This window comes from Physcomitrium patens, chromosome 6 (assembly GCF_059467195.1).
Source record: "Physcomitrium patens ecotype Gransden chromosome 6, ASM5946719v1, whole genome shotgun sequence".
Lineage (NCBI taxonomy): Eukaryota > Viridiplantae > Streptophyta > Bryopsida > Funariales > Funariaceae > Physcomitrium > Physcomitrium patens.
This window is the reverse complement of record NC_143415.1, coordinates 18151396-18223484: the sequence shown is the minus strand read 5'-3', so window position 1 is coordinate 18223484 and position 72089 is coordinate 18151396. Positions and strand designations below refer to the sequence as shown.

The 72089-nt window shown below is 33.5% G+C and overlaps 3 protein-coding genes across 5 annotated transcripts; 1 reads left to right on the top strand and 2 right to left on the bottom strand.

Moving 5' to 3' along the window:
* Positions 1-19294: 19294 nt before the first annotated feature.
* LOC112283849 (vacuolar sorting protein 3) lies at positions 19295-26087 on the bottom strand. Of its 3 annotated transcripts, none has more exons than XR_002970211.3 (14): positions 24550-26087; positions 23901-24182; positions 23525-23727; positions 23266-23407; positions 22646-22861; positions 22357-22429; positions 22127-22175; positions 21517-21823; positions 21183-21246; positions 20776-20844; positions 20527-20638; positions 20276-20365; positions 19980-20150; positions 19295-19621 (listed from the first exon to the last, which is right to left on the bottom strand). XR_002970211.3 is itself a non-coding variant. In XM_024523104.3 (14 exons), exons 1-14 carry the CDS (start codon positions 25993-25995, stop codon positions 19508-19510), a joined length of 3330 nt encoding a protein of 1109 aa, XP_024378872.1. In that variant the 5' UTR covers positions 25996-26083; the 3' UTR covers positions 19295-19507. The 3 variants fall into 3 exon arrangements, 1 of the variants encoding a protein (XP_024378872.1); XM_024523104.3 differs by having other exon boundaries at positions 21183-21238; positions 24550-26083; XR_002970210.3 differs by lacking the exons at positions 19295-19621; positions 19980-20150; positions 20276-20365; positions 20527-20638 and having other exon boundaries at positions 21055-21238.
* Positions 26088-29089: 3002 nt separating this feature from the next.
* Positions 29090-31796, top strand: LOC112284099 (putative L-gulonolactone oxidase 4). Its single transcript, XM_024523639.3, has 2 exons — positions 29090-30640; positions 30746-31796. The coding sequence occupies exons 1-2, from the start codon at positions 29527-29529 to the stop codon at positions 31561-31563; spliced, it is 1932 nt and encodes a 643-aa protein (XP_024379407.1). The 5' UTR covers positions 29090-29526; the 3' UTR covers positions 31564-31796.
* Positions 31797-33203: 1407 nt separating this feature from the next.
* Positions 33204-35005, bottom strand: LOC112283100 (putative rRNA-processing protein EBP2 homolog). Its single transcript, XM_024521415.3, has one exon. The coding sequence runs from the start codon at positions 34805-34807 to the stop codon at positions 33869-33871; it is 939 nt and encodes a 312-aa protein (XP_024377183.1). The 5' UTR covers positions 34808-35005; the 3' UTR covers positions 33204-33868.
* Positions 35006-72089: the final 37084 nt, after the last annotated feature.

Sequence of the window (72089 nt, the reverse complement as noted above, 5' to 3'; positions counted from 1 at the left end):
GATGCCATATGTATACACCAATTATTCTGTAGCTTCTTCACCACTCAATTCTATTGAACAGTTGAAAGCAAAAGATTTGTAGATTGATGAGGTTTGCTTCAAACCTCTTTTTGAGCAAGAAAAAAAGTATCAAAGAGAACTTGGCCCATGCTTACATTATAAAAAACCTAGCCATAAGATTAATAATTGTTTAAAGAAATGCCAGCGTACATATCAAATGAAGAGTGTAGCTACATCATCAAAAGAATTGTAGAAAAACGAGAGCATCTAGCCACAATACGGACCATGTAGCTAGATTCTTTACTATCACAAATCAAAAAAGATCATGTACTCTTTGCTAGTCCTTCTCATTGTTTTATTATACTTATATGATTAGCAGTTCTTAAAACTAGATTGTCATGCACTGCTTGACTCGGGAGCCTTTGCATGTTTTATTGATGAAGAATTTTCTAGATCACACAAAATTTGTATGGTCAAAAAATCCAAAGCCGTACATTTACAAGTAATAGATGGTCAACCTATATCCTCTGGAAATGTCACTTATGAAACAATTCTATTAGAAATAACCTTTAACAATCATAGCAGCCAAGTAGTATCCAATGTCATTAGATCACCATCAACTTTAGTCATTTTAGAACTTTTATAACTTGAAAAATACAATCCATGGATAGATTGGATATCACAAAATTTAAAATTTCTTCTAGTAGATAATAGAACTCTTAGATCTATGAAAAAGCTTCTAACACCTATTAAGCCAAAACTTAAATAACATTTATTTATTAGAGCTAGAACATTTGTGAGGGTAGGCAAACAAGGTATTATGTTTGTTGTCTATATAAATCCACAATCGAAACCTATGATTGCTACAAAAATGATTTCAAAGACGTATAAGGATTTTGCAGATGTATTTGAAAAGAAAAATATGGATATCTTACCAAAACATCGTCTTTAGGATTGTATGATTGACCTTCAAAAAGGTGCTCAACTACCATTTGGATCCATCTACAATTTATCTTAGAATAAGCTTGTAACTTTAAAAGAGTACATTGAAGAAAATTTAGTTAAGAATTTTATTTGACATTCTAAGTCACCAGCTGATGTTCCAATATTATTTGTGAAGAAGAAAGATGGATCCTTACAAATGTGTGTCAATTATCGCAATCTTAATAAAATCATGGTAAAGAATTGATATCCATTGCTATTGATATCTTGACTTCTTGATCAACTTAGCCAAGCAAAGATCTTTACGAAGATTGATCTACGAGGCACATATAACTTAGTACACATTAAGGAAGGAGATGAATGGAAGACAGCATTTCACACCATGTATGGACATTTTGAATATAATGTCATGCCTTTTGGACTTATCAATGCTCCAACCATATTCCAACACTTAATGAATGACATATTTTATAAGTATCTTGATGACTTTGTTGTAATCTATTTAAATGATATTTTGATCTTTTCCAAGAATCCAAAAGACCACAAAAAACATATCTATCTTGTATTGAAAAAACTATGAAGTGCTAGGCTATATGTAAAACTAGAGAAGTGTGTATTTCATGCACCTCAAGTCGAATTTGTTGGATATATTATTTCCAATAAAGGCCTTTTTATGGATCCAAAGAAGATAGAAGCAATCATTGATTGAAAAAAGCCAAAAATTGTATGTGATGTCCAATCCTTTCTCAGATTTGTAAACTTCTACATGATTTTTGTTAAGAATTACTCTAAGATTGCTGCTCCATTTATGCAATTGACATGCAAGGACAAACTAAATTAGGCCCTGAAGCAGACAAAGCTTTTCAAAGCTTAAAAGATGCTTTTACAATAGCTCCAATTTTGATACATCTTAATTTCAACTAACCTTATTTTATAGACACCGATGCCTTAGACTTTGCATTGAAAGTAGTTTTGTCACAATATGGAAAAGATAGCAAACTTCATCTAATTGCATTCCATTCTAAAAAATTCTCAGCAATAGAAATTAACTATGAAATCCATAATAAAGAGCTACTTGCTATCGTAGATTCTTTCTAAGAATGGTGCTACTTTCTTAAAGGCGCCATTCATCAGGTGATTGTATAAACAGATCATAAGAATCTTGAATACTTCATATCACTTGAGTATTGAACTATTGCCAAGCATGTCGAAATATATCTTTATCATGATTTGACTTTTACATCATATATCAACCCAGGAGCCAACAAAGATTATCATATATATTATCAAGATGTTCCTACCTTGAAACAAAAGAAGGTGAAGCAGTATATGATCAATAATGAGTAACCTTCTTAAAACTTAAGCAATTTCATCTTTGAGCAACCAATGTAACAATGCCTATAAATTTATCATTTCTTAATCAAGTTCATAAAGCCTCAAATATAGACCCTCTTGTTCTTAATATCAAACATCTTACCAAAAACCTTCTTGAAGAGTCTTCTAAATTTAATTATGAAGACAACCTCTTATTCTTTGAAAAATATTTTTTCATTCTTAAAAGACCATTTTTCAAACATTCTTCAAACATGCCATGACTTTCTTGCAGCAAGACATTTTGGATTCAACAAGGCCTTGGAAGTTCTGTCTAGAGTCTTTTGGTGGCCTAAAATGTGGAAGGATGTTAAAGAATTTTTACTTTGATGTGATACTTATTCAAGGTCAAAGAATCCTTGACATCAATCATATAGACTTCTTCAACTCCTTCCTATTCCAAGACAACCATAATCATCTATCTCTGTAGATTTCATTACAGATCTTCCAATATTAAACTCATTTGATACTTTCTTCATAGTTGTTGATTCTTTGATCAAGATGGCACATTTTATACATTATAAGAAGTCAATTACTGGTGAAGAGACAACAAGACTCTTTATTGATAATATCTATTATTACCATGGATTGTCAGATGGTATTGTATCGAATCGTGGGCAATAATTTGTATCAAGGTTTTGGAAGGAAATTTTCAAGATTCTTAAGATTAACATCAACCTTTTCTTTGCCTTCTACTCTTAAATTGATGGCCAAACAGAGCGGATCAAAGTTGGATACAATACAACCTTCAAAGTGAGCAAATCCAATGACAAAGGAGTTTGCTATGAAGATAGCCATGTGATAAGCAACCATGAAGACTCACCTAGAAAGGGCTCAATAATGTTATAAGCTATTGGCGGATGAAATTAGGAAGGAACATCTTTTATTCCAAGTTGGTGACAAAGTATGGCTTTTTTGGCATAATATAAAAATCAATAGGCCATATGATAAGTTGGACTACCGAAGGTTGGGACCATTTGTGATTTAGAAATAAATAAATTACGTAACATATCACTTGAAGTTACCTTCATCCATGAAGATTTATCCAATCTTTTATGTTTCACTTTTGAAAAAGTATAAAGAATTGAACATACCAGTTTAAAGACAACCACCACCTCTTATAGTTGAAATCAATGATCATGTTGAATTTGAGGTAGAAGAGGTATTAGATTCAAGGATAAGACATGGAAGGCTTAAATATCTGGTCCATTGGCATAGATATGATATCAATGATTGTATGTGGGAATCAATTAGTAATATTATAAATATACAAATGAAGGTTTAAAGGTTCCATCAATGACATCTATCTAGACCAAAAGTGACAAAATAAAGAATAGTAGCTAGATAAGATGGCTTTACTATGAAGATTCTTAGTTCTTCGCCTCATAAAGAAGGAGAAGAAGCAGTTGTTGTCAAATATTTAGAATAGTATAAGTCAGTAGTTTGAGTTCAAAACTATAACATATTTATATTTTTTTGGTCATGTCTACTTTATATGATATCGATAGTCAAGAGATAGATGCTTTGCTAGTCATACCATCTCAACGAAGTAGCTCGCAAAGAAGACTCTAAGATGAAGAGCTACTTGAACCTCAAAGACATCAAAGGATATCTAATAATAGGTCATTGATAAATATTTGAGGTAGAATCTCTCTATGAAGGACATCTAGAAGGAATGTTTGCAGGACAATTCTATAATGAAGATATCAAAGTTCATCCTTGGTCACAAGTAGAAGGCTTGGGACACTATCAATGGCTACAAGGGCCTATAAATCATTTACCTTGTGAAAAACAACTGGAATATATAGCACATGCTATGCGACAGATCTTCAACTTCTTGTGCATATACTAGCTTACTGCAATATTACTTCTCAGAGACCTCAAAGCTAGAAGAGGAGGTGATGTCATGAACATACAACTGATGAAGATTTTAGAAGATTCTAGAAAATTCCATAAGGTACCAGTAGGTTCTAAGAAGACTCTTGAAGGTTCTAAGAGGTTCTAGAAGGTTTTGGAAAGTTTGAGTAGATTCAAAGAAATTTCTAAAAGGTTGCAGGAAGTTCTAAAAGGTTTTAAGAAGCTTTAGATGATTTAGGAAGTTATTGAAGAAAGATCTTAGCCTTGTTTTATTCTCAAGCCTCATAAAAACTTCTCAAGAAGCTTCCTAGGACCTAGTATATATAAGACTTGAGGTTGAGGGGATCCTCAATATCAACAACTTACTTCTTGTGGTCTAGCCAGGACTTTCTTGTCTTGTATCTAATTCTTGTTCTAATATCAAGCTAACTCCATTTCTTAGTCGTGAATCCTTGTCTTATATATGGTTTCTAACAGCAATTGAAGAAAGTTAATAGATTAGCCTTTTAACCAAATTCAACAAGTCTTACTTCTATGAGTATGAAAGAGGCAAGGATTAGTATGTCTAAGAAGTTTAATAGAATAAGATCAAAATTTTAATGATTTTTGTAATAAGTTAAGTTCTATTTAAGATTGCATCCTTTTCAATACTTCAATAGATTTACTCAAGTTGGATTTATAAATACTCTTCTATCAAAAAGTATTCTCTTCTTGTTTGAAATTTTGATAAAAAAAGATTTATACTTATTCTATAATTTGAATTTATTCTTAGAAGTATTTATGATTATATTTGGAGGAAATAATAAAAAAAAGATAACAAAACTTAACATAGTATTTTTATGATAAGAATCATGTTCAGTGATCATATATGTTGCTAAATTCCAAAATCTTGCTTTTGATATGGATTGAAATGACAAAGCCTTTATCAATCAATTTTGATATGGATTGAAAGATAATGTCAAAATTTTATTATTGACATTGTTGAAAGTAAATTCATTAGAGTAATTTATTCTTGAAGCCATTGTATGTGTCAATTAATTCTTTAAAAGATGCAAAGAACAAAGATTTGATTGGAGAAATACAAGTCAAGCCATAGCAATACCCTCTAAGTTTTTAGAAGATTATTTGTCTAAACCAAAGCCTATACAAATTGACACGATACATTTGAAATTTCTTATTAAACTAAAAAAGATTCATCATTGTCAAGAAGATTTATGCCTATATTAAAGAAAATCTAAATAAATTATTTAATATTATTCAAAGAAGCAATGAAATTAAAAAATAAAGAGTATAATTGCCAAAGAGGACAATATATTGCAAAACAAGTTTCTCTAACTACAATAGAGACCATGGGGCTGAAATCTTGCATAATATCAAGTAAAGGTCTTATTCTCTCCTTAGATACTTCACCTTATTTTATAATAGAAATTTGATTAGGACCAAAAAATCACAAAAACTTAGCCTTATTAGATTTAAGAACTTCAACCTATTTTATAGACAAAGACTTTGTCAAAAAACAAGAAATAATTTTAGTTAAGAAAACCTCACTTTTCGATCTACAAAAGAACCCCCGAGTTGCTATAGGTGCTTGGTTTTGTGCCTCAAGGTCTGATTTCAACCTAAGTTGATAGCAAGCCCTCCTCGGGTATCAATATCTAGTTTGTTTAGGTAATTTTTAGTAGAATTTAATTTTAACTTCGTCCTAAAGATATTTATATCATTTATTTTTCTAATCTACCTTATTTTGCCTTATTTATAGCCCTATAAAGTAAATAGAAGTCACTTTTTTTAAAAAATAGTACTAATACTAAAAAATTTATTACCTTCTTATCTTTTATCCATATTTTTTTACTTTATCTTTTAACTTGGCTCTTCTATAATAAGATCCATATTATCATCTTTTATCATATAGTCATGTTACAACACAACAACGAGTTCTATAAAGAGTGGTTATCATCTTTATGGAACTTGCTATACTTTATCTTGGTTTTAATGGATGTCATTGATCAAAAGCTTCAACCTTCTTTATTGCATTTGTAAGATATTTTTCTGGCTTCCATGTACATTTACTAATATCATATCTATATTAATAAATAAGATATTCTAATCAATTTCAATGCCGCTTAGAATCTAAGATTTCTTCCATTTTAAGTTCTTGATTATTATCCACTTTTGTAGGAAGAGATGATATTTGTCTTCTTTTCAAGATATTCACTCTCTTATATGGCTCAAAAAGAGATACATGGAATATGAGATGGATCTTCATTGACTCTAGTGGATGTAATTGATAAGCAATAGGATTGACTTATTCACAAATAAAAAAAAGTCCAAGCCTACAATAGTCTAATTTGTCATAAAGACAAGTAGTTTTGATATTACAATAAAGTAATCATACCTTATCACTCATGTTGAATTGTTGATGTTATTTGTAATAGGCATCTATAATTATCTTTTGTCATTCTTGAGCTTTATTTAACTATGCCTTCATTGTTGCATGTAACTCTAAGAAATAATTTGGCAAATCTTTTGTTGTAAGATTATCAACTTTTAAAAAGTTAAAAGTATCAAGTTGTGGATAATAATCATAATTTATAAAAAAAAGGTGTTTATTTAATAGAAAAATGAATCAAATTATTATATAGCAATTCTACCAATAGCAAAAGAATTGTTCAATTATCTTAATGATAGTTAATAGTATACTTCGAATATTACTCCAAAGTTCCATTCATTCATTTTATTTATCCATCAATTTAAAGATAAAAGGCCAAAGATAATTTTATATTCATCTTCAATATCTTAAAATGGTTCTCCAAAACCTTAATACAAATTATATCCCTTTATCTAATATAATATCTTTTGGCAATCCATGATAGCAATAGATATTGTTAAAAAAAATCTTAGTTATTTCTTTACCTAAAATAGATTTTATGTATAATATAAAATATACCATTTTGATAAAACAATCTACAATCATAAATATAAAATAATATCAAGTCTTATGATAAATTGTCTCTTCACCAGTAATTGACTTCTTATAATGTATAAAATGTGCCATCTTGATCAAAGAATCAACAACTATGAAGAAAGTATCAAATGAGTTTAATATTGGAAGATCTGTAATGAAATCTACAGAGATAGATGATTATGGTTGTCTTGGAATAGGAAGGAGTTGAAGAAGTCTATATGATTGATGTCAAGGATTCTTTGACCTTGAATAAGTATCACATCAAAGTAAAAATTCTTTAACATCCTTCCACATTTTAGGCCACCAAAAGACTCTAGACAGAACTTCCAAGGCCTTGTTGAATCCAAAATGTCTTGCTGCAAGAAAGTCATGGCATGTTTGAAGAATGTTTGAAAAATGGTCTTTTAAGAATGAAAAAATATTTTTCAAAGAATAAGAGGTTGTCTTCATAATTAAATTTAGAAGACTCTTCAAGAAGGTTTTTGGTAAGATGTTTGATATTAAGAACAAGAGGGTCTATATTTGAGGCTTTATGAACTTGATTAAGAAATGATAAATTTATAGGCATTGTTACATTGGTTGCTCAAAGATGAAATTGCTTAAGTTTTAAGAAGGTTACTCATTATTGATCATATACTGCTTCACCTTCTTTTGTTTCAAGGTAGGAACATCTTGATAATATATATGATAATCTTTGTTGGCTCCTGGGTTGATATATGATGTAAAAGTCAAATCATGATAAAGATATATTTCGACATGCTTGGCAATAGTTCAATACTCAAGTGATATGAAGTATTCAAGATTCTTATGATCTGTTTATACAATCACCTGATGAATGGCGCCTTTAAGAAAGTAGCACCATTCTTAGAAAGAATCTACGATAGCAAGTAGCTCTTTATTATGGATTTCATAGTTAATTTCTATTGCTGAGAATTTTTTAGAATGGAATGCAATTAGATGAAGTTTGCTATCTTTTCCATATTGTGACAAAACTACTTTCAATGCAAAGTCTAAGGCATCGGTGTCTATAAAATAAGGTTAGTTGAAATTAAGATGTATCAAAATTGGAGCTATTGTAAAAGCATCTTTTAAGCTTTGAAAAGCTTTGTCTGCTTCAGGGCCTAATTTAGTTTGTCCTTGCATGTCAATTGCATAAATGGAGCAGCAATCTTAGAGTAATTCTTAACAAAAATCATGTAGAAGTTTACAAATCTGAGAAAGGATTGGACATCACATACAATTTTTGGCTTTTTTCAATCAATGATTGCTTCTATCTTCTTTGGATCCATAAAAAGGCCTTTATTGGAAATAATATATCCAACAAATTCGACTTGAGGTGCATGAAATACACACTTCTCTAGTTTTACATATAGCCTAGCACTTCATAGTTTTTTCAATACAAGATAGATATGTTTTTTGTGGTCTTTTGGATTCTTGGAAAAGATCAAAATATCATTTAAATAGATTACAACAAAGTCATCAAGATACTTATAAAATATGTCATTCATTAAGTGTTGGAATATGGTTGGAGCATTGATAAGTCCAAAAGGCATGACATTATATTCAAAATGTCCATACATGGTGTGAAATGCTGTCTTCCATTCATCTCCTTCCTTAATGTGTACTAAGTTATATGTGCCTCGTAGATCAATCTTCGTAAAGATCTTTGCTTGGCTAAGTTGATCAAGAAGTCAAGATATCAATAGCAATGGATATCAATTCTTTACCATGATTTTATTAAGATTGCGATAATTGACACACATTTGTAAGGATCCATCTTTCTTCTTCACAAATAATATTGGAACATCAGCTGGTGACTTAGAATGTCAAATAAAATTCTTAACTAAATTTTCTTCAATGTACTCTTTTAAAGTTACAAGCTTATTCTAAGATAAATTGTAGATGGATCCAAAAAATCACAAAAACTTAGCCTTATTAGATTTAAGAACTTCAACCTATTTTATAGACAAAGACTTTGTCAAAAAACAAGAAATAATTTTAGTTAAGAAAACTAAATTTATACATGTAGAAGTAATAGATAGACATTTTTTATCTTTTAGAGATATTATATATAAAATTATTTCTTTAAAAATAAAAAATAGTATTTATAATAATTTAATAATATTTAATATAATTAAATTTTTTTAATTCAATTATTTTAAGATTATTATGGCTAAAAAAATATAGTTCTTAAATAGACTAATTTTTTATAACCTTAATTTTTCCATAATTTAGCCAAGATTCTATTAGATAAATAAAAATCTATAAGATCAATATATCCAAACCATTATTAATAAGTGCAAGTACTTTCATCCATATTACAAAAAAAGGGTCAACTTTTCCTATATATTCTACATCTATTATTCATGGAAAAAAAGATTTCAAGTGGCATTCCAAGCCAATATTATGATTATCTATACGTTTTTTAAAAGAAATATGTAAATATTCTTTTAGAATATCATCCTTATGATTGATCTTCAAAAAAGAACTCAATCACTATTTGGATCAATCTATAACCTATCACAAAATTAGTTGACTACATTCAAAGAATACATTGATGAGAATTTGATTAAGAACTTCATATGCCATTCTAAAACTCCAATCAAGGCTCCTATCTTATTTTTCAAGAAAAAATATAAATCTCTACAGATGTGTATAGACTATCAAGGATCCAACAAGATCACCATCAAGAATATATATCTTCTACCTCTGATTTTATAACTTCTTGATCAACTCAATCAAGCAAAGATTTACACAAAAATAGATCTATAAAGCACTTACAACTTGGTTTGCATCAACAAAGGAGATGAATGGAAAACTACTTTTTGAATTAAATATGGATATTTTGAATATAATGTCATGTCTTTTGGATTCACACATATACCAACCACTTTTTAATATCTCATGAATGATGTTTTTTGTGAGTTTCTTAATAATTTTTTTATCTATTATTTAGATAACATTCTAATCTACTTTAAGAACATAAAAGAATATGAACTTCATATTTGTTGTATATTACAAAAACTTAAAAATACAAGATTATATGCCAAGATAGAAAAGTTTGTATTCTATATTACTCAAGTTGACTTCTTAGAATACATCATTTCAAATAATGGCCTTATAATGGATTCTAAGAAGGTCCAAAGTATCATGGATTGGAAGATTCTAAAAATAATGAAAGATGTTTAATGTTTTTTAAGCTTTACTAATTACTATAGGATCTTCATCAAAAACTTTTTTCAAGTTGCAACTCTTCTTATATGCTTAACATGTAAAAAAAAACTTGAATAGAACAAAGAAAGTGACGTATCTTTTGAAGCCTTGAAGACAACATTTATTTATGCATCAATCTTGTATTGCATTGACTTTTTGAAGGTATTTTTTATTGCAAGAGATGCATCAAATTATATTATAAATGTCATTTTATCACAAATGGAAATAAATGACAAGCTCTACTCAATAGCTTTTTATTCTAGAAAATTTTTAATAGTCAAGTTTAATTACAAGATCTACGGTAAAGAGCTTCTAGTAATCATGGATTTATTTCAAGAGGGGCATCAATATCTAGAAGGCACTTTTAATCCATCCAATATATATACAAATCACAAAAACCTCAAGTATTTCATATTGGCATGTCTTATGAATTGTTGTCAAGTCCATTGAAACATGTCTTTATCAAAATTTGATTTCAAGATCACTTATTAATCTAAAAAATAATAAGGTTTATAGGATGTTGTTAATATAGAGAGATTTTACCTCAAGAAAGCATTGGACTTCTTGCTGCCACTAAATACTCAAGCAAGTCTAAGATATTGAGGTTCAAAGTTTATATATATAATATTTTTTCTTTTAGGACTATTATATCAATACATAAGTTGTCTTTGAATTACATGTGCTATCTTCAATGCCCTATAATTCCTTTATCTAGACTTAGAATTTATTAAACAATATATAAAAAGTGTAGCCAAAAAAGTGTTCTTTCTAATTCTAATTGCTGATCCTTTGTTGCTCTCTATAAGTGTATGTTATGCCCCAAAGAGTGACAATAGGTGCAAAATTGACACCTTAACTTTGAGCACCTATAACTCCTTCATTAAAATTCCAAATCATATAAATTTTATACCCAAATTATATTCAAAAACCTAAATTTATTGATCCTAGCCTCCAAAGCTCAAATGACCTCAAAAGAAAAACCCTAATTCTTAATAATGCTTCAATCAGCCTCCTTGAAGCCCATTGGATATGATATTTGACTAATAGGGATGAAGATCTTCACTTCTTATCTTCATCCAACCATACCTTACTTTCATCCTTTTCAATAAGCCTCCTAATAGTTTAAACTTTCATCTTTAGATTCCAATCTTTTCTTAAGCTTTACAATAAATATCTAAATATTATATAATATAAATACTATAATCAAAATAGATAAACTTCCAAATAAATTTTCTTATATCAATTCTCTTTAAAGTTACTTATTAACTACTCTAATCCACATAAAGACTTACAAATATAATCTATGTTTTAATTAATTTTTAGATACTATAAACAAATAAAGTACAACAATGCCCTTTTTAAATATTCTTATCTTATACCAAAAGAAGATGTAGCTTTTGATGAACAAAGAAAAATTCTCTTGAAGTTGAAGCATTTTTATTTTTTAACAATAAAATCAATATTGACTATTGATTTAGCCTATGTTAAGTAAATTCAATCAAATATATCTTTTAATCTTTTTGTTCATGATATTAAGAATACTTCTTTTAAGTCTTATGATACTTCCAAGTTTGAATTCAAGTTTAAGTTCATATTATTTTATATTTATGATTGTAGATTGTTTTATCAAAATGGTATATTTTATATTATACATAAAATCTATTTTAGGTAAAGAAATAACTAAGATTTTTTTTAACAATATCTATTGCTATCATGGATTGCCAAAAGATATTATATTAGATAAAGGGATATAATTTGTATTAAGGTTTTGGAGAACCATTTTAAGATATTGAAGATGAATATAAAATTATCTTTGGCCTTTTATCTTTAAATTGATGGATAAATAAAATGAATGAATGGAACTTTGGAGTAATATTCGAAGTATACTATTAACTATCATTAAGATAATTGAACAATTCTTTTGCTATTGGTAGAATTGCTATATAATAATTTGATTCATTTTTCTATTAAATAAACACCTTTTTTTTATAAATTATGATTATTATCCACAACTTGATACTTTTAACTTTTTAAAAGTTGATAATCTTACAACAAAAGATTTGCCAAATTATTTCTTAGAGTTACATGCAACAATGAAGGCATAGTTAAATAAAGCTCAAGAATGACAAAAGATAATTATAGATGCCTATTACAAATAACATCAACAATTCAACATGAGTGATAAGGTATGATTACTTTATTGTAATATCAAAACTACTTGTCTTTATGACAAATTAGACTATTGTAGGCTTGGACTTTTTTTTATTTGTGAATAAGTCAATCCTATTGCTTATCAATTACATCCACTAGAGTCAATGAAGATCCATCTCATATTCCATGTATCTCTTTTTGAGCCATATAAGAGAGTGAATATCTTGAAAAGAAGACAAATATCATCTCTTCCTACAAAAGTGGATAATAATCAAGAACTTAAAATGGAAGAAATCTTAGATTCTAAGCGGCATTGAAATTGATTAGAATATCTTATTTATTAATATAGATATGATATTAGTAAATGTACATGGAAGCCAGAAAAATATCTTACAAATGCAATAAAGAAGGTTGAAGCTTTTGATCAATGACATCCATTAAAACCAAGATAAAGTATAGCAAGTTCCATAAAGATGATAACCACTCTTTATAGAACTCGTTGTTGTGTTGTAACATGACTATATGATAAAAGATGATAATATGGATCTTATTATAGAAGAGCCAAGTTAAAAGATAAAGTAAAAAAATATGGATAAAAGATAAGAAGGTAATAAATTTTTTAGTATTAGTACTATTTTTTAAAAAAAGTGACTTCTATTTACTTTATAGGGCTATAAATAAGGCAAAATAAGGTAGATTAGAAAAATAAATGATATAAATATCTTTAGGACGAAGTTAAAATTAAATTCTACTAAAAATTACCTAAACAAACTAGATATTGATACCCGAGGAGGGCTTGCTATCAACTTAGGTTGAAATCAGACCTTGAGGCACAAAACCAAGCACCTATAGCAACTCGGGGGTTCTTTTGTAGATCGAAAAGTGAGGTTTGATAGCAAACTAAATAAGATTTCTATGAGCATTGGTTTTGGACAATTTGGATTTGTAATGACTTTGTAAGAGCTTTACAAAGTCAAGTTTGTTTTTGGATGACTTGGATTTTGTGAAATAAAATAGGGCTCACGTTTCTAGTGATTTCAAGAATTTTGTAATAGATCTATAGGTGAAATTTTGTGGATTAATGGTCACAATTGTGCTAATATGTATTATGAATCTTAGCTTGATCTAACAGTTGAATTGAGGATTATTGAGGTTTAAGTAGGTCAAGATCTCAGAAAGTAGAATTTTAGGTCCAGTAAGGATTTTTAAGATTTCTTACAATCTACTAATTGGATTGGAGTGAAATTTATGGGTGAGAATATTAGACTTATTTTTCTATGTATATAAAAAGTTTGAGATCAATTGAACGGTGAATAGAAAAGATATTGGCTCTAGGAGATTGGCATCAAGGTTGGAGAAGGAGGTCGGCCAATACCCAAGCACGTTTTTGAAGTTATCATCTATTTGGTAATTTCGATCCTTTTCAAATTTTTTGTGCTTGTTTTCAACTTAGTTTTTAAGAAGTGTGCAAAATTTGAGTTAAGATCAATAGTTCATTCATTATTTATTGAGGTTTAAATCTATTATAGAAATTACTAGGGTTTGGTTAGGGTTTGATTTAGGATTAGGATTTGATTTAGAATTTAGGATTTGGTTTAGGATTTAGGATTTGGTTTAAGATTTAAAGTTTGGTTTAGGATTTAGAATTTAGTTAGGATTTGATTTAAGATTAGGATTTAGTTAAGATTTAGGATTTGATTAGGATTGGATTTAGGGTTAGGATTTGATTAGGATTTGATTAAGATTTGATTTAGGATTTAGAGTTTATTTAGGTTTTGATTTAGGATTTAGGATTTGATTAGGGTTTGATTTAAGATTTGGTTAGGATTTGATTTAGAATTTTGTTAGGATTTGATTTAGGATTTAGGATTTTACTAGGATTTGTTTAAGATTTAAGATTTAGTTAGTTTTTGATCTAAAGTTTGAATGAAGTCCAATATGATTTTAACTAGGATTAAATTAAGATTGAATTGAGATGTATTTGACATATATTTGTAATTATTTTAATATTTTTTTTAAAATTTCTTATTGTTTCTTTGTAATTCTTTTGAGGTTTCTTTGAATTTGATTAAAGATTTTTTAGCATTGTTATGGTCTAATTAGAATTTAGTTAATATTCTATTAGAGTTAAGATTTTTTTGTTATAATTTCTATTCTACCTTCCACAACCAGGTATCCGAAGCATTTTCAAGCAAGACTTCACGTATTACAACATCGTTCCTAGGAGGAGAATAGTGTCATACAAATACATATTTATTCCAATAATTATTTATATGATTAAATAAAAGTAGATAAAAGTAGACCAATTTCGTAGTGACTTTTAAAAAAGCTTTTTAGAAGCTTTGTAGATGTGATTTTGACTTTACACTTGTTTGTAGTTGATTGATAGATTAGAAATTTGGTCAATAAGTTAACCACATATTATATGTCTTGATAGCTTGTGAAACAAGCTAACTAAATGGCACACTTATAGTAAACTTTTCTTACAAGTTAAGATATATTTTGTAAAATCAACATGTATTGAAGGTCCTATAGAACATTGCAATATAGCTTCTAATTAGATAGTATATATAAATGCAAGATAGAAGCCTTCTTCACTCTTGTCAATGCCTTTTTAATATTTAGTCTTATTTCAAGACTTTCTAGTCTTCTCATCCTTCATAATAGCCATTCTAGTTCAATATATTACTATCTTTGAGTGATTTTTTAGTCTTTTTAAGTGACACAAGAGTGTATTAAGACTTTCTTTCTTTGAAATTCATATCCTTGATACAACATTGCATTAAAAGCATGGTCTATATATTTTTCTTTATAAAAAAATAGCTTAAAAAAGTCAATTAAATATATAAAAATTATTAAAATAAAAATTATCTTCAAAGCTTTAAATGCTACTTTAATTTTTTTGTTCTATCAATTTTTTTCTTTAAAAATAAAATTAATAATAGTTAATAAATTCAAATAACATTAGATGTCTCTTATTTTTCTTTAAAAATTTCAATCTATAATAATCTGAATTTTTTTAGGATCCATCATAAGGCCATTATTTGAAACAATATATCTTAAAAGATTAACTTGAGTTGTATAAAATACATAATTTTTTAACTTATGATATAATCTTACACCTCTAACTTTTTATAGTATAAATTAAACTTGATATTTATATTTTTTTCTATTCTTAAAACAAAATAAAATTTTATTTAGATAACAAAGAATAAAATCATCTAAAAAACTCTTTAAAAAAAGAATTTATTAGGTGCTAAAAAGTAATTGGATTATTTGTAAGTCCTAAAGGCTTGATATTATATTTAAAATGTCTATACTTAGTTCAAAATGCAATCCTTCATTTATCTCCATCTTTTATATATATATTAGATTGTATGTACCTTATACATCTATTTTGGTGTAGATCTATTTTGGTTTAGATCTTACGTTAATTTAATAGATTAAGAAGTATTAGTATCAAATGTAAAGAATATGTATTATCAATAGAAATCTTATTAAGTCCTTAATAATCCATACACATCTGTGGGATTTTGTTGTTTTTCTTCAAAAATAAGATATGAGCTCTTTATAGAGATTTTAAACTAGAATATGAAATTCTAAGCCAAACTCTTATAAATATATTATTTAAATGAAGAAAATTTATTTTTTAATGAATTATTCATAAATCCAAATAGTTGTTAAATTCTTTCTTAAAATTCAATTAAATAATCATAAAACAATGCTTTAAAAAATATTTAATTTTTTTCAAATATATCTTAATAATTCTTATATTAGATTTAAATATTTCTCAAAGTCTTTATATTATCAAAAATAGATGTCTTATTTTTTAATAAATAAATTTTTTATTTTATAATATATATAAAATATTTTTCATGAAACAAATAAAATTTTTATTATATTAGGTTTATGAATTACTTTTTAATTAACAAATTTTTTAGCTATATTATAGAAAAAAATAAAATTATAAGAAATTTAATCTATGAAAAAATTATACTTCTTTAGCCATGACAAATCTATAATAATTGAGTTAAAAAAAAGATCTAATAATATTAAATATCACTAATTTATTATGATCATTTATTGTTATATCTATAAAATGGCTTTATAGTTAAATATCCATGAGATAAAAGCTAACCATCTATGACTTTTGCATGCATAAGCTTAGTTTTCTTTACTAAAGATATGCTATGTCTTTTAACAAAGTCTTCATCTAAAAAACAAATTGACATTGTTTAATCTAATAAAGCAAATTCTTTGTGTTTTTTAGGTTCTAAATAAATATATATTATAAAATAAAGAGATGATTTTGAAGAGAGAATAGAATTTTTACTAAATATTGTAAAAAAATACAACTACACAACTTATTTTGTAATTGGATAATCTTATTTTTTGACACATTATTTTCTTTGACAACCATACTCTTCATTTTGTGGTTATATTAATTATTTGGATAATGTTGAAAAATGTGCTTAGATTCTTTATAATAAGAATAAAATCCTTTTTAATAATATTAAGTTTTTTTTTGTTATATGAAAGATTTAAAATATAGTGCATTAATTTGCATGTCTTTTACTTCCAAATATAAAGATATTGAGGCATACTTGTTTGGCTTTAAAATTGAAACTTAAAAATTTGATTGTTACACTTCAGAGCAAAATCAATTGCTTAATTTAATAATTAAGGCTTTCGTAAGTTAAGCATCAATTTCTTTACCTCATATTGAAATCCACAAAAAAATTGGCTGATAAGTGCAACATCATCTTACTTAATATTAGGTGTAAATTGTCAAAATTATAAAAAAAATATAATAATACTAAACTATTATCTTCATGCAAAATAAAAATCTTATTTATTGCAATACAAATTGCATCATATTTTTTGATACAAAAAAATAAAATTCTACCAAAAAAAACCTCTAAATTATTTAAAATTAGATTATATTATTCAAAAAAAGCTATTAATCATGATAATTAAAAAAAAAAAAAAAAAAAAAAAAAAAAACCTAAAAATAATATTTTAATAAACTTAACTTATGATATAGAAGTTGAATAACTTTGAGGTTAGAGTTCAATGACTAGTTGTATTTAATTAATAAAACTCTATAATTTTAAATTAGTATCATCAAACTTTTTCATATAATTCCTAGTTCTTTAATACTTATAGTTAGGCTTCAATAGTGTTTGATTATATGAGAAATAATATGAATTAGTGTAAATATTGAGATAGCTCCAACCATCTTTTCATCTTTACTTTCAATCAATATTATTATGATTGTGAATTAAATTTATGCATTGCAAGCACTAAATTCTTTATTTGCTTCAGCATTTATACTATTACATCCTTTATTTTAAGAAGCTTTGCTATAATAATGCAATAGAAGAAAAAGATGTCTAATTTTATTTTAAATAAGTTGTAGAAAATGGTCAAATATAAAAACAAATTCTATAAAGAATATGAATTTAAAAGTAGACAATGTACAATTTCTAATATACTCAAATCTTATTAAAAAAAAATAGGAATCCACTCTTGATAAATAAAGACAAAGCTTTGATATTATAAGTGTACTCTTGTCAATTTTTTTAGCATAAAAATTTGAAGAATGTAAATAAAGAAAATAAGATATATATCAAAGAGAAATGACATAATATATATATATATATTTAAGAAGAAATTGAAATAATTATTACCAAAGATAAAAAAGACTTAACATTCTTAAAAAGAAATTGAAATAATTATTACCAAAGATAAAAAAGACTTGACATTCTTAAAACTAAACTAGAAGCAAGAAAGGCATTGAAAAGAATAAGAAATGACTCATTCTTATTTCCATACATACTATTTAATTAAAGAGCTATGTGACAACATTTTATACATCATCCAACATGTGTATAACTTGCAAGAAGTTTCCAATATGTGCATCATATAATCAACTCATACCATAAGTAACCAACATGTACAACATGTGGCCAACTTATTAGCAACATTTTAACCTAGCAATTACCTACAAATAATTATAAAATCGATCAAAATTGCTAAAACTAGTGTTTATAAATATCTTGTATTTTTTTTATTATTATTATTACAAGAACTTCAAGGTAAATTAAAACCCTTCCATAGCTAGATGCCCAATGCATTTTTAAGCTGAATTTTACATAACCACCACCTTAGTTTATAGTAGAAAGACCAAAAATCTCCCTCAAGTTGTATTATGTAAATCAAAATCTTCTCCAAATTCCTTATTTGTTTGCTCTAATACATGTACTCCATCTATCTTTATGTGTGATGTGTTAGTGCATCTCCACTCCTACATTCTTTATTAGTATATTATAATTTACCATCACTTCCAGACCTAGTGATAGCTATTGTAAAATTAACTTATTATGTGTTTGTGGTGAGTATACTACTTATGTATACACAAAGCATAGTAGTGCACTTTTACAGTGAATAGTGATTTTAGTAAGAAAATTTGGCAAGCTGACTTGACCGGTGGCGCTAAAGCTTCTATTTGTGCAAGCACCTATCTTTCGGTGCTTACACCACGTACCATCTGCGGAAAATCCAGCACCTGAATTGGTTTGCCTCATCTAATCTTGTTTGACGCTGTTCAATTTATCTAGTTCGTCTGAGAGAAACGAACCTAGAGTCGAGGCAGGTCCATACTTCAGGGCTACCCAGCCTCAAGCAAGAACCAGACACCCAACTTCAAAATAACGTCTGGAGAGAAACACTATGTAGATATGAACCCATAAATACAGAGATGTAGTATGTGGCATGCTTGCTAACTACAGTTACTACTGCTAATCCCCTCATGTTGGAATTATTATTGAGTCACTCAAGAAGTGAATTACGTAATACATTGTTGTACCATCAAGCAGTAAACTACTAACTCCTAAGATAGAGGTTGATAAAAACAACCAAAAATAATGACTCGCCTGAAGCAAATATACAATTAGGCGGAACAGATGACCATCTACTAAGCATGCACAAAAGTGCAAAAGAGCTTCACTAAGTCAAAGAGCTAGGAGTCCTGGTCAAAGTGCGTGGCTGTCTGAACGGCGGGTCCTTCAAGAAATCTTGACCCGTAATTGGGCTTATATGTTCCCCATATAATCGTGAGCACTGCATTCAACAAACAATTTCTCAGAACATATTATCATCTGAAATTAAGACTTCCTGACGGTGCTATCTCTAAATCTTGACATGTACACAATTCGTCAAATCGTTGAAAAGTACAATGTTGAGCACACATGTGAATCCAAAGACAGCCTGAGCTGACACAACCATAAGACATGAGCAACCGTCTTATCATTGGTAAGTTTGAATGACTTGTCCAAGCGCACAAATCTGCTTTGAAGTAAAAAAAATGAAATTAGAAATATAATCTAATGACATCGAGTTACCTTCCAGTTCTTCAATTTACTAGGTTCACTGCAATAACATTATCTGCCGAGAAAATATAGATGAGAAATTATTGTACCTTATAGCAAACAACTGAATCGTCAGGGAAAAGTGCAAAAAGCTTGGTGCCTATGCGAGCTCGGCAGCGACCACATGTAGTGTCGCCAGTGATACAGACTTGTCGTGATCTTTCCTCCACACGATCCACTCTTGCCTCAAGGTTGTTATGTCTACTGATATGTTTTACAATCTGCCAAATTACATCAAAACAAGCATCTTACAATCAATTACAAACTTTTATATGTATTGTACATTGACATGCACGTTTACAACTTGAATGGAAACATACGCAAACACACGAAAGTCGAGTAATACCTGGCCCTCTCGGTGTCGATGTACACGTGCACTGAGCATGCGTGATATGGTCCGAGAAGCCAAAGAAAGTGAAATTTCTGGAGATAAAGCCTTTACAGTACCAAGTATTTTAGCAAACAAATATCACCCAAACTGACTTGTTTGAAATTCCCAACTTCTGTTCCATAAACGAAACAGTCATGACCACTAAAAACAATTACCAAATCATGCATCTTAGATAGACACTTTGCATGATGCTGTAGGGCACAAACCTCCAATACTTTCAACGGGTCAAGAGATGCGCCATGGCAATGTAAAAGACGCACAGCCGCATCATGCATTGGTTCTCTACCTTCTCCAGGCTTCAAGTACATGTCCAACAATCTATAAAAGAGGAACAAGCTAAATAAGAATTCCTTTGCCTTTGTATAGAATCAAAAGGAAAGCCATTAAGAGATGCACACATGTATCAGCGAACTACATAGTAGGAGACCAAGCTGCGAGATTAAGTAAGCACTCACTGCATATAAACTTCAGGTCGGCCCAGCTCTGCACAGTAGTTCCTGGCTCCTTCACTATCCTCAAGCTTTCTGATTTGCACAAGAGAACCTTTGAGGACAGTTCTTCTACATGAATTTAGCGCCTATTTAGACGACAATACAGTAGGCTCTAAAGTGCCCATTGATCCGACAATACATTCGTCAAAGAACCACTTTCATAGTTAGAATATCGTTAACGATTTAATTCAGAAAATCGAATTTTCACACTTAAAAGTTAACTGATAAGCCAAGTTTCTCAACTGAGAGCTTGATCCGACTCCGTTGGTTACTTCTCACCGATCCAGCAAGTCATAAGACGAGATGAAATAGACCTTCGCCACTACACAGGCATAACAAACAAAATGGATTATGATCAGGAGAATACGTACAAGGCTAGAATCTGAAGAGCGGCTGTTTCGTCTCCCAACTTCTGATGTAGAGTAACCTGCGCAGCTATTTTAAAACGTTAGCTACGATTCAAATCAACACTCGAGACATACATTCTGGAACAGCATTGTGAGGAACATGGAAAAGCATGTCACTTTGTAACAAACAAAAGCTTACAATGTGATCTAAGACAAATATAAAAGGTAAACCATAAAACGGTGCACCATACACGCATTTGCTATGGACAATGTAACTTACAACTTACTGATGAAAAATACTTCCTAAACTTTCAAAAATAGGAACATGTGAAGGCATCCCTTAGAAATAAGAACTTACTTGTTCTCTCCATAAATCAGAACCCTGTATCAATGATAAAACCTCGCCAGCTTCATAATTATCCGATGCAGCCAAAAACGTCTGCAACATGCTTCTTATTACATCATGATTCAAAGACGTCCGTCTTGTAAGCGGATGCTGATCCTTTGGGGAAGATTTGTGCCCTGTAGACCTCTTCTCTTCACTGCCCAACTCTACTGGGCTTAGAGAAACAGTTTCTAGTGCTGCTTTGGCGAGAGCAAGGGCGAACTTTGTGTGATACATAGCAACATCACAGCCATTCTCCTCCACCAACCACTGTAAATATCTGGAAGACAAAGTGTAATTAGTGAATAAGTCTGCAAAATGTGATTGACAAGTGAAGAGACTCAATTGATACGAGCTGCATTACATTTACGAACAACGCCAACTGATCAAACATGTCAGAAGAAGCTCATCTACATCAACTGTTCTTCTACAAGATTGCAAAATGCTTGCGTGGATTCTAACAGCTTCCTGCCATTTCTTCGTCCTTGTTCAAATATCTTCTGATTCAACACGTAGTTCTTTGAGACATTCAATTTTTCTACAAGGAAAAGATGTGGTTTTCAAAAATTAAATCTATCTTTACCTCAGACGTAGAAGCCCATCCTCATCACTCAGTAAGGCCAGCACATCACCTGTTCGCTCACAAGCCAAACTAGAGGAAATTAATAAATGTTGCACCAACCGTCATTCACTAAACATTGATACACGAACCAAATGAGCAACAGCATCCTTTATCAAGGAACAAAGAAAAAGTTATCCATAACAATTGATTAACAAGGAAGAACCGGACATGTTCATAGCTGTGTTGCATACCAGGAGGAAGAGACTGGGATCGCTTGGCTGACGTTAACACTGAGAATGCCAATCTTTCATCTAAATGTAAGAGCTGCAGAAAAATAAAGACAGATATCTCATTCGTTCGCATATTCACAGCGACAAGTATTACACTAATCCGTGAACAACACGACCTATACTAGCCCAACTCCACAAAAACTGATCAATTCAGTACATAAAACTCCAGCAGAAGTCAAAATAACTGAACTTCATAACTTGGCGTGCAAATATAACAGAGAAAAAATGACACTTCAGTCTAATATCATACCCATTGTAAGTGTTGTAGAACAAGAGCACTGTCAGATGAGATCTCCAGCAAACGAGCTGCTTCTCCCACGGCCACCACTTGAGAATCTCCAACACGAGCATCGTGGGCCAAAGTCTGCCAGACTTGCAAGGCCAACGAAAGCATGCCTTTGGTTTCATAGAGTAGTGCTAACGGATGAAGCTGGCCAGCAGCTTCGAGAGCAGATTCAACCTCCTCCTGCATAGCCCAGGTGAGCAGCCTTTTGATCATCCACCAGCTGCAGGGTTTGTCCGCCAATGCAGCAGCTCTAAAGCAGGTTTAGCATGCTGCCCACCATCCCCGCACAGCCCAGCATGCATGGAACTTTAAGCTACGTATGCTGGGGCCACCTTCTCGATACTTTTACCTCTCTAACTTTTTTGGAATAGAAAAAAGAAAACTCGCAAATATTTTAAATCTGAGACTACGGCGATAATCTATTATATAGTAGAATAAAGCTGTGATTGCGAGAATGGTGGGTACGGCTACAAAATTGTTGAATAGAACTCGAGTCTCGTCGGCTCATCTTGGTTTTCTAAAACCTCCCAAATGAAGAAACTGCACTAGAACATGCCACATAACATATTTGAGGACATACATACCAGGACACAATTATTTGGTGAAGAGGCAAGCTGCTTCAACTCCTCCGTTTGATCCAGTTCGGCATAAAGTTTCAGAAGAAGGGTGTCAACTCCGTCTTTGACCTCGGCGTCGAGATCTCTCTCACGTACTACCTTCAAATACCTAATACGACAAAAAAAGAAGTGATGCAGGGCAATTGGAAAGACAACAAATAGCAATGGCAGTACAGCATTTGTCAACATACGGATATAAAATAAAACCAAATTACTGAGAATTTACCGAACAAAGCTCTGCATAGCAATGCCGAGGTAATGGTCTATGATGGTTGCTTTTGCAGAAGGGCCTTGTGCCAGCAAGCTCGAGACTTTTTGATCGTTTACAAGTACGAGCAGCCCACTTTGCACGGCCCATAACCCACTTTCTATTACAGTTGTCATAGGCTGCTGAGGCGGATGTAATCCCCAATACCGTTTTCGAGGTATCTACAATAGCAAATAGATAACGCTGTTAATAAGCCGAGGTTCATTGCCTGAGATGGCAAGAAATAATCAACACTTAAATATTAATTATCATGAGAGAACCAAAACTCCTGATTGATGATCTAACTTCAGTTATAAAAATAATCATCAGACTTTTCTGAAGAAATTAAACGTACCAAGGTTCGCCAACGTGTCGTAAAAGAAGGAAAGAATGGAAAGAGCTCCGTAGGTTGTAAGATGTCAGATAACAAAAAATGGTCCATCGCTAACTCAAATTGTAAGTCGAACAACAATAGAAACCCCGCTTCTGCATGAACGATTGCCAATCTTTCTTTCGCCGCACTGTCACTTCCCTCTGCGACAGCCTCTTGTGCTAAACCCACAGCTTCATTGAACTGCCGTTGCTTCAGAAGATCACGAACTTGATCATCTAATGATACTTGTTGTAAACACCACACCTGCAAACTTCGACGATCTTCATTAGCTTAATGCATCACAACTCAATATTTCGAACTTCTATATTCAACAAAAATTTCTGGCAACGAATACTACGTCAATGATCATGATGATGTAAAATTCAATCACTATTTTTCCCACCTCGTCACCCGTTAAATAACCTGCTTCAATTACAGTACTTAAAACATTCACAAGTACATACAACCTAATTTTTTATTCCTATATGCACGTTTCTAAACTCTATTTCCATACTTGAAACTGAAACATTGATGAACATCCAAACTCCTAATTCTAACATATCTTTTGACAAATTGAAGATCCTGCGTAATCCTATGAAATGAGTGGTTTCAAAGTAATACAGCCTCTCACCTTCACACCACTTGCAATGACAACAAGTGTTCCACCATCATCTTCTGCCACCAAAAACCGCCCTACCCCTGCACCTGCAAGTTCGAGTGACTGAATTTTGGCACCTGTGTTTCGATGATAGAGTTCAGTGTGACCCTGCTTCACTACAACAACATAAGGAGGAGTTTGACCAACGGCGTCCGGTACCACAGCAAAATTTAAGCTCCCCGCTGTGGGCTGTCCTTCTGCATTCACTACAATCCCAGCTTTGTCCACCGCAAGCAATACCTCAAGGTCCTTAGGAAAGAGCTTCAGTAAAGGAGGATAGGGCAAATCTGACGGTAGCGAAAAAATAGGGGTCCCTTGCCCGGAAACTAACGAAAATAACAAATATTCCTCATGTGTACCAGCGATAATGGTCTTCTCAAGCCACACCATTGTCACAATACCATCAATACCCGACACTTCCCGCAACTTTGTGGCCGACGTTGTGGTCGCATTATCCCAGCCGGTATCGAAACGCCGTAAACCCCCAAAATTCTTTTCAGCTTGGGGAGGAGAATCTACTGCTCGTACTTCATAAATCAAAATTTTCTTTCTTACGGCAACCGCTAATCTGCTAAGACCTGCGCCCTGAGTTGCAGACAGATTGCTTAAAGAGAGCTCAGATTGCGATCCCAATCGACCAAAAGGCAAAGAGAACTTCCCCATAAATCCCGTTGAACCTAGTTTTTCCTCCGAATTAGACAGCCCCGGTTCTACTTGCTTTTGAGCATCCAAATAAGAGCCCCCAAATGCCGGAGAAGGAGCAGACATTGCCTGAGCAAGAGCTGAAGCGCCTTTTGTGCCTGATAACATCTCCATTGCACCCAAGGTTTTCATATCCAGAAGACAAACCTGCCCTTCAAAGAGAATGGCAATCCGTCTAGCCTCGGGCAATGCACATAGAGCTTGAATCGGTGTTTTCCCCATAATCATCCTTCTTCTAAGCACCAATTTAGTTCCACCATCAACACTCTTAAATTCCGATTCCTGCGCAGGGTTTTCCGTTCCCCCTTGTTGAATCGGAAACCTTGTCTGAACTTCCTCACCATTATAAGACTTAATTTCCTCTTCTTTCAATTGCGCAGCAACCCCTACAGTTTGAGACCTACTAGGAAAACCTGAAACAGACGCACCTGACGACGCCACTCGCGATACACTCAATGGAGATCCCGATGCCTGATCGGCAGCGGCTTTCGAAACACCTGACGACGAGGCGGGATCAGACAATGTGAACAGCAGTAGATGACCATTATCTGTCCCCACGTACACCACCACTGTCCCGCTACTTACAAGGCGAGCCACAGCGATCGCCTGGATGCTGCAGGCCGGTATAGGCAACCCTTTCAGAGGCATCGCGTCCACCGCCACGCGCACGGCGTCACGCCCTGAGACCCCGATCGGATGCTCCGGGGAGAGCTCCATCGTAGGACCTCTCCTTCCACAATCGCCCTGTGCCAGAGGCTTGCGAGGTCCAAACCCTAATACTCTTCCAGACCTTTGAAGGAGACGATGGTTCTACATCGGAACATAGCCAACGAGCTTCTCCACGTGCTTCTATATCATCCACAATTCCATCCTCAATATACATCCGTGAATTCCGTTTCGGATTCGTCGTCCTCTACTCCATGGCCATATTTCCCAAAATTGTCACTTACCTTATTCTCCACTCCATTTCGCTGGATTCTAACACCGTGGGTCGATTTCGTTCGTGAAGAAATCAAGCCCTTGGCCACTGTCACCTCTCAATCGTTACGTTGATCAACTAAAATCATTATGCTGTGGATTATTAGAGTGGCAAGATGTTTACCAAAGGACTAGATCATGAAATTATTTCAAAGGGGTGTGATGAACTTTTCTTAGAGGCCATCGGTCGCTATATTGTCTTGGCTTTCATCATTGGTGCTTTGCTTAGTCTCGTGTAGGTCATTCTGAGATGCAGCAAATTCTCTAATCCCCTGTAGTAACAATTGTTACAGTGAGTTTGGTTATGAAAATCCAACTCACAATCAATGCCGGAGTAAGCAGTAGTTTTAAATCTTGAAAAAGCTAATCACATTTACTTGCTTTCCACTGCTAAGTGTAACACAATTGAACGTATAATGCAGTTCAACGTGGATTGCAGCATCATGGTACTCATAATAAAGAGGCGAAAGAAGATATTCGCAGCAGCCCGTTGCAAGGCCAGGATGGAACAGGTATTGGATGTGCACACGGATAAGCCTCGGTTGTTGCAAGGACTCGGATAATGAAGTCGAAATACTCGATCGGACGTTCAGACGTGTGGCCCAATAAGCCAGCACAGATCACCGTTCCTCCTCGATGCAACAAAAGGACCTGCTCAACGAATGCGGAGCACGCCATCAGCATCGTGAAAGTGAGACTATTTGCCAGTACTGACATGCGTCTCTCACCCACAATTAGCTTGCGAGACAGTCGTCACCCCTCCCATGCTTACGCCATTTCTGGATGGAGCATACCGCTACTGTTGTCGGCTTCCAGAGATGTCAATGCTGGGACGATATGGAATGCACACCACAGTTTATTCCCCATGTTTCTCCCCCATTGCAACACCATGGTAAGCTACTCGTGCACCCAACCCGCTCGTGGGCTTCTCCATGGAGACGATGGATGGGTTTGCCACCAAACTCTACTGCATCTGTCGGCCTCTTGGATCAGTTAACAACGTCACAACGCATGGCCTGACCTATGAACCCACATTCTCTAGGTTTCAGCTGCACCGAATCCAACGCGTCGTCCACAAAGGCCTGCAATACACAGAAATCTCGTCGGCAACTGCATTCGCAACAGATCCAGCTCCAATGTTCACTGGATGAGTTGACGCTTACGAATAGAAAAATGATCGTCACTAGATGCAGAGAGAAAGCAAAGTGGCATGGATGGCAGCCGGAACTGTTTAACCAGGTACAACAACGTCGTCTTCCAGTGGGATTATCGGAAACAAAAGTCTGCTGCTCCAAAGTTGTATGATATTTCGAACACCTCGGACACTAGAAAGCTGCTGTGATCCGGGAGCAGTGAAATACTCTCTGTTGGATCGATGTCCCGCCATGATTCCGGCTGCAAGTTGCTTGCAACACAGTTCTACAGAAGCAGGCTATTCCATTGTCGACATTGATGAGTGTGAGCAACATAAGATGCTGGTTTATGCAGTAATTTTAAGAAAAATATTTATTGAGTGTAGCAATGATTGCTATAAAAGTTATGGGTTCCTTATACAATTGTGCTCTAATTGTTTTCTTTTAGGTTTGATAAAAATAAACAATTTATAATAAAATTTTGAAAAAGTGAATATATTTTGTAATTAAAGGAAGTTATTTCAATCTCAATTACAGGTTTGTAAAATCTTTCTACTATTTAAATGAGATAAATTGTGTAAGGAGTGGCATATTGCATGGTACTTTGATTTAAATTATAATTTTTATGTTGTTCTAATTGACATTTGTGTATTGATTTTTTCCATCAAAGCTTTGGTTTTCTTGGCAATTGTATTTCCAATGCCTCTTGTGGTTTTTATGCCTCTTATAGTTTCAATACCTCTTATGGTTTTTTAATGTTTTGCTAAATTATTTAACTTTAACAATAGTTGTAAAGAAAAAAATAGAAAAATTAATTGATTTTAATATTGAAATATATATCTTTTCTTCTTTTATATTAGGCATAGATGAATGTTATAAATAAGTGTAAAATAAAATTGTTGATTTTAACTCTATAATTGCAAATTATTATATTACAAATAAAAAATTAGATGTCCTTATTACTATTGAATAATGTATGACACAAGCATGAATTCTAAAATCTCTTCCACAAGCTTACAATGGTTAATAGAAAATTATTGTACACATGTTTTCATTATAAAAGAAACATTTTGTAATAAGGTGTTTGTAATTTTTTAATAGGCATTTAATAATAATTTTAAATAAATAAATTTTATTTTATTTTAATTAATATAAAAAATTATTGATTAGAAATTTTTTTACATAATTATTGCAATCTGTATATATTTTTTAGAATATAATTTCTTAAAATGATTTTGGTGTGCATGTCTTCTCATTCAATTTTACTTTTTTGTTTAAATTATTTTTAATTCTAAAAATTTTAAATCATAATTTTTATTTTTTTTCAATTTTTTATAAAATTGATAAAGTATTGTTTATAAATATTTTTTTAGAAGATTTTCGGTATTTGCTACTATAGAAATAAAGATAATGTAGTAGTAGCAGTAGTACTAGTAGTGTTCACTCACCAATTCCTATATTCTCATCACCATCCTCCGCCGCATTTATTGCATTGGAACAGACGTCAAACGGTGTGAAAGAACCACGTCGCCTTAACCATGTTGACGTCACTAATGGCGACATGTCAGCACAACGCCAAAACCTAATGTCCGACGTGGACTGATGACGTGGAGGTCGGCCAGATACCGGACCCACGCCTGCCCGTGGACTTCGTGAGAACTCTCAACACCCTGCAAGTTTTCCTGATATTTCCAGCACCTCCGACTCCAGAAAAGCTGCTGTGACCCTGGGAGCATTGAAAGCTTCGATGCCGGATCGATAACCCGCCATGATCTCGACTGCAGGTTACTTGCGCAACCCACATCCACAGACAGAATACTTCCTTCTTCAATATCGTTGGTTGTGAATCAAATTTGATGCTGTCAATGATGGTCCGAACTGTGCATGACTTCTCATAGCACAACCTTGTAACCGATGCTCCATCTCGTCGTCATTTGCGGTGGTACATGGGGAAAGCAAGCTGGCCTCGAGGATCATCCGCACAGCCACTGTGCGAGCGCGAGCTGTAGATGTCCAGTTTCGACTTAGAACTTGTGCGGTGTAGCATGCTCTCTGTGTTGAAGGCAGCGTTCTCTACATGGTTTCCTGCAAGAGAGGAAGGGTATCAGAAGAGCTGCTAGCTATTCGATTTTGAGTTATGGTGTCCACAATGGAACCCAGGGGAAGAGCTAGTGGGGTTTGGTTCAGCGTTTTCGTGTCGCTGAGCTGCTGCGCTGTGGTGTTGCCGGTCGGTGGAGGACTTCTTCGAGATGTGAATCTTGCTTCGGCCAGTGTTAGTGAAGCGTATTCGCACAAGGACAGTGCGACCACGCTGTATTCTGCCGACAACTACTTGAAATGCACATCCGACCACCACATCACGCCGAGATCCACTAACGAGGTCAAGGAGCTAATCCAGCTCCATGCTTCTGGCGATCAGCCGGTGAAAATCCGCGCCACTCGTCGCGGGTTCCATAGCTCTGCCGGATTCGTCTGCTCGGGGAGTCGAGGCAGCTCCAAGAAGCAATATGCAGAGACCGATGCATCGTCTGGAAAGGAGACTGACAGCAGAGCAGCATCGTTCACTGTGCTGCTTCACCTCATGAATCGCGTCGTGGCGGTCGATGTCGAGAGGTATAGGCTGACAGTGGAGGCGGGGATGACGCTCCTCGAGCTCGTGAATGCAGCTGAAGCTCATGATATGTCGGTACCTGCGGGGGCTCTTTCAATTTACTCCAATCTGACTGTTGGGGGAGTAATAATGGCCTCGGGGCATGGCTCTGGTGGCAGCCTGGGCAACCTGGTGGTAGGAATTAAGTGGGTGAATGCGAAAGGAGAGGTAATTGTACGTGATTCGCAGACAGAGGATGGAGTAAAGGAGGTGAGAGCTCTGGTAGGAGGATTGGGTTTGTTAGGGATCGCAACAGAGATCACTTTGCAGCTTCAACCCAACTCTCGAACCATTGTCGAGGTTCGAAAAGGTTTGAAGGATACGAACATGGTGGCAGACGTTAAGAATATTCTAGAGCGTGAAACTCCTCACGTAATCTTGTTCTGGAGGCCCGATTTTGGAACCTACAAAGCCGTGATGTGGACGCAGCTGAGTGACAAGAACCGAGGCGCGACAACATTGCCCAAGGATTACCCAAACGGCAAAATTGGGTACATGGTTCCGGTCGATGATGGCTTCGCTAGTGATTGGAGCGAGCTTTTGGTCAAGTGGGAAGGAGACGAAGCAGAGGAGTCGGCTTCTGCTGACGAGCTGAATGCAGGTTAGTAATGAACCACGACAGTTGCCAATCTATTCGGCCATTGATTTTTGTCCATCTTAGTGCTCATACTTGTAATGTTTTCTAACATATGGTAGGGTTTGGCAGATATATGTAACTTATCTGAGTTTCTTCACGACGTTTCGATATTCTTCGACGCCGATGGGACCCCTATCGAACACGGAATCATTCCAACCAAATATGCTATGGTGGCTGACGACTGCACCCCAAAGTGCTTCTTTCATGTGCACCACATGGGCATGTTCATTGAAGACACCGAGTTTACGATCAAGATGTCACAGCTGGACGAGTGGATCGAGGATGTGAAAAGAATTGTAAAAGCTGAGTTGGTAGAGGCTGAAGCACGATTGAGCAAGCGATACGGCAACGGCAAGGTTAGGCGGTGCATGCCTCCAGGATACTTCTGGTTTCGATTTGGGCAAGGCAACAAGAATCTGTTATCAACAGCTGCCGGCTCCGAAGATGTCGTTCACGTCCAATGGACTCACGTGCACTCCGCTTTGATCCCTAACAAGCTTCCCAAGCAGTCCAGGGTCGCCGAAACGCTGGAGCAGCTCACTCTGTGCAAATACAAAGGACGACCTCACTGGGGGAAGAACAATGAGCGGATCTTCGCACACCCTGATTGCAAAGTGAGGGATAACTATCCAGCCACGAATATCGCAGAAATGCAGGAGATGCAGAATCAGCACGACCCGAAGAGAGTCTTCGAGCCTGAGCTTTTCCAAAATATTTTGCAGAAAACAGGTCCGGAGTACTCCGAGCTGTGTACTCTACATTTCTGGTGCTACTGCAAAGACGACGCCCATTGCCCCGCAGAACATCAGTGTCGGCCTTCTTCCAGCTTCCCAGAGTACAAGACCTGCAAATTGGCATCGTCCGACTACCAGCATGGAGAACTTTGATGGATTCATTCTAGTAGAGAATTTTTTGATAATGTTTAACATAAATAGATAGCTCTTGATTAAATTTGTTGCAGGAGAATACGCAGTGGACACTTCGATCGCAGACAGGGTCACGTCTTGTCACCGAAGCATGAACACTGCAAAATTGTGTACAGCTAGGTTATTTTGAAAATTGTGGCATGTTTTATTGGATCAGAGTAATGAAATGAACTTTGATGCAACAAGTTTTAAAACCCAGTTTGTGATGGTCCTTCAGTGCAAGGATGACTTGTGTGTTGGTTGCCTAGACTGTCCAGCACTGGGAGGTCATGGCATGGTGTTAGCGGACGCTGAATCCCAATTCTCGAGCTGAGCGGGGAGTTGCCGACCCAGCTCAGAGGGATCCAGATCACAGTAGAAATTTAAAATATATTTACATAATGGTTTAATTATGTTCTCAAAAGTTCAAACATCCATTCTGCATTATTTGAGTTCTGCATTTGTTTCTAAATGTTTTGACATGTGAGAATCAACCTGCATGGCAAAACATCTGACAGTTGGCATAATGACATAAGTACAGAATAGTTAAGTTTATGACTACAGCTTAAAATGAAATTAACAGAATTGAGATAAATATACTATTACCTCATTCCCCCAAAATTTCGTGTTGACCATGAATACCATTAGTTATCATAAGAGTGCGTGTATTCTAAATGTAATAATCAACATCGTCTCCTGGTTCTACCATATCCAGATGTGAGATTTCATTAAAATGCTAACTAAAATTCATAATCTAACAGCATGAAAAAGTTAATATCATTAAAAACCATAGTATTCTTGATGGTGTCTTGCTAACTTGGAGCTCATACTCTACGATGGGTACAACCAACAATTGTCATTTTCTTCATTGTTTTCATTATCTAAAAAGCTACGTTAATCTGATGGCATTACTTCGATAGTGTTCTAGAAAATCGTAACTTTTTAATACAATACAATCTTCAATAGTAGAATGTACGACCACCGTTCTAAACCACTACGCTACACCGTAAAAGCAAAGGTTAATTAGTTCAAAGGCTCAACAATACAGGCTTCGCCAAAGTCCCGTCAAGAGAGATAGAAAGCAAACCCAGAACTCACATGTCAAAGTTCAAGGAAGCTAATCTATACTTGGACCTTCTTCATTCAAGCCAAAAATGAATCCAAAATGATCAACGAAGCAGTGGACCAAACTTGGGAACACTAGCTCATTAGGTAATGAAAAGGCTGTTCGGCAGCCAGTCCTTGTTTCCAACCAAATCATCTCCTCTGTACGACTTCACCGAATTCAACACTTCCTACCACTAGAGACTCTTCCATGGCTATTCAGCCACATTCTGAGAATCGGTTGCAAACAACTGACATTGCAGTACTTCTCTTCAACTAGATTACATTCTCGCAAGTAAATTCACGACAAAGAGAGTACATTACAGAGAAAACATGTCACACTACACAAGTTACACCATGGAGCAATAATACAGCACTTCAGAATTCGTGACTATGCTGCCAAGACTCCACATCATTCTCAATGAGATTCAAAACAGCCATCAAAGACATTCCAAACGATAACTCCAGATAATGCCCGTATTGCCAACATATCAATCATCAAAAAATGAGCGCAATAGTAAACACGGATGAGAACGATTCAAAACCGCTTCGTATGATTACAAAATTGGTTGGTGAAGATAAAATGCAGCCATCGAGATAATCTCTTCCTCGAGTAATTGAAAAGCTGCATTAAGGGGAATTTGAGATGGAACTCGACTGCATCCCAAATTCAATGCTGCCCCAAAACCACTCAAACCACTTTCATGCTCAATTCCTCTCAGGGTATGCAAGTTCCACTAGATGCTCTCGACATGCTATTTCCTTACTTTGCCCATAAATGAAGAGAATATTGATTCTACTCTTGGTTTCCAATAATAATAGTCATGTCTAAGGTTGCGGAAACAACTAACACAGCTAAGGCGTGAAATCCCGCTCAGAAGGAAGCGAACCTAACCAGGTTACGGATACTGTTGCAGAGATAGAAGCCGAAATTTCGTACATATTTCATCAGCTGCATTGCCTCTGGCTTACACCACAACCTGCCTGCCCCATCTCCTTCAGACGACTCACATTCCGTAGTCAGGAACGTAGAGTCCCTGCAATCTGTGTAGAATATAGTCCATATCACAAGCACGAAGGGCTGCCTTGAAACTCCCGATGCAGAAACATATGTTTGCTGGAGCTTGAACACACTAGCTTTTGTCAAACAATACCCTAGTCCCTGAAACTTAAAACTTATGACCTAACCCCTACCCCGATCTCTTCCCCGACCCCCAACTCTGCCTCTGCCACCACCTCTACCTCTGCCTCTGCCTCCTCTACCTCCCATGCTTTTCCCCTTAAAATTGGCCTTAAAGCTACTTTCGTCCGCTGTGGAGTCTGCGGTATTTCTCTTTGCCATGCCTTTTCTGCCACCATAGCCGAACTTCGCATCCCTGGCATCCCTACCACGTTGACCTCCACCTCTTCCACCTCTTCCTCCTCTTCCACCTCTAGTAACATTACCTGCACCGCGTCCTTTGCCACCAGCCCTGTCCCAGGGAGAAGCATTTATCTTCTGCTTCTTCAATGGCCTGGTCTCATTGTCCATGTCGAACGGCTCTTCACCATCGGCGAAGCCAGAGTCACTTCGACCCTTCCTCCATTTCTTAACACTCTCGATATCTTTCTTCTTCTGCTGCGTCCGTTCCTTCAGCCTCTCAGCCTGCACTTCCTTACCATATTTCTTCGCCTCCCGCAGCTTGCGACGCTCCTCAGCCTCCTCCATCTGCTTCTTCTGATACAGCAGCTTGTCCTTAATTTTCAGCATGTGTGTGTCACTCTTGATCATCTCGGCATAGTAGTCCGTCGGTCTGAGAAAGGGAATGCCCAACTCCTGCAATTTCAGGTACGCTTCCCGAGCGCCTTCAAGCCCCTGCGTGTAGAACGACATCTCTCGCGTCAAGTCATCATTCACGTCTATCTCGGGACCGTCGTGCTCATACTCCAAAGTCAGCGAGTGAGTCCACTCAACTCCATCCGGCCACCCGATGTCTTCCAGCTTCTCATGAAGAGCGGCAGTGTTGTAAATTGCGTCTCTTCTCGCCTCTGCCACGGGTTTCTCCTCGTCGTCACTCTCCTCCTCGCTCTCTGACAAGTCGACTTCGTCATCAGAATACTCCTTCATAACTTCCAGGGCCATCTCTGCCTAAGCCTCCACAGAGATCAATCACGGGGCTCTCACTGTAAGGAGACCAATAGCCTAAGAAAATATACAGCCGTTCTCACAAGTAAAACGAGATAACCCCAACGGGCGCCTGAGAGAAGCCTCCGAAACTATGTACTAGGGTTTAAGGCTCGACCTGAAGAGCCGCAACGAGGGCTGCACCAGCAGCAACGAGCCTTAAACCCTAATCGATGATCTTCGCTTTCCCACTGCTTCTCCCATATACACTCGCATCCTACGTGTCACGTACCCTCTGTATTATTATTATTATTATTATTATTATATAAATACGAAATGGAATGATTCACTTTAAATTAAAAGCAAGTGAGTCCGAGTGTGGAGATGAATTGCTTTTCAAAAAATGAATGTTCATTCATAAAGCGGAATAGTTTTATGAATGAACATTCACAGGACACGTCAAAAATTGCAAAAAGTAATTGACAAGGTTTTCTTATTTGTATGATAGTTGTTTTCATGATCTGTGTTGTGAACTCGATGTTGAATGTCTCTCTGTAGTTTCCTATTTGAGTGGAGGGAAAGAAACCCAACAGTGAGTAACAGTAAACATGTATGTTATATTACAATCTGGACCAACATTAGTTAATTTCAAAATTAGCTCACTATTAATAAAATAATATATTTTAAAAATAAAAATACAAAGATGTAATTATATAATTATTTTTTAATATGCATATAAAATATAGGGTATTCCTAATGCCACATTTTTTGTTACCACCACAACTTGCAATCTATTTGACACATTTTTCTAGTTTTTTAATTTCAATATATTTTTTAATATTTCTAATATATATATATATATATATATAACTTTAATCTTAGTGATATATATATTAAAAAATATAAATTTATTTTTAATACAAAATATTTAACATTTTAATAATATTAAGTTTTTTGAGAATTTTTTTTATTAAAAAAACTTATTCTTATTTTTAAATATATTGATGTATGTATATATATATATATATATATATATATAATGAAACAAAATCATACATTTTACTTAGCATTGAGAAAGGGTATAGATGGTATGTAGAGCATGGAAATTGTTGTGATATTAGCAAAAACTATGATGGCATTAGCATTATTCAAAATATATATTTTATATTTAATATGAAATTTTAATGTCATACAAATTTTGTTTCACTATAAGATAGAATAGATTTGTATTGCAAATTTCATGAGAAATTACAAATACTTTGTACATACTAAACACCTTATACAAAAGCTTTTAAATTCTTAACTTTAAACTTTAAAAGTTGATTACCAAATACATTACTAAGATGAAAGCATATATTTTTAATAAAAATTTAAACTATAAAATTACATGATATAATATTTTAAATTATTAACTATTTAAAAATAATACAAAGATCAATGTTGTTTTTAGAAATAATATTTGAAATCAAAATATAATATTATATATTAGAAAAAATCCTTCTTTTGATATATATATTTATATATATACATATACATAAATTAATTATGGAGCATTTACATAAAAGAGAGTATCTATAGAAATAATTATAAATAGAGGCACAAATTGAAGATAATTGCAAAGAGAGGTGCATCCACAAATATAATTACAAGTATAGACACAAATTGAAGAGAGAAAAAAAAAAAAAAAAAAAAAAAAAAAAAATCAAAGAGAGGCATGATTTTCCTCCTCCTCAAATATGATTCTTCTCTTCAAAAGAGGTCTCTTTGCATCTCAATTTGCCTTCTTGCTTGCTATAGTTCTTCATCATTGTTTCTCTTCATGTGGCCCAACAAGCTTGTCATTGTTGCTTTTCTTTGCCATTGTTGCTTCTTTTCATCATTGCTACTCTCTCTTCATTATTGCATTTTATTTTTTTATTTTTTTATTGCATTGTTTTTCTTTATTGTTGCTACTTTTCTTTATTATTGCATGTATAGTTTGTGAACATTGAAGATTATTAAGTACTATGATCTTATTCATCTTAAAAAGCTCTATCATACTCGGCGCTATCCATCATAAGTATAAGAATTGTAGCTCTTTTCTCACATTTTAAACATCTAGTTTGGTTTTTTGGATTAATCTTACTACAACTATAGAAGATTTTTTTCATAATCATCATATTTATTATATATTGGATAGAGGCACTGTAATACCATTAACTACCACCATTTTTGCATCAATAGGAGATACAACAATAACTTGGATAAGATAATTATATTATTAACATATAGAGATAGGTAATTGGAGATATTTTTGAGAAGTTTCTAGAAGTTTTTAGAATTGGGGCAATGTTGGTAGTTCATATAGGGCCCACTATGGAACATCCTAAAAAACTAAGGGCGATTATATAGATAGGGCCGACATCTAAAATCTTGTAAAAGAGCGGTTATTTTAGTAGGATCTATCATTAAGAACATTCTAGAAAGCTTCAAAATGTATAGATAAAGTATAAATAGGATTGACCAAGGCCATTTGGGACATTCGGCCAAGTATGGCTTTAGTCCCTTTTTCTCAATAAAGTTTGGTTTGCATTTTCTATTTTGTTCTATTCTATTTCCGTTTGCCTTGTTTTGTATTTCATGTTGTATTCTATTTAGTTTTGTTCAATTTTTTTTGGTCTATTTTGTCCTACTTTGTGAAGGGATTTATGCTGCTATAAATTGGAAGGGTTTTTAAATCTTTAAGAGAATTCAATCTCCTTTCATGAGGTGATGATAGAATTGTAAGTTGGTCTAATATACTAATGATTTCCAAATGGTGCTATAGAGAATATCTTTTTCCAACTACTTTCAAATTGATAAACATGACATAGAACTTTAAATTCCAACTCAGTGTGTTAATTCAGATCATGCATCGTCCTCTACACTTGCATTATTGTCACCACAAAATAATATTGACTTAGAAGTAATCTTCTTCCCAATGAATAGTCCCTCACTCAAAGAAATATGAACAATACACTATTGCAATCACACTTTCAAATCTCGATGTGAGGAATAGGTGTCCTCTCAAGTAAGTCCAGTCGTTAGTATTAGTAAAAATTTTACTTGCCAAAATAGACTTGTGAATCATTAAATTGACTCACTTAGATATTTAGCATAAAAAATACACTTATTATGCTTAAAATCATAGATCTTATGAGTCAGTAGTAGCAATTTTAGGAAAAAATAGAAAATAGATGGCTAATAATAAATATACAATTTGAGATAGAATTTAGTAAGAAAAATTCTACAAAAATATATTTTTAAATAAGATAATATTAGATGAAGGACCAAAAGAAGTAATCTTTGTAAAAAAAAGGAAAAAAATTTACTTATTAATAGTCTTTAAAATATATATATATATATATATATATATATAAAATAAGAAATAAATAAATAAATAAATAAAAATTAAAAGAAAAGTCAATATATATATATATATATATATGTAATATGTAATAGAAAGAAGGTATAGAAAAGCAGAAAAGAAAGTAGAAGAAAAGAAGAAAAAAAAAATAAAAAAAGAAAATAAAAAATAAAAAATAAAAAAATAAAAAAATAAAATGAAAAGGATATAAAAAAAAAAGAAGAGAAGATGATGAGAAGGATGAGAGGTTGACCGAGAATGGTGGCAACCTCTTTGTCAATAGGGATTTTGCCATCTGAATCCTTGACTTTCTTATTTTTTCTATTTTTTCCTATACAGATCTGAGCTCTAATTGAGATGGAGTTCACCCTTTTTATTTTTTTGACATACATGTGTATGACATGCATGTATTGTGTGGAGTTTGGTGAAGCTAAGGTATTGCAAAAATTTAGATGTTGCATTGTAATCAAGCTCTCTCTAAAAAGTTTCTTCTTGTATTTGATAGAGCTCCAAAATTTGTGGAGGAAGGCGTTGATTTGAGTTTTGTAATCATTATTTTTTGTTAGATGTTTTGAGAAGGTGCTGCAATGTAACATTACGTCTATAAGTTTTGTGGTATAGAATGGCTATAAAGGCCTTTTCTTTATTTTTCTTCTTAATATAGATTAGAAATTTGTTTTTTAGTGTATTCTTCATCAATCATGTTGTTGTGGCCATCCCAATTGGTAAGATTGTTGTTAATTATTGAACAACAAACTCCAAGAAGCTCTCGATGCCCTTCACTATTTTACTTGGAGTAGGCAGTTAGAGGCAATAGAGTGTTATTTTTTATAACATTGTTTTAAATCTTGTAATTCCTTGATATTAAGGTGGTTGCATTGTAGTGTCTAGCAGCATGCTACCATGCTAGTTGTTGTTATTGTATTAAGTCGCAAGTTATTTCATGGCCAGGTTATGTTGTTTATGTATTTTTTTTTTATTTTTTTATTTTTTTATTTTTATTTTTTTTCTCAATCTCATTTTTGTCCATCTTTGATGTACAAAAAAATTAGCTCAAGCATCATATCTTATTGCAAAGGTTCCATATGTTGCGGTTGTTGCTCTGATTCAATTTTTGATCAATGATAGAAGAGCAATGTACTTATAGGTATCCTACTGCAGTACACAACTATAATAGTAGTGATGGTTTTTCTTTCCATAAAAAGGTAAGATGTCATGAATGTTGTTCCGTGCTGCTGAAAAAATAACTTGTAGCATGAATGTTCATAGTAGAGGATTTATTGAAATTCATATCAAAAGCTCGCCTTCAATTCAAAACAAATTCTTATTGATTTGGTATTAGTCCAATTACGGATGCAAGTATTGCTTTGTACACCAAGCTGCTCATAACATTGGCATGTAGTCCTCCAATACCTCTATCAATAGAATAGAAACATTAATGGCAACTAAAATTCATGAATGATATGAAATTTTTGAAGTTCTTGCGACAAGAATCAAGTCAAGAAGGGCGCTTATGGCACATCATCTACATAAGAGCTTGCAAGCAAATACTAGATTGGGGCTTTGTCCTTAGCTACTCAATATCCTTTTGAAGGACTTGATAATTGACTACATTTCTTTTCTTCAATGCTAAATCTCATCCCATTGTAGTTTGAAGTATAATATATTTTATAGTAGAACATGCCATTGTTGTATTGTGGTTCAACTATCATATGAAAATAATGGATTTATATATTTAATACACAATATATTAGACAACATGGTAAAAGCTATGTTAGTGGATTTTTGTTGGTTATAGAATGTGGATAGATTACTACCTCAAAAAGAGGTTGTATAAGAAGACTTCTATTAGATTTTATCTAACTTTATTTTCTTTTGATAGTGGCTTTGAAATTGATCTTATTAGTAGTAGCTTTTAAATATTTAGAATCACCTTTGTTAGATATTGGTGTCTCTTAAAGTTTTATTTTGTTTCTTTTATATGGTGTTTAGGACATATATTGTATAAATCTTATAAAGAAAAGAGTTGGAAAGGGATTTTGGTAGAAAAAAGAGAGTTTAGGGCATCTGTATGGATGAATAGAGATGGATGATGAAAATTTCCATTCCTATTGGCTAAAAATCAAGGAGGTTGTCCAAGGCCTTATTAAGAATTAGGATTATACTTTTGAGCCAATTGAGCTTTTAGAGGCTAGGATCAGTAAGTTTAGATTTTTGGCTATGGTTTTGATTTAAATTTTATGTGATTTAGAGTTTATATGAAAGAGATATAGATGCTCAAAGTAAAGGTGTTGATTTTGTACCTACTGTCACTCTTTTGGATATAACACGTGTGTATACAAAGAAATAAATGATTGGCAACTAAGATTGGAGAAAGCAATTTTTTGACAATAGTTTTGGCATACTTTTTGATGGATTCTAAGTTAGGATGAAGAAGATATTGGAGGTTGAAATCAACACTCGCAAATCTAAAGGTAGTAAGTGATCTGATTCACTAATTATTATATTTTGAGCTATATCTTGAGAAATTTGAGAAGATTTTGGCTAAATGTTTTTTAGAATGTATTTAATCATATTAATAAACTTTATATACAAATTTTGTACCATTTGGATTTTGGATTTTTGAGATATAAGGAAAATAGTTTTTGGGTATTTCGAGATTAGGATTTAGAGTATCTACTAGGATTTCAAAGATGTCATAAGTTTGATAATAGATTTACAATTTATTTCTTTTGTGGTAAAGCTTAAGAAAAAATTCTATGTCAAATCAAAATTTGAAAAAAATCAAATGGTTGGATCAAAAAATATAAATTTTTGAAGTTGAAGATAAAAACATCCTTTGTAGAAAGAAAATGTTTTGAAGGGTTTCATTATGATTTGAGCTTTTGTCCAAGTTAAAGGGATTTTTGGGAGATAAGACATTATAAATAAACCAAAGCTTAACTCTCTACACCTAAGTACCTAGTGTATTTCCAGATTGCAAATCATGCCATATAAAAGTTGATAAATCCAACGTGAAATATTTAGGGTGGAGAGTTTTGAAGAAATAATTTGATTTTATTATGGCTGGAGAACAAAGAAATAGTAGTGGAAGCTATAATGAGACATCACTATTGCAGCTTGGTTTTACTATTGTTCAAATGTTTCAAGAATTTTCTTTTTATATGGAGCAACAACAAGCAATGGATCATAAGGATGTAATAGCTCCTAAAGCCTTACAATCTGTTGTTGGTTTATTGAATCAGTTTGATGGGAGAAATATCTCAAAGTATTTGAAATATTATTCTCAAGAGATAGATCATAACAAAGTATCAAAAAAAGAAATGATCTTAACATTTAAGCTTGCAGTTGTACCATAGTTACGAGAGCATATTCATGAGATTATTTGAATTCATGGAGAAAAATGAAAAGTTTTTATCTTTTAGCTAAGAGAAGAGTATTTTTTAGAGGATTCTGAAAGAGTAACAAAAAAAATCATTCATAGAGTGGGTTAATAAATCTAATAAGAGATTGATTGCAATAAAATTATTTTGGGAATTTGAAAGATAGTTTCTTCAATTATATCGAGTAGAAAAACTTACGCTTGAAAATGAAAAGATAGAGCTATTCCTTCAATTGGCCAACAATCAATTATAGAGAGAATTAGAATTATTATTGGAGGATATTACAGAAGATAATAGACTTACAACTGACTAAAAGTAGGTGTCTAAAGAAGTGGATATAGTTGCTACAAGAGAATACTGGAGAAAGAAGGTACTACTATCAATGAAAAAATGGGAAGAAAGAATGAAAGTTGATTAAAATAAAGAGAAGAATAAGCATGTTGCTTAAAAGTTGCAATGAGACATTGAAGTAGCTACAAATTTAAAAGGGGTGGTAGAAGAAAGGATGTTGAATACCAAAATTGAATTTACTTTACGAGAAATTTTAGGAGTTATAAAAAAATAATTTCATGATGTCATTGTTGACATTATTAAATGAAAAAAGAAATTAATAGGAAAATCTACAGTAGATAATGCCTTTGATATAATATTGATAAAAAAAAAAAAAATTGAATTGGTTGAATGTTGCATCAATAAAAAAAAAAGTTCAATTTTCTTTGGATGAAGGTAAGGTTGATGACAAGGGCCTTAATCATTATACTAGGGATCATTGGACTAGAGCCACGATAGAAACCTTGGTGAAGATGGGGGACTTGAAAGATCCAGTAATTACTCTCATTGATCATGGATCTGAAATCAATATTATGTCAAAAGAAATTTACAAATGCAAAAGGTGGCATATTGACATTGAATATGGTTGGATGATTCGGACAAAAAATAATTCACAAAGAGACCTCTATAGTACTTGTCCTAATGTAAAAGTAAAAATTGGAGATGTAACTACTGAACAAAATTTCTTTATTCAAGACACTACTTCATATCTAATAATTCTTGGACAGCCATATATTATAGTTGTGAGAATGGAAACTAAAGTATTAGATGATAAATTAGCATGTGCATATATCAGAAGCTTGGATGGCAAGAGAGCAGTATAGTTTCTAACTGTACCTATTAATTATGAGTATAATCAGGATTATCTACGGAGAGGTTTATTATTAGGAATCAATGAAGAAGTTAAAGATTTTTGCAGAGTACTACTATAGAGCGAGAATATAGTGGTGCATCAAAGAAGATATTCTTGTATAGAAAGAAAAGTATCTTGTATATATGATTTTTAAATTTATTAAGGGATGGATTTGTTATATTTATACAACTTAATTGCTTATACAAATAGGAGCAAAGAGGTATACAAAAATTTAAAAAAGACCTAAAAAGAATGAGTGTACTTGGTAAAGATACTCAAATAGCAAGTATATATATAGGAATATGTGTAGAAGATTTTTGAAAAAAATAAACTAGAAATATAAGGATAGAATTGATAAGTGGCATTGATTAAGGCAAAAAGAAATTTGTGAAGATATTAGAAAAGATATTGATTTCTTTACAAATTAAGAAGATGACATGGATCATAAAAAAAATAATGTTGAAGAAGTGATATGATGCCATTCACAACTTTGGTTCTTCTTAGTACATACCGGAGGATGCACAAGTTCGGAAGGGATAGATGTTGAATTCTGGTTCAGCTACATTGTGATAATAATGGGTTTATATATTTTATATACAATATACTAGATAATATGGTGAAAGTCATATTAGTGGATTTTTGTTGATTATAGAATGTGGATAGATTACTACCTCAAAAAGAGGTTATTTAAAAGAACTTCTATTAGAATTTATATGACTTTATTTTCTTTTGATAGTGACTTTGAAGTTGAACTTATTAGTAGTAACTTTTAAATATTTAAAATCACCTTTGTTAGATATTGGTGACCCTTAAAGTCTTATTTTGTTTCTTTTATATAGTGTTTAAGTCATATATTATATAAATCTTATAAAAAAAAGAGTTGGAGAGGAATTTGGTAGCAAAAAAGGTAGTTAAGGCATCCACATGAATGAATGGAGAGAGATGATATAAATATCTATTCTTATTGGTCAAAAATCATGAGCAAAGAGATTCAAGGAGGTTGTTTGATGCCATATTAGACATTAAGGTTATACTTTTGAGCCATTTGAGCTTTTGAAGACTAAGATCAATAAGTTTAGATTTTTGATTATGGTTTTGGCATAAATTTTGAGTCAATTGGAGTTTGTATGAAGGAGATATATGCACTCAAAGTCGAGGTGTCGATTTTGTACCTATTATCATTCTTTTGGATATAATGTACATGTATAGAAAGCAACAGAGGATTAATGACTAGGATTGAAGAAAGCACTTTCTTAACTATACTTTACATATATTACTTGATGAATTCTAAGCTAAGATGAGGGAGATATTGGAAGTTGAAGTCAGCACATGGAATCTAAGGAGTAGTAAGTGATCTAAATTACTATTGGTTGTATTTTAAATTATATCTTATGCAATTTGATAAGATTTTGATTAAAAATTTCTAAAAAGGTGTATTTTCATGTTACTAAACTTCAAACATAAGATTTGTGGCATTTGAATTTTGGGTTTTTGAGATATAATTTTTTTTTTTTTGGATATTAATAAATTTGGATTTAAAGCACCTACTAGGATTTCAAAGATGCCAAAAGATCGGTAATAGATTTAAAATTCATTTTTTTTGTAGTAAAGCTTAAGAATAGAATCTATGTTAAATAAAAATTTGAAAAAATTGAACATTTGCATCAAAAGATATGAATTTTTAAAGTTTAAGATAAAAACATTCTTTACAGAAAGAAAATATTTTGAAGGGTTTTATTATAATTTGAGCTTTTGTGTAAGATAAAGGGATTTTTTTTGGAAGATAAGATATCATATATAAGCCAAAGCCAAACTCTCTATAGCTAGGTACCAAGTGTTTTCTCAGATTGCAAATCACACCATACGACACTATCAACCTTATTAGATGTTGAAGCTCGAATAATTGTACAAAAATAGGAAGCTATTGATTTGTTCAAAGATGATCTTCCATCAAGCTCTTATGAACGATTCTTGTACATGAAGTTAAGTAGAAGAAGTTTGATATTAAAGGACGAATATTACTTTTAAAGGAGGTCTGAAATAAGATCATAAATTCAAAAACTCAAGATTCTTCTAATCCACAACAACATAAAGCTTTATCACAAAATATGACTAAACAAACTAGAACAAAAATAAACAAAATTAAATAGAATAGGAAATGAAAGATAAAATTGAGTAAATAATAACAAAATAGAATAGAATTGAACAGAAAGATTTAAAACCAAATTTCACAAAGAAAACAGGTCAAAAGCCATAGTTGATTAGATGTCTAAAAAGACCTAGCTAGTTTTCTTTACATCTTATTCTATTATCCTGGACTTTCTAGAGTATTTATAGGTGGTGGATTTGACTTAAATAACTATCCTAAATTCTTTCTAGAATGTTCTATAATAGATCGTACTTGATCCACTAAACTAATTTCAATTTTAGAAACTTCTATGGTTCTAACTATCTATATAATTATCTTATCTATATCTTGTTATAGTTAATCTTCTTCCATTAATGTGAAAGGTCCTCGTTTCACTTCCAATGGTATTTTTGAATTGTCTCTTGTCAATAGATGAGATTTTGTGTAGATTTTTACATTACATTGTAAAAGATAACCTTTTCAAAAAACTTTGTATTAAAGTTGTAGACATCTACTACTTTGACGAAGGTAGTGATGCTCCAAAATGCTATCCACTTCATATTCTTGTTGGTCATCAACTACAACTACTAGTAGAGGCAATTGCTATCGATCCAGAAAGTACTTTGGTTTGATATGAAATTCCTTTAGTTGTAAAATATGGAAGATTAGATAGATGCAAATGTGTGGGAGAAATCAAAGCAATATGCGACATCAAAAATTACTACAAAAATGTAGAAAGATCTAAGCCTTTGAGGTGCTAGTTTAGGAATTTGAGTTGATGTAACAAGTAGTAAGTTGGCATTGGAAAATAACACCTAATCACCATCACATAAGGTCCTGTATTACCGACGGTTATCTGCATACTCCTTTTGTCAATTCTGTGTAGTAAAAAAGTAATGTTGTGCCTTGTATAAGGCCATTGTAAGTTATTGTATAAATTCTTATATTGTCGGATTATTAGTATTGATGGAATAATAGAGAGTTGTTGGTATAATTGAATGCTAACCAATATTAAAGAAAAATGGTAAATAATTGATACTTGCTTAAATACTATCATTGTAAGCAAACTTCAAGGGTGTCAAGTATTCAACTAAATCATTATGATGAACCATCACAAATGCTCGTAGTATATCCTCCAAGGTTCAATTTACATACTTTATTTGTCCATCTATTTGGAGATAAAAGACTATAAATATAATAAGTTGAGTACCTAATAGCTTGAGCAAGGCTTACCAAAAACTTGCTGTGAAGTGTGGATCTTAATTTTAAATGATGACACAAGATAATCTATGGTGACAAAAGACAGTATCAAAGAAGACTTGTATAAGCATTGAAGCATGTATATTTAAGTGCATTTTAGCTAAGTGAAGTTGCTTCAAGAGTTGATTCACAAAGATAACGAGTAAGGTATGATTATGAGGTGTTTGCAATAAATGTGTAATGAGATCCATAGTCACATGCTCTCAACATGCTGTAGGTAGCAAAATTAATTATAATAGTTAAGGAGATATTACGTTATATACTTTATTATGTTGACATGACTCGTAGGAGCATACAAATGCCCAAACATCATAATTGAAACCTATCCAAAATCATGTCTTTGAGATCCATTCTAGAATGTTTTCTCATCTCAGATGTCCAAATATTGGAATGTCATGTCTCTCTTAAAGTATATGCATCTAGAGTTTAAGATTTCCAGATACATAAAATTTTCTTCATAAAATAGAGGAAGCCATCACTAAAAATGTGATCCTGATATTGTATATTGCATCCCTTTAGCCAATTGCTAATTATCTTAAAATAAGCATCTCAATGTGTAGCTTCTTTCTATTCTACCTCTTTGGTTAGATTTGAAATGATACTACTAATGGTAGCAACTTCTACCTTCTCTTTCAATTTGTCCTTGAAGTTTGGTCTTTCTAATAAGTTGTTTGGTATAGTATGTTGTTACCTTTGTTTCTATTCAAGTTGGATATCAAAAAGTTGCAATTATTCTTTTCAATGTTGATGTCTTGATTTCATACTTTCTAGATGCAAATTGTGTAGGAAGGGTCAATGGTCAGTTTGAACAACCACAGGCCTCCCTAATAGATAGTGTTGCTACATCTTTGTGGCATGTACAATTGCTAATTACTCTCGATTATGTACAGAGTAATTGTGCTTTGTCCTTTTGAGCTTGTATGATTCATATGCCATAAGTTGAAGATTCCTACAAAAATCTTATTGAATGACCATTCTAATAGCAAAGTCAGAAGCATCAATGTAAAGTGTATAAGGAAGATTAGGATCATACGGTTGTAATATTGGAGCAGTAATGAATGCCTTGTTCAACTTATTAAAGGTATTTTGCTGTTCTAGTTTTTATTCAAATGCAGCATCATTCTCTAATAGGTTTATCAATGAGGGAGTAATGTAAGCAAATTGCCAAATAAAATGGCGATAGTATCTAGCAAGGCCTAAAAATGAACAAACTTTATAAGTATCTTTAGAGGTTGGCTAATCTTCCATTCCTTTCACCTTATCTTATTCCATATCCATGCCTTAGAAGGATACTACATGCCCTAAAAAGGTGACTTCCTACTTCCAAAGTTCAAATTTTGTTTGCTTGCAATAAAAGTGACTATCTTGTAATCGGTATTATATTATGTGTTTTCTTGCTTGGGAATGCATTGAACACCTAGTTGTAGAAGGTGAGGTTGTGTTTTACAAGTGTCTAAGAAACTCTAATAGGTTTGATTCATATGAAAAGAATATGATGTAAATTTCAATTCAAAAGTACTAAAAAATATTCTTTTTAGTAGCCTCAATCACATATAAACCTCAATTATCTTGTTACTTTTATATTTAAGTAATTTAGATTTTTCTTGTAAGTCCCAATCTTAATTAGTGAGCTTTGACAAGCTGTAAATACTAATCTAATCATCCACTTGATGTGAAATTTTTCATGCAATTTTCAATATAAGTCTTCTATATGTTTAAGAATTTTTAGTCCAATCCAAATCACAAATTGTCAGAAAACTTCCAAAAATTACACTAATATCACTTGGCCACCAACTTCAAAGATGAAGCAAAAGTTCTAGCAGTGATTTCTCCTTTTTCAACTATTAATTTCAATTCAAAATTGGTGTATAACTTGATCTTCAAGTATTTCAAGACTATGCCAAATTTCACCTTGATTTGACTAGTAGATCTTTAGATATCACAGAAATCCTATCCAACCCCAAACTCCCAACTTTTAATATGTTCTTATATCAAAACCTAGATTTCTCTCAATTGTATCGTTGATTTACTACAAAATTTCACATACACTTAGAACATCTATTTATCTAAGTATTGTCAAAATATGAACTATAGATGTAAGACCAATTTTATGAATTAGCGAAGAGTGCTAGCCCTAATTTCATTGTATAAATCACAAGTTACCAATACAAATCTTCACTTCCAACAAAAATTGTTAATTCTTTTCAAATCTTATCAAAATCAACCTTATGTCTTTAAAACAAGCTCTAACTTAGCTTTCAAATCTTAATCTCTGATCTTCAAATGAATCCCTATTTTACCCTTGGCGGTAATTTTAGTGGTCAGAGGTCTAATTTTGATCCTATCTTACAAACGGTTAATCCTCGGATATCAATCTAATCTATCCTAAGGATTTTTTATCCCAATCCTATCTTTAACTTAATCTTAGTATCAACTATATTAATTATTTATCTCTTCTAATATGATTTTATCAATTTATCGTCTTTCTAAGGTAGTAAATGAGTCTCTATAGGTAGAAGATAAAATTACTAATTAACCTTCAATCTACTAACTATTAAGATAAAAAAATAATCTAAGAGACTTTTATAAAAGCCATGTTTAGATACCTTGAACTATTATTGAACCAAAATAATTATATATTAATTAAAAATTCAATTTTGATTATAGTTTCATTATATAGTTGTATTACATCACAACACAGGTACAATACTACTTGTAGGTGTTGCTCATGTTCTTCAGTGGTTTTATTATATAAAAAGATATTATCAATGAAGATGACTACATATTTATCTAAAAGATCTCAAAAAAATTTGTTCAACTGATCTATGAAAGAGGCTAGAATATTGGTGAAGCTAAAAGGTAAAACAATCCATTTAAAATATCCATAGTACATACAAAATATTGTCTTTTCTACATCCTCTCTTGTAATAGGTGTTTGCTAATAGCTGCTTCAAAGATCCAATTTACTAAAGATAGTTACATCTTGAAGTTGGTCAAAAAGTTCATCTATGGATGGAAGTCGATATGTATTTTTAAATATTTTCTTATTGAGGCCTTAATAGTTGATACAAAAGCAAAGTCCATTATTTTTCTTGGATACAAAAAATACATGTGCTTTCCATGCTGATGTGCTTTCTCAAATGAGGCCTTTTTCTAAGAGTTCATCCAATATCATTTGCAGCTCTTCAACTTCTTTTGGTACTTGGTAATAAATTAGTCGACTTGCTAATTTGGCTCTAGACAATCATTCTATTTGAGAAAAGGCACCTTAATTAAGAGGTACACTATTAAATAGGTTAGTTTAAAAAATATCTTGATATTTTCATATGAATTGCTCTATCCATTCTACTCTTTTGGCTGATTTTTCTACCATTGATGCAAGATTTGGAACCACCATATATACTAGCTGTTCATGTTGTATTTGCTTCTTCGTAAAAGTTATCTCTATGAATAAGTCTTTGGTTGCAGATTATCTTTCCTCTTCACTTGATGTAGAGGTATAAAGAATCACCTTGTATCTTCCATCTTAAAAAGAGATTGTTCTTACTACCCAATCAAGTTGCTTATTTTCCAATTCTAGCCATGGCATAACAAAGATAATATCATACTTTAGCTTTTTTACTTTAAATTTCTTTCTTAAGACACAGGCATTTGTCAATCTCAAGATTTTTTCTTCACACATCTCATTCAATATGTTCTCTCAATCATCTCTAATATATATACTTCTTTCCTTTTTGCCTTAGTTTTAATACCAACTCGGTTGGAATTTCAATTGAATTAGAATTTTTTATAGAGACACAATGTACAAGTACTTGACATGGTTGTCTTTTTAGTAGTCCTATTAAATGCACCAGTTGACTCTTTGTATAGTTTTCAAAGGCTATGCCATTTGTCTTTGGAAGATAATAGCTATTCTTAGTATTGGCTTTCGGTGCCCTTATTGAGGATCTCCATTTTTATGCTTTGACTCATTATCAATTTAGTGAATTTTAAAATTATGAATCTGTCTTATCTTGTTGGTGCATGAATTTTGACATTTTGGATAACTTTTGATCTGATGGCATGGCAGCCGACAATAAAAATACAATCCTTTTTGGACTAGTATTTGTCATTTTTGTGGTATCAATGATAGTTGTAAGGCATCAATTTCCATTGGTATTGATTAATGTACCATAGTATTAGATAATGGCATATGACTTCATACTATAGGTCATGCTCCATGATTTTTGAAATCTATAGCATTGACCCTCTCTGTAATTCGAATTGCTTCTTCAAATATTTGTGGATTTTTTTATTCTACCTCTTACTAAATCTCAAGTTTCAAACCTTGTAGAAATTGATCCATCATCTCCGCCTCCAAAATATTGCCAATTTGGAGACATAGAAACTTGAATTGGAAGACATAATCTTGCATTGATCTAGCTTGTATAAGATTTATCAACTAATCGCGTCCTATCTTCTCTGCATTGATGGACAAAATTGATTCTTAAACTTGGTTTTAAACTCCTTTCAATCACAAAATCCACCTTGAGCTCTATAGCTTAGAACTTGATGTTGCTATCAAATGCCTATAACATCTTTTAAATAGCTAACTACATATATAATTCCTTAAGTAGTATTTGCCACAAATAATTGAAGGTACTGTCGCATGTTGAAGAGCCACTAACATATATCTTTTTGTCTTGAAGTTCTTGAGTATGTATTACACTTATTCAATTTCAACCTAGCAGATGTTGACTCTCTTATCCTAGAGGCTTCTATTTGCTCTTGCAACATAACTATTTGGCTTAATATGTGTTGTATTTGAGCCTTTATCTAAAATTGCTACACCATATCTTCCATATTATATTTTCTTTATTGGATTCTACTATTGTAATGCCTTTTCACCTTTCGATTGATTTTTTTAAAAGTAGCTTGTAGTAGCCTCAATACAATACCCAGTATAAACACAATAAATAACCTTGGACTAGATAATAACTATTGATATGCTACCAAAAGTAAATAGTCTAATACTTACTTTGATACCAATCAAACAAGACCAAACTATGTCAAAATCTATCAAGGACAAGAACTCGATGAAAAAGCAATTTAGACAAGTGAGCCTACACTCAAAGAAAGGTATAAATAAACAAGTATGTATATTGAAAGAAAAACTGGAATGGGTATTGCCAAAAGACAAGAAAATTAGAGACCCTTGAAACTAGATTGGAAGTAAGAAAGGAGTTGACAAGAGTGAAGAAGGCTTCACTCTTGTCTCTATATATACTATTTAACTAGAGGCTACGTGGCGACGTTGTTGTAATATAAGAAGTCTTGCTTGAGAATGCTCCGGGCACCTAGCTATAGAAAGAAGAATAGAAATTGCGATAACAAAATCCTAATTCTAATAGAATACTAACAATGCTCTAATTACACTATAATAATGATAAACAAACGTAATCAAATTCAAAACAACTCAAAGAAATTTCAAACAAACAATAAAATTCTTAAAGAAATATTAGAATGAATACCAATATTACTCAAATATTGTCACGGACACAAAATACAGACTTGAAATCTAACAAGAAGTTCAAGAAGAAGTGGCAGAACTAGATTAAACAGATGAGTACAAGAACAACACCAGAAAGGTGAGCTAGAACTCCAAGAGATGTGTTGTCGAGACTGAAGAACCCTTCAGCCTCGACTCCTATATATACTACTGAATAGGAAGCTTCTCGAGCTACTTCCGCTAACTAGGACGCTTCTCCAACAACTTCTACTAATTAGAAAACTTCTCGAGCAACTTCCTAGAATCTATCAGAATATTCTAGAATCTTCTAAGAATATTCTAGAACCTTCTAAAAGAATCTTTAGGGAATATTCTAAAAATCTTCTAAAAGAATCTTTAGAGAATCTTTAGAGAATATTCTAGAAGAATATTTGAAGAATCTTCCAATGTATGTCCATGACATCACCTCCTCTTCTAACTTCGAGGTCTCCGAGAAGCAATGTTGTTATCAGTCAATACCAACGCAAGAAAATGAAAATCTGTCGCATCACATCCGCTATGAATTCCAATTGTTGTTCGCGAGGCAAATGATTCATCGGCCCTTGGAGCCAACGGTAGTGACCAACACCTTCAACCTCTGACCAAGCGTGGACTTCTGTGTCTTCATTGTGAAACTGTCCTCCAAACACACCTTCTGGCTGATTGTCGTAGGCAGGCTCGACCTCAAATACAATTACTAGCGATTTGTTGCTCGGTATCCTCCGACGTTGTCGTGGTGCAGGCGGTTCTTCATCTCGCGGTCGTCTTCGTGAGCTAGTCGCTTGAGATGACATAACAAGTGTAGTATCTTGACTATCCATGTCCAAAGGCTAAAATGATGAGAGCAAACTATAGTTGCTAACAAAGTTCTACACTATCGAACTATGGGTTTTGGAGGTGCCCTCCCCCTTTTTTATGCTACTTGATGAGCAAGCTTCAGCAAGAAGCTATCGTTGAATCGGCTTAGGTTTATGAGGATATCGTTGATGAAATTCTTATACCTTTTTTGGTGCATTGGCAAGATTTTCAGCACGCTCCCACGTTCGTTCATTGATGTCGTATCCACTCCAATGCACTAAATACTCCAATTTTCTCCTATTACGCCGTGAATCTAGTACCTTTTCCACCTCGTATTCCTCATGGTTTACAATTTCGATACTTGGTGGCGGACTTTGTACTCTTTGGGGAAAAGCTGACTCTCGATAAGGTTCCAACAAAGACACGTGAAAGACTGGATGTACCTTCATAGTAGCTGGTAACTCCAGACGATATGCCACCGGATTGATCTGCTTCTCGATAACAAATGGCCCTAATCTCCGATAGTCCAATTTGTCACATGGCCGCTTGGTCTTGATATTTCGTCGAAGAAGCCATACTTTACTTCCAACTTTAAAAGTAGGCGCCTCATTTCGATATTTATCTGCAGATGCCTTGTAACTCTCTTGGGCAGATTGCAATTGAAGCTTCAACGTCGCTTGAAGCTCCGATAGTTGCTTCACAAATCCTTCAGCTGCTGGGTTGTTATTTGCTGAAGAACTCAATAAATCGAGCTTGGGGTGGTATCCGTAGTTGGAGAAGAATGGTGTTTGTTGAGTTGACGCATGAAGAGTGTTGTTGTATGCGAACTCAGCAAGCGGTAGATATGCAGTCCAATCATCTTGTTGATAGTTGATGCTGCATCGTAAATATTGCTCCAAAACTTGATTCACCCGCTCCGTTTGACCGTCAGTTTGAGGATGAAAAGCCGAAGAGAGCTTAATATCCACCTTCAATATCTCAAAGAGGGACCTCCAAAACTTGGATACAAACTGAGTACCTCGATCCGACACGATATCATCTGGTAGGCCATGATAACGATATATGTTATCAAGAAAGAGTCTTGCGGTGTCTTCACTTGACGATGTTTTCTTGCAAGGCACAAAATGCGCCATCTTTGTAAATCGATCCACCACAACAAAGATGCTGTCAAATGAATTCGATGGCGGTAGGTCCGTAATGAAGTCCATAGAAACTGAAGACCATGGTCGGTGCGGAATAGGCAATGGCTGGAGAAGTCCATACGGACCATGTCGAGGGATCTTGGATCTTGAATAAACATCACAAGAAAGGACAAATTCCTTCACATCCTTCCACATTTGGGGCCACCAAAAATCTCGTGAAATGAGCTCCAAAGTCTTGTTGAATCCAAAATGTCCCGCAGCTGGAAAGTCGTGCCGAGATTGAAGTACTCGGAGTCGAGTTGGTCCTTTCGGGATATACAACCGCTCCTCAAAATACAGAAGATCTCCCTCCACCTTAAACTTGTCATTATCGACACGTTGTTTGATGTCAAGAGCTATAGAATCCTCAATGGTCGCAGTACGTACCTCGCTGAGGAAGCCGTCATCGATAGTTGCAACAGTAGCAAAAATCCTGAATTTTTCTGGTTTCAACAATGTTGTACATTGTTGATCAAACGCTGCTTCTCCAGCCTTTGGCGCAAGATACGATCTCCTTGATAATGCGTCAGATAATCCTTGCTGTTTTTCAGGGCGGTAGGTGATAATAAAGTCAAATCGTGATAGAGACATATTCCATCGAGCTTGACGACGATTCAAAATTCGAGCTGTCATGAAGTACTCCAAATTCTTGTGGTCCGTATAAACAGTCACTGGATGTGCAGCTCCTTCGAGGAAGTGACGCCACTCTTGGAAGGCATCCACTATAGCAAGCAGCTCTTTGTCGTGGATCTCGTAGTTGATCTCAACAGCAGAGAACTTTCGTGAATAGAACGCAACTGGGTGAAGCTTCTTGTCTATGCCCATCTGTGAAAGCACAACTCCCAAAGCAAAATCTGAAGCATCGGTCTCTAAATAGAAAGCCTTTGCAAAGTCAGGGTGTACCAAGATTGGAGCCGTAGTGAATGCCGTCTTGAGATCTTGAAATGCTTTTGCTCCTTGTGATCCCCATTCGAGCTTGTCTTTGCTTGTTAGACGCGTGAGTGGTGCAGCAACTTGAGAATAATTCATGATGAAGATCCGATAGAAGTTAGCAAATCCAAGAAAACACTGAACATCTCTAACCGTCTTCGGAACTTCCCAAGATATAATTGCTTCTACTTTTTTTGGATCCATCTTCAAGCCCTCTGTAGTCGCAATGAAGCCCAAAAATTCCATCTCATTCTGGTGAAATTGACACTTCTCCAACTTGGCATAGAGTCCTCGTTCGCGTAGATTTTCAAGAACCAAACAAACGTGCTTCTCATGTTCTTCTTCATTCTTGGAAAATATCAAAATATCATCCAGATAGATGACAACAAAGTCATCGAGGTACTCCCGAAAGATGTCGTTCATCATATGCTGAAAGACCGCTGGAGCATTGGTAAGACCAAAAGGCATGACATTGTACTCAAAATGGCCATACCTTGTACGAAAGGCTGTCTTCCATTCATCTCCTTCTTTGATTCGCACAAGGTTGTAGGCTCCTCTTAAATCAATCTTTGTAAAAATCCTTGCACGTCCAAGTTGATCTAAGAGGCCGGAGATCAAAAGTAAGGGATAGCAATTTTTCTTGGTCACCTTGTTGAGTCCTCGGTAGTCCACGCACATCCGCAGTGAGCCATCCTTTTTCTTCACGAATAAGATTGGTGCTCCAGCTGGCGACTTTGAATGTCGAATAAAATTCTTAGCTAGATTCTCATCGATGTACTTCCGCAATTCTGCCAACTCCGTCTGCGATAGGTTGTATATTGGACCAAAAGGTGGTTGCGCTCCTTCCTCCAAGTCTATGGCGCAATCATATGGTCGATGTTCTGGCAGTATATCGGCGTTCTTCTTCTGAAACACGTCTTCAAAATCCCTATATTGCTCTGGTAAATTCGATGTTGAGATATTCTCGCCGCTAGTTGGAGCTGCATAAATGACAAATGGTGTGCCTTCCTTGGACGATCTTAGGAACGCTCTCGCTCCAATAAACATGGATTTCTTCATGTAGGTTCTACCAACAGGTTTATTATTATTTTTTTCAGGAAATATTATCCTTCGTAGCCTCCAATCAATGGACGGATTATGATCTTCTAACCAAGAAAGACCAAGGATAACATGGCTTGATGGGGTTCTAATAATATTAAAAATAACATGACTACTATGGTCCTTAAACACCACTTCTATAGGTTCTGATTCGTGGGTAACGTTGCCTGACAATAAGGGTCGTCCATCTATCACCTCTACGTGAACAGGTTTGGACTTCTGTACTAAACGGATCTTGTGGCGTTTAGCAAACTCTTCATCTGAAAAACAAGTAGATGCCCCCGAATCCAATAAAGCTAAAGTTTTTTGTTTTTGAGGGCCTAAAAATAAAGAAATTGTAAAACAACGGGCAGGTTGGACAGAGAAGGAGGAACCTGATTGTTGTCGTGATATTAGATTGTCCAGCCGCACGGTTCCTACTGTGGCTGGGCGTCGTCGTTTTCCAGAATCATCGCACTTCTAATCTTGATAGGGTGCCAATTTTGCTTCTTTGGGTAATTTCCAACCTTGTGATCTTCTTCTCCACAGTACAAACATAACCCTTCCTCCATACGTCGTTTCTTCTTTGTTGGAGTAAGAGATCGGACACACGCCGTGTTGATTTGCATGTCTGTTGCCTCCGAATGTGAGTTTAAGCTATTTGCAGACATAGTCACGTCATAACGAGTCATTTGGTGTCTCAGACGTTGGTCTTGGCGACGCTGGAATAGGCGGTTGTCACACTTTACAGCTTGGCTAATAGCTTCGTTGAGCGTTTGAGGATCAGGAAGAGATAACAGCAAGTCCTTCACATCATCCTTCAAGCCCCAATAAAACTGACTCACCAACGCCTCTTCACCCCAATTAATGTCATTTGCCAATTGTCTGAAATCTGAGGCATAGACTGATGCAGAGCGTGTTCCTTGTCGTAGCGATCGGATCTTTGTTGTAGCCCATCGAACTTTATCATGCTCGCCAAATGCTTCTGCAAACGCCTCCAAGAACGTTTCAAAGTTGCTCAGGATTGGCGATCGCTTCTCGAACAAGGGAGTAAACCAAGACAGAGCTTGTGCTGTAAGCAAGGTTCCAACAAGCCCAACACGCGCTTCCTCCGTCGGATAACGTTTGGGCTGTAAAATTGTTATCAACCTGATTTGGTTGACAAAACCTCGAAACTTGGAACGAGTTCCATCAAACTTATCCGGAAGACTAACTCGAGGCTCCTTTCGTTGTAGGACTACTCGATCATGTTGAAATGGAGGTAGAACTGCTTCTTCTGGCGCAGAAGTTTGAGGCTGATATGCTTTAGATGGTGCTATCCCAGATGCTCCATTGTTATCGAGTCCTACCATGACTCCTTCGATCTCTGTTATCCTATGTGACAATGAGGCAAGAGCATTTATGATGGCGTCTAGTTTGGATTCCAAACTTTCAGCCATTTTAACGTCTTAACCTTCGGCTAACCTTCAGAAAGAAGAAAAAAGAGTTTTGACAAGAGGACAATATTGGTTCAGAGGAGAGTACTCCGCAACCTCTAAAACGCCTTAAGACTCCAAGATGAAGGGTAATCCACTCTCTCCAAGAAGAATAAAGCTCCAATATTGAGAAAGAAGAGATATCAGTTTAGAGGAGGGTAATCCGCAACCTCTAAAACACTAGCACACCTTCAAGAAGAGGGGTAATCCACTCTCTACTAGCTCTGATACCAGTGAAAATGCAGTCTCGACAAACTGTCACGGACACAAAATACAGACTTGAAATCTAACAAGAAGTTCAAGAAGAAGTGGCAGAACTAGATTAAACAGATGAGTACAAGAACAACACCAGAAAGGTGAGCTAGAACTCCAAGAGATGTGTTGTCGATACTGAAGAACCCTTCAGCCTCGACTCCTATATATACTACTGAATAGGAAGCTTCTCGAGCTACTTCCGCTAACTAGGACGCTTCTCCAACAACTTCTACTAATTAGGAAACTTCTCGAGCAACTTCCTAGAATCTATCAGAATATTCTAGAACCTTCTAAGAGAATCTTTAGGGAATATTCTAAAAATCTTCTAGAACCTTCTAAAGGAATCTTTATAGAATCTTTAGAGAATATTCTAGAAGAATATTTGAAGAATCTTCCAATGTATGTCCATGACAAATATATGTCAATTCAACCTTAATTTAATTCTAGTTAAAACCCTATTGAATTTCACTCAAACTTTAGACCAAACCTAATTAAATCTTAAACCCTAATAAATCCTAAGTCCTAAGTCAAATCCTAAACAAACCTTAAATTAAACCCTAAATCAAATCCTATTTCAAATCCTAAATCCTAAACCAAATTCTAAACCCTAATCCAAACTCTAATCCAATCCTAAACCCTAATCCAAACCCTAAATCCTAAACCAAACCTTAAATCAAATCCTAATCTAAATCCTAAATCAAATCCTAATCTAATCCTAAACCCTAACTCAAACCCTAATCCAATCCTAAACCCTAACCAAATCCTAAACCCTAACTCAAACCCTAATCCAATCCTAAACCCTAACCAAATCCTAAACCCTAATCCAAACCCTAAATCAAATCCTAACCAAACCCTAATCCAAACCCTAAATCAAACCCTAACCAAATTCTAAACCTTAATCCAAACTCTAATCCAAACCCTAAATCAAATCTTAACCAAATCCTATTCAAACCCTTACCAAATCCTATTCAAACCCTTACCAAATCCTAATCCAAACCCTTAACTCTAAATCAAACTCTAAATCGAACCCTAGCCAAACTCTAATCCAAATCCTAGTAATTCCTATGAAAAATTTAAACCTCAATATCTAATGAATAAACCGTTGATCTCAATTCAAAATTTGTATAATTCTTAAAAATTAAGTTTAAAACAAGAAAATTTTTTTTTGAAAAGGATCGGAATTACCAAATTGACGAAAACCTCAAAAATTTATTCGGATGTTAGCCAGCCTCCTTCTCCAATCTTGATGCCAACATTCTAGAGCCAATTTCTCTTCTTTGCACCGTTTGATTGGTTTCAAATTTCTCATGGAAATAGAAAAACAAGTCTAATACTCTCTCACATAAGTTTTACTCCAATCCAATTAGCAGATTGCATGAAATCTTAAAAACTCTCACTAGACCTAAGTTTCTACTTTCTGAAACCTTGACCCGCTTAAACCTCAATATCTATCAATTAAACCGTTAGATCAAGCTCAAATTCACAATAAGTATTTAACACAACTGTAAACATAAATCCAAAAAACTTCACCCATAGATCTGCTATAAAACTCTCGAAATCACTCAAAACATAAACCCTATTTTATTTCATAAAACCCAAGTCATCTGAAACAAACCTCTACTTTGCAAAGCTCTTACAAAGTCATATCAACTCCAAATCACCCAAAATCAATGCCCATAGAAACCTTATCCAATCTTCTATCAAACCCTACTCTCCAATCTGCCAAAGAGTCCCGGAGTCGTCGTGGAGACTCGGTTTTGTGCCTCAGGGTCTGATTTCGATCCTGGTTCATAACCGGCGCTCTCCGGGTATCAACTTTCGTCTTCTTGAGGTAATTTTTACTAATTTGCACTCCTAACTCCTTCCGACATGTGTCTATATCCTTAAATTTTCTAATCTACTATATTTTGCCTTATTTATGGCCTTACAAAGTAAATAGAAGCATAATTTATAAAAAGGCAGCATTAGCACCTTTAATTTTTCTACACTTTCACTAATATCTATTTTTCCAAGATAATTTGCTACAATATTTTTTAAGTGAGATCCTCAAAACATGTTATATTTCTTCACCCTTTCACCTACTAGTCATATTACATCACGACAACGTTCTATAGGACCTTCAATATGTATTGACTTTGTAGGACACATGCCTTGACTTACAAAGTAAGTTTTTCTACGTGTGGGCCACATAGTTAGCTTGATCTTCAAGTTAACAACATGTATGGCACATGGCCAACTTGTTGACCACATTTCTAATCCAAAAAGTCAATTAAAGACACCTATGAAGTCAAAGCAGCGTCTATAAAGCTTCTAGGAAGCTTCCATATTAAATACTATAGAATTAACTTACTTTTACCTATTTTTATTTACTTCCACCTATTTGTATATGTAATTACTAGTTTACATGAGTATGTCCGTGACATTACCCACCCTTCTAGGAATGAATTCCATGAGAAGTGGTCATCATATGTTGAGGAAATCTATGATGCGACAAATTGTATTCGCCACATACTCTGATCTTTGTTCTCTTCAAAGATGATTGATAGGGCCTCTCAACCATCGATAGTGTCCCATATTAGGGTGGAAAGACCACCCAATTATTTGATCATTATTGAGGCCTTCATAACTTCCTTCGAATAGAATATTTGGAACACCATCAGGAGTTGTTCCTACCTCTAGCAAAATCACCAAACATTGGGAGTCCCTTCCCAAGTCGTGATACCAAACGTGTTGTATCTCGCCATCTATTCGAGGAAGAACATGTCATTCTTCAAGATCTTCATCTCGATTATGTCATCTTGAAGATTGTGATAATCGTAATGTCTCGTCTGATAGGCAAGCAAATGAAGGCTCTTAAGTCGAATCCGTTGGTTGTTGGTTCTCCATCTCCTGAGCGTCACAACTACAAAGAAGCTACAAACAAGGATTGAAAGTAGAATGTTATCTTGCCTACATGTTGTTTCTTTTATAAAGAAGGTTTTTATCTTGATTTTGATGGATGTCTTCGATGAAAAGCCTCCACTGCCTTTGCTGCATTTGCAAGATTCTTTATTGGCTCCCATGTGCGTTCACTAATACCATATCTACGCCAATAGACAAGATATTCTAATTTATTTCAGCGCCGCCTTGAATCTAAGACTTCTTCTACTTTAAATTCTTCATTATTGTCTACTTCTATAGGAGGAGGTGGAGCTTGTCGTCTTCTTGGTATGTCCACTGTCTTGTATGGTTCAAGAAGAGACACGTGGAATACTGGATGGATTTTCATTGACTCCGGTAGATGTAAACAATATGCAACTGGATTGATTTGTGCAGAAATAGAAAATGATCCCAACCTTCGATAGTCCAACTTGTCACAAGGACGAGTGGTCTTGATATTGCGATGAAGTAGCCATACCTTATCACCCAAGATAAATGATGGTTGTTCCTTTTGATAGACATCCGCATTGACCTTTTGTTGTTCTTGAGCCTCTTTTAACTGCGCCTTCATCGTTGCATGTAGCTCTGATAAATGAATTGGCAAATCTTTTGTAGCAAGATTATCAACTTTTGAAAAGTTAAAAGTATCAAGTCATGGATGATAACCATAATTAACAAAAAAAGGTGTTTGTTTTGTAGAAGAATGTACTGTATTATTGTAAGCAAATTCTACCAATGGCAAAAGAGTTGTCCAATCATCTTGTTGGTAGTTGATGGTACATCTTAAATATTGCTCCAAAACTTGATTAACACGCTCTGTTTGTCCATCAGTTTGAGGATGGAATGCCGAAGATAGTTTTATATCTACTTTTAGAATCTTGAAAAGAGTCCGCCAAAATCTTGATACAAATTGAATTCCCTTATCTGATAAAATATCCTTGGGTAATCCATGATAGCGATAGATATTGTCAAGAAAAAGCTTAGCTGTTTCTTCACTTGTGATACATTTTGTACATGGTACAAAATGTGCCATCTTGGTAAAATGATCTACTATCACAAATATAGAATCATAAGAACCTGAGATTGGAAGATCCGTGATGAAGTCCATAGAAACAAAAGACCATGGTTGTTCTAGAATGGGTAATGGCTGAAGAAGTCCAAAAGGTCGATGACAAGGAGTTTTTGATCTTGAGCAAACATCACATGATTGTACAAAATCTTTGACTTCCTTCCACCAAAAATCCTTAGATATTAGCTCCAAAGTCTTGTTGTATCTAAAATATCCTGCTGCTGAAAAGTCGTGATGAGCTTGAAGAATACGTAAATGTGCTTCTCCTTCTGGAATATATAAGCATCCTTCAAAATAAAATAGGTTGTTTTTGAACTCGAATTTTAGAGATCATGAGATTTAGAAGAATTGTTCTTGATATCATGAACCAGAGGGTCTGAAGACATACTTATCTGAACTTACTTAATAAAAGTTAAATCAACAGTCAATATTGATTTTATTGCTCGAAGATGAAATTGCTCCGGCTTCAAGAGAATCATTCTTTGTTGCTCAAAAGCTGCATCTCCTTCTTTTGGTGCAAGATAAGAACATCTAGATAAGGCATTGGACAAACCTTATTATTTTCCTGGCCGATAAGTGATAATGAACTCGAATCTTGATAAAGACATGCTCCAACGAGCTTGACGACAATTTAATACGTGTGCTAACATAAAATATTCGAGGTTCTTGTGATCTGTATATACGGTGACTAGACTGGAACCGCCTTCTAAATGATGATGCCATTCTTGAAAAGAATCCACAATTGCAAAAAGTTCTTTGTCATGGATCTCATAATTGATTTCTACTGTTGAGGATTTTCTTGAATAAAAGGCTACTAGATGAAGTTTGTCATATGTTCCCATTTGTGACAAAACCGCACCTAGAGCAAAGTCTAATGCATCTATTTCCATAAAGAACGCTTTGAAAAAATCAACATGATACAAGATTGGTGCAGAAACAAACGCTGTCTTCAAAGATTCAAAAGTAACTTCCGCTTCTTGATTCCATTGGAGTTTGTCTTTACAAGTCAAACGTATAAGTGGAGCTGCAACTCGAGAGAAGTCCTTGATGAAGATCCGATAGTAGTTGGCAAATCCCAAAAAATATTGGACATCTCTTACCATTTTAGGGATCTTCTAATCTTTAATAATTTGAACTTTCTTAGGATTCATCATAAGTGCATCATTTGATGTTGATGTAATCTAAAAAATCAACTTGAGTAGTGTGGAATACACACTTTTTTATCTTGGCATAGAGTCCTGCATCTATTAATTTTTGTAACACATGACGAACATGAAGTTCATGTTCTTCTGGATTCTTAGAATAGATCAAGATGTCGTCTAGATAACAGACCACAAAATCGTCCAAAAACTCTCGAAAAACATCATTCATTAAATGTTGAAAAGCTGCTGGTGCATTTTTAAGTCCAAAAGGCCTGACGTTGTATTCAAAATGTCCATACCTAGTTCGAAATGCAGTCTTCTATTCATCTCCTTCTTTGATACGTACTAGATTGTATGTTCTCCGGAGATCTATTTTTGTATAGATCTTAGCTTGATTCAGCTGATCAAGAAGTCCAGATATTAAAGGTAGTGGATACCTGTTCTTGATGGTAATCTTGTTGAGTCCTCGATAATCAACACACATCTGCAATGATCCATCTTTTTTCTTCACAAATAGAATTGGAGCTCTTGTTGGAGATTTAGAATGGCATATGAAATTCTTAGCTAGATTTTCTTCAATATACTCTTTGAGTTCAGTCAACTCATTTTGTGATAAACTGTAGATTGGTCCAAATGGCGGTTGTACTCTTTCTTGTAGGTCAATTGAGCAATCATAGGGACGATGTTCCGGGAGTGTATCCACATTCTCTTTTTCGAATATATCTTGAAATTCTTGATATTAGCTTGGAATGCCACTTGAAGTCTTTCCACCAGTAGAAACAAATGTGGTATAAATAATATATGGTGATTCTTTTATAGTAGCATGCAAGAAAGTTTTTGTACCTATAAATACGGATTTAATTGAAGTGGACTTATGACTCTCTACTTGATTAACTACACTGTTAGTTATACTTTTAGAAAAAGTAAGAGTTTGGGAAATCCAATCTATTTGAGGGTTGTATTTCTCTAACCATGATAAACCTAAAATGACTGGATTAGAGAGAGATCTAATGATATTAAATACTACAAAATTATTATGACCATTCATTATTACTTCTATAGGAAGGATTTTGTGAGTAATATCTCTAGAAGATAATGGATGACCATCTATGACTTCTATATGAACAGGTTTAGTTTTCTTTACTAAAGATATGCTATGTCTTTTAGTAAATTCTTCATCTAAGAAATATGCCGAGGCTCCTGAATCTAACAAGGCAGAGGCTTTGTAATATTTAGGTCCTAAAATAACATTTAATGTAAAACAAGAAGAGGGCTCTGAGGAGAGAATATGATCTTTATTAGATGTTGTGCAAGGTTTCAGCCGCACGGTCCCTATTGTAGCTGAACAAACTCGTTTTCCGACATATTGTCTTCTTTCACAGCCATACTCCTCATTTTGTGATTGCGTTGTTTTTTTGGATAATATTGAGCAGTGTGCTTTGGTTCTCCACAATATAAACATAATCCTTCTTGACGACGATGAGTCTTTTCTTGTTGAATAAGAGGTTTGAAACGTACTCCATCAATTTGCATATCTTCTACTTCTGAATATATGTGTTGAAGGGGTATTGGTGTTGCCATTGAATTATAGTAATGTTGAGGTCCACTTGTATGGTTCTCAGATTGAAATTCAAAAAGATGATTGTCGCACTTCACAGCAAAGTCAATTGCTTGACTCAATGTTTGAGGATCAGGTAAGTTGAGCATTAATTTTTTTACCTCATATTTTAATCCCTAGAGAAATTGACTAATAAGTGCAGCATCATCCCACTTGATTTCAGTTGCAAGTTGTTGAAATTGTGAAGCATACAACGTTACTGATCGATTGCGTTATCGTAAAATACGGATCTTATTGGTTGCTATACGAATTGCATCATGTTCTCCATGCATGGATCGAAACTCCGTCAGAAAAGCCTTTTGATTATCTAATATTACATCTCGTTGTTCAAAAAAAGATGAAAACCACGATAATACTAAACCTAAAAGAAGCGTACCAATGAATCTAACTTGCGATCTTGGAGTTATATAGCTTTGGAGTTGAAGTTCAATCATAAGTTGCACTTAGTTGATAAATCCTCGAAACTTGGATCTGGTACCATCAAACTTCTCGGGTAAGGTAATTCTTGGTTTTCTAACACCGAAAGGACATTCTACCATAGGAGAAAAGAGATGGTTTGGTGCAGATGTTGAAGCAGCTTCAACCATTTCTATATCTTTATTTCCTGCTAATCTTGTTACTCCTTGTGGTGGTAAATTAAGTTGATGCATCGCAAGCATTAACTCCCTTAATTGTTCTTGCATTTATGTCATTGCATTCTTCATTTCAATAAGTTCTGCCATGGTAACACTTAGAAAAGAAAAGATGTCTAATATTGCTCAAGACAAATAGAAGAGAGGACTTGAGAACAAAGAAAATACTAAGGACAATATCAGTTTAGAAGACGGTAATCCACAACTTCTAATATGCTTCTATCTTATCAAGAAAAAAGGATAATCCACTCTTAATCAAGATTAGACAAAGCTCTGATATTGTAGGTGCACTCTTGTTAATCTTTCAAGGACAAGAACTCGATGAAAAAGTACTTCAAACAAGTGAGCGTTCACTCAAAGAAAGGTAACAAAATATAAATAAACAAGTATGTATATTGAAAGAGAAACTAGAATGGCTATTGCCAAAAGACAAGAAAACTAGAGACCCTTGAAACTAGACTGGAAGCAAGAAAGAAGTTGACAAGAGTGAAGAAGGCTTCAGTCTTGTCTCTATATATACTATCTAACTAGTGGCTACGTGGCGACGTTCTATCAGACCTCCAATATGTGTTGACTTTGTATGACACATGCCATGACTTACAAGGTAAGTTTTTCTACATGTGGGCCATATAGTTAGCTTGGTTTTCAAACTAACTATATGTGTGGCACATGGCCAACTTGTTGACCACGTTTCTAATCCAAAAAGTCAATTAAAGACACCTACGAAGTCAAAGTAGCGTCTTTGAAGCTTTTAAGAAGCTTCTATATCAAATACTATAGAATTAACTTACTTTTACCTACTTTTACTTACTTCTACATATTTGTATATGTAATTATGAGTATGACCATGACAGTCACTTACTTTTTCTTAGATTGCATGTGTTGACTTCAAAATCCCATAACTCCTTTATTTTAACTTGGAATCCAGTAAACAATATGTAAAAAGTGTAACTGCAAAAGTGCTCTCTCTAGTCGCGATCACCGATCTGAAATTGCTATCCGTACACGTGCGTTATGCCAAAAAGAGTGACAATAGCTCTCAAATCAGTACCTTAACTTTGAGCGCTTCTATTTCCTTCATATAAACTCCAAACCATACAAAACTTACACCGAAACCATAGCCAAAATCTCAACTTACTGATCTTAGCCTCCAAAGCTGAAATAGCTCCGAGAATCTAATCCTAATCCCTAATATGGCTTCGAGCAGCCTCTTCAAAGCCTATTGGTCATGATTTTTGACCAATAGGAATGGAGATTTTCATCATTCATCTCCGTTCATCTATATTGGTGCCCTAATTACTCCCTTTGCTATCAAAACCCTTCAATCCTTTTTTCTTATAAGATTTACATAATGTATGCTCTAAACACCAAATAAAAGAACCAAAATAAGTTTTTAAATGTCGCCAATGTCTAACAAAGGTGACTCTAAATATTTAGAAGTTACTATCAACCAAAACCGATCTTAATAGCCACTATCAAAAGATAATTAAAGTTATACAAATTCTATAGTAATCTTTTTAAACAACCTCTTCTCAAAGTAATAATCAAATTATATTCTACAACCAACTAAAATCTACTAACATGGCTCTCACCATGTTACTTAATAAATTATATATTAAGTGCATAATTATATTATTTTCATATAATAGTTGAATCACAACACGACAATAGATATATATATTTATTTTAATATTTACTTATATGATTAAGTGGAAGTACGTTAAATTAGATTTAATTTATAATATTATTTTGAAAAGCTTCCTAGAAGCTTTATAGATATTGTTTTGACTTTACATATGTTTGTAATTAATTGGTAGGTCAGAAATTTAGTCAATAAGTCAATCTTGTATTAAAAGCTTGTGAAATAAGTATTAAGGATACAAACTAGAAGAAGATACATAAACTTGTGGAATCTGTGTCAAAAAGAAAGTGAAAAAATAGAAAAAAGTATGTATATTCAAAGAAGAATTGGAATAGGTATTGTCAAATACTAGAAATCATAAGACTCATGAAACTAAAATAAATGTAAGAAAAGAATTAATAAGAGTGAGGAACGCATCACTTTTGCTTCTATATATACTACTTAATTAAGAATTATGTGGCAACATACTATAGAACCTCTAATATGCGTCCAACTTGCACAACACATGTCTAATTTGTAAGGCAAGTTTCCTAGGGGTGCACCATATGTCCAACTTGTATTACAAGTGGTCAACCTGTCGACACATGGCCTCCTTATTGGTCAAGTTTTTAACCTACTAATCACCTACAGACATGTATAAAGACAAAGTAGTGTCTATGAAGCTTCTAAGAAGCTTTCTATAAGATATTATCATATTTATCTATTTTGACTTTTATCTATTCTTATTATCTAGATAATTATGAAGGCAAATATGTATGTCCGTGTCATTATTCACCCTTTTAGGGACAAATTTCATGAGGAGTGGTGATTACATGTTGATGAAGTCTAAGATACACCAAATTGTATTTGCCATGTACTTTGATTTTTATTCCCTTCAAAAATAGTTGATAGGTTCTTTCAACCATCGATAATATTTCATATCAAGATGAGAAGACCACCTTGATATCCGATCATCATTGAGGCCTTCATAACTTTTTTTGAAAAAAAACATTAATAATACTATCAAGAATGGTTCTTACTTCTAAAAGTATCAATAAACACTGGGAGTCCCTTCCAAGGTCGTGGTACCAAATGCGTTGTATTTCACCATCTATTTGAGGAAGAACATGTCGTTCTTCAAAACATTCATCTCAATTTTGTCATCTTAAAGATTGTGATAGTCGCAATGTCTCATTTGGTGGCTCAACAAATGATAGCTTTTGAGTTGAATCTACTGGTTGTTAGTTTTTGATCTCTTAAGTACTAAAAAATCTAAAAAAATAATAATACAAGATAGAATAAAATCTCTATTGGACTTACTTTGCTTTATAGCAAAGAATTTTTTGACTCTTCATCTTGGTTTTAATAGATGTCATTGATGAAAAGCTTTAACTTTGATTGATATATTTCCCAGATTCATAGATGGCTTCCATGTGTGTCCATTAATGTCATATCAATGCCAATATACTAGATATTCTAATCTATTTCAGTGCCGCCTTGAATCTAAGACTTCTTCCACCTCAAATTCTTCATTATTGTCCACTTCTATAGAAGGTGGTGGCATTTGTCTTCTTCCTTATATATCCATTGTCTTGTATGGCTTAAGTAAAGATATATGGAACATAAGATGGATTTTCATAGACTCCAATAGGTGTAATCTATAAGCAACTAGATTAATTTATTCACAAATAAAAAATGGTCCAAGCTTATGATAATCCAACTTATTACAAGGACAAATAGTTTTAATATTACAATAAAGTAATTATACTTTATCTTCCACATGGAATTGAAGTTGTTTCTTGTAATAGAAATTTGTGTTGGTTTTTTTTATTCTTGAGCTTCTTTTAATTGTATCTTCATTATTGCATATAGCTTTGATAATTGATTTGTCACATCTTCTACTACAGGATTATTAACTTTTGAAAAGTTAAAAGTGTCAAATTATGGATGATAATCGTAATTGGCAAAAAAAGATGTTTGTTGAGTAGAAGAATGTATCAAATTATTATATGCAAACTTTGCCAATGGCAAAAGAGTTGTCCAATCATCTTATTGATAGTTGATGGTACATCTCAAATACTGCTTTAAAACTAAATTTAAAGATTCTATTTGTCTATCGATTTGAGGGAGGAAAGCCAAAGATAGTATTATATCCACCTTCAATATCTTAAAAAGAATTCTCCAAAATCTTGATAAAAATTATATTTCTCTATCTAATATAATATCCCTTGATAATCCATAATAGCTATAGATATTGTCAAGAAAGAATTTAGTTGTTCCTTCACCTATGATAGATTTTGTACATAGTAAAAAATATGCCTTCTTGATGAAACAATCTACAATCACAAATATGGAATCATATGAATTTAAAATTAAAAAATTTAGGATAAAATCCATAGAGATAGAAAACCATGGTTGTTCTAGTATACGTTGTCGTATGGCATGATTTGCTATCTGGGAATACATTGGGTATCTAGCTATAGAGAGTGTACCTTAAACCTTTATATGATTCTTTTCTTGGCTTCCAAAACTCCTTTATTTTTGTATAAAACTCCAAATATAACAAAATCCCTTCAAAACATATTTTTCCCGCGAAGGGTTTTTCCGCCCTGAACTTTAGAAAATCATAACTATTGATCTAACCGTTCAGTTTTTTTCAAAGTTACAAGAAGGGTAGAATTTACCCTTAACTTGTACCAAGAAAAAAACCAACCGCAAATTCACTTCCGATCTTCTGGCATCTAAGAAACCCTAGCAGACACTCCAAACCCTAATTTACAAGCACCCGAAAACTATTTTCCTTATATCTCAAAAACCCGAACTTCAAATGTCATAAAACTTATGCACAAAGTTTACTAACATGAAATTACACATTCCTTGAAATTTTGAGCCAAAACTTCACAAAATTGCTCAAGATATAGCTCAAGAGACAAACACTAGTAAATCGGTTTACTTACTACCCTTAGATTGCATGTGCTGACTTCAAAATCTAATAACTCCTTCATCCAAGCTTGGAATCCAGTAAGCAGTATGTAAAAAGTATAGTCGCAAAGGTGTTCTCTCTAGTGGCGGTCGCCGATTCTCAATTGCCATCCGTATGCGTGCGTTATGCCCAAAAGAGTGACAGTAGGTCCAAAACTAACATCTTAACTTTGAGCACCTATAACTTCTTCATAAAAACCCCAAATGACACAAAACTTGCACCAAAACCTTAACCAAAAACCTAAACCTTCTGACCCTAGCCTTCAATGTTCGAATCGCTCAAGAAACTAACCCTAATCTCTAATATGGCCTCGGGCAGCCTCCTCAAAGCCCATTGGTCATGATTTTTGACCAATAGGAATGGAGATTTTTATTTTTCATCTCCATTCATCTATATTGGTGCCCTAATTCCTCCCTTTGCTACCAAAATCCTTCTTCAATCCTTTTTCTTATAAGATTTACATAGTGTATGCTCTAAACACCAAATAAAAGAACCAAAATAAATTTTCAAATGTCACCAATGTCCAACAAAGGTGACTCTAAATATTTAGAAGTTACTATCAACCAAAACCAATCTTAAAAGCCACTATCAAAAAGAAATTAAAGTTATACAAATTCTATAGTAATCTTTTTAAACACCCTCTTTTCAAAGTAATAATCAAATTATATTCTACAACCAACTAAAATCTACTAACATGGCTCTCACCATGTTACTTAATAAATTATATATTAAATACATAATTACATTATTTTTATATAGTAGCCGAACCACAACACGACAACGTAGTGGTCAAACAATTCTATAAGGTCAATGACAAGGAGTTTTCGATCTTGAAAAAATATCACATGTCTACAAAAATTCTTTAATAACCTTCCATATTTGAGGCCACCTAAAATCTTTGGATATAAGCTCCAAAGTCTTATTATATCCAAAATATATTGTTGTAGGAAAATTGTGATGAGTCTTAGTAGCACATAATTGTACTTCTCCTTCTAAAATATATAAGCATCCATCAAGATAGAATAGGTTCTCTTTAAACTCAAACTTGGAAGTATCTTGAGACTTAGAGGAATCATTTTTAATATCATGAACAAGAAGGTCTGAGGACATACTTACTTGGATGTGCTTGAGAAAAGTCAAATCAATAATCAATATTGATTTCATTGCTTGGAGATAAAATTATTGTAGCTTTAATAAAATTATCTTGCTTTGGTCAAAAGATGCTTCTCCTTCTTTTGGTTTAAGATAAGAATGTCTATAAAAGGTATCAAACAAATTTTATTCTTTTTTTAGTCAATAAGTGATATTGAATTCAGATCTTAACAAAGACATGCTCCAACTAGCTTGGCAATGATTCAAAACACATCCTAATATGAAATACTTGAGGTTCTTGTGATCCATATATATGGTGGCTGGACTTAAAGTGCCTTCTAAATAATAATGCCATACTTAAAAAGAATCCACAATTACAAAAAATTCCTTGTTGTAGATTTCATAATTAATTATGACTGTTGAAAATTTTCTTGAATGAATAGCTATTGAATGAAGTTTGTGATTTGCTCTATTTTATGATAAGATTGCATTCAAGGCAAAGTCAACTGCATTTGTCTCTATAAAAAATTCTTTGAAGAAGTCGATGTGATGCAGGATTGGTGCAAAAGTAAAAACTTTCTTCAAAGCTTTAAATGATGCTTCTACTTTTTTACTCCACTTGGGCTTGTCTTTACAAGTTAAGCATGTAAGTAGGATCTCAATTTGAGAAAAGTTCTTGATAAAGATCCGATAGTAATTGACAACTCTCAAAAATCATGATACATCTCTTATTGTTTTTAAAATCTTTCAATCCATAATTATATAAATTTTTTTAGGATCTATCATTAGAATATTATTTGAAATAATATATCCTAAGAAGTTAACTTGAGTAGTATAGAATACACACTTTTTCATCTTAGTATACAATCCTACTTTTCTAAGTTTTTGTAACACATAACAAATATAAACTTTATATTCTTCTATATTTTTAGAATAGATTAAAATATTGTCTTAGTAAGAAATAATAAAATTATCTAAAAACTTACAAAATACATCATTCATAAGATATTGAAAAGCAGATGGTATATTCGTGAGTCCAAAAGGCATGACATTATATTTAAAGTATCTATATCTTATTTAAAATACACTCTTCTATTCATCTCCTTTTTTAATGTGGACCAAATTGTACGTTCTTTGTAGATCTATTTTTATATAGATCTTAACTTGATTTAATTGATTAAGAAGTCTAGATATCAAAGACAAAAGATATCTATTTTTAATGGTAATCTTGTTGAGTCTTCGATAATCCACACACATTTGTAATGATCCATCTTTTTTCTTCACAAATAAGATAGGAGCTTGTGCAGAAGATTTTGAATGGTGTATGAAATTCTTTGCCAAGTTCTCATGAATGTACTTCTTGAATTCAACCAACTCATTTTGTAATAAACTATAGATTGGACCAAATAGACGCTAAGTTCTTTCTTTAAGATCAATTGAGTAATCATATGGATATTGCTTAGAGAAAATAACTACATTTTTTTTCTCAAAAATATCTTTAAAATCTTGATATTGAATTAGAATTTTACTTGAAATTATTCTATCATTTAAAATGAGTGTGGCATAAATAACAAAAGATGATCATTCTTTTGCAGTATGCAAAAAAGCTTTTGTACCTACAAGTACAAGTTTGGCTACACTA

Excerpts from the sequence above, each read along its gene's own strand:
- LOC112283849 (XM_024523104.3), bottom strand. The coding sequence starts at position 25,995 with ATGGAGCTCTCCCCGGAGCATCCGATCGGGGTCTCAGGGCGTGACGCC. Across the intron at positions 22,176-22,356 it reads ATCCCAGTCTCTTCCTCCTG|GTGATGTGCTGGCCTTACTG; the intron begins GTATGCAACACA and ends GTGAGCGAACAG. Across the intron at positions 20,845-21,182 it reads GCTCTTCAGATTCTAGCCTT|AAAGCTTGAGGATAGTGAAG; the intron begins GTACGTATTCTC and ends TGTGCAAATCAG.
- LOC112284099 (XM_024523639.3), top strand. The coding sequence starts at position 29,527 with ATGGTGTCCACAATGGAACCCAGGGGAAGAGCTAGTGGGGTTTGGTTC. Across the intron at positions 30,641-30,745 it reads TGCTGACGAGCTGAATGCAG|ATATATGTAACTTATCTGAG; the intron begins GTTAGTAATGAA and ends AGGGTTTGGCAG.
- LOC112283100 (XM_024521415.3), bottom strand. The coding sequence starts at position 34,807 with ATGGCCCTGGAAGTTATGAAGGAGTATTCTGATGACGAAGTCGACTTG.